Raw genomic sequence first — 71,533 nt, 5'->3', positions numbered from 1 at the left:
CACCTACAGTGTACAGCACTTCGCAGCGTTTGAAAGGAAAAAGCACCTCTAAGACATAAAAAGCACCACAGTACAAGTCAAAATGTGGTGTTATAAAAAAAAAAAAATTGCTCAGGGATAAAAAGGGACCTAGGTATTACTTGCAGTTGTGGAGGTAAAACGTGGGGCCCGGAACAGGAGGACGACAGACTGTCAAGCTGGGGGAAGACAAGGGCAGGGGCCCAAAGGCAGGAAGGTAGTAGTGAGGGTTCCCAGTTCCAGCAAGGGGAGGTGCGCTGTGTGCGTGGGTGCAGTGCAGAGGGAGATAACGCCGGAGGGTAAGCTGGTGTCTCCTCCACGAAGAGACTCTGGAAAAAACACTCATTTGGGAAACCTTAAATAAAAAGGAAGTTACTCTTAAGACCAGTTGTCTGGGATCGGAAACCAGAAATGGAAAGTCACCAGGACCGCAAGGGCCTCCTTTCCCCTTTCTCTTCCAAGGTACACCTGCTTCCCCGCTGTCCATCTGCTTACTTCTCCTTTCACTTTTAACCCTACTCTTGCTTTCTTCGCATCCCACAGCACCTCTTGAGTACAGGTGCGTCTTAAGTGCCCACGACAGGTAATCTAGGGATCTGCTGGATACCTTGCCCCTCCACCTCACAGCAAGCGTCAGCCACAGAGCGTGTAAGCAAGGGCAGGGGTGCGATATTTGGAGAGGAACCCAGAATGCTTTCTTGGAAGGGGTGTTTTCAGTTGCAATTTCCATCCTGTACATTTAGGAAGGAGTGGGTAAGGTCTGGACGTCTCCTTAACACATACAAAGCTTGTACTGAATGCTAAGAAGTTGGACTTTCTAACCAGACGTCGAGAAGCCACGGGAGGCTTCCGAGCAAGGTACCGATGACAGCAAGCTGTGATTATCAAAGAGATTCTGGTGGCGGTGGGTATTGGCATACAGATGGGAAAAACTTCGGTTCAAACAAGAAGATGGGGACCTGAATGTATCCAGGAACTGCGATCAGGTGAGGATTTCTTTTCTTTTTTCCCTTTCCAAGAGATTTAAAAAATAAGACTTGGTAGTAGCTAGCAATTGGTGGCAGAGTCGCCGAGGATTCGGCCAGGCGCTGTGCTTGGCACCTAGTGGGTGGCGGCGCCCACAGCCGAGGCTTCAGGGACGCGGCGGGGATGGGTCTGGAATGCGGCCGAGGAGCGCCGGGTCGGACGGCAAGTGGACACAGCAGGCGCTGTCGGGAAGAAAGACGTTCCCGGAGAAAGGACTGGTCAGCGGCGACGACAAACAAGGCGAGGCGCCAAAGCGCACCGGGCGCGGCCGGAGGAACCATCCGGTGTCCGCCCGCCGCGCGGGGCGTTGGGAGCTGTAGTCCTGCCGTCTCCTCCTGGACCCGGCCGGACTCGGACAGCGCCCATTCCTCCACTTAAGAATCGCGCACTGACCCGTCCGGGTGCGGGGTCCTTCAAGACCATGAGGCGCCTGGAATGACGTCATTCTCAGGTCACCTCCCCCTCGTTGAAGGTTTTAGGTGTCTATGTGAAGTGTGCCACACAGCAAGCCGGCAATGAAAGAGTAAACGCTACACTGTGGAAGAAGCGCCCCTCCGATGTCTCTTCTCTCCTCGACGTTTCCTTCGCACCCGTCTTCTCTGCCGCATCGGCGAGGCTCCTCTCCCTATTTTGCTCAGGCAGCGCTTCAGGCAGCCCCGCGCCGCGGCGAGGGGCGGAGCGAGCCAGGGCGGGGCGGGGTCCTGGCCGGACTGCGTCGCGCTCGGGGGCCGCGCCGGGTATCGTTTCTTTCTAGTGCCCGAGGCAGCTCTGGCTCGGAGAGTGGTTTGTCAGCTCCACGGGGACCTCTGTGCACGGATGGACCCGCCCGGACCCGGCGGGAAGCGGCCTGGCAGGCGGCGGCCCCGGCGGCGTCAGCAGAGGAAGGACAGGGCCGAGGTCGCGGGTCCCTGAGGCGCGCGGGCTCACCGGGCCCGGCGGCGGCACCATGATGCCGGGCGAGACCCACTCGGCGGCGACCGGGACGGCGGCGGACCTCTCACGCTGTCAGGGCTGCGCTTCCCTGCAGCAGGTACGGCGTCTTCCCCGGGCCGAGGGTGCGGAGGGGCTGGGCCGGCCGTTCAGGGCTCCGGCTGGGTTCGGGCCGTGCGCGTTAAGCTTCCGCGGGCTGCTCCCACTGCCGGGCGGAAGCCCCCCTCCCCCCTGCCGCCCTTTCCTTTAGTTGCTTTGGAAACGGCTTCCTTTGCGTTATTTAGGTTTAGGATCCAGGATTCATTTACTGGGATGCAGTGGTTGGGGAGCGAGTTCTGGAGGGCCCCCTGCTGCCTTTATGCAGTCTCAAGGCTCCCCAGGGCTGACTTGTAGGTAGATGAGGGATGGTCAAAATGACAAGCGAAGCCACCTTTCTCAGGATAAGTTTTTTTTATTGTGCTGGTCCGTCCTTAAAATATTTCTTGCCTGGGGTCAGGTTCTTATGCGGCCTGGGGATTGGCCGAGAGGTCGTTCATCGATTAAAGGCATGACGATACTGGAGGTTCCTAACTGTAGCGTGGTCTGTGCGCTACCGTGACAGAAGAGCTGTTAGTGTATGGCCCCAGGTCTCACGGAGTCGTGGAAATAGTCCCAAGTAGTCGTTTCCAGTAGCCTCTCCCAGCTATCTGATATCAGGAGTCTCTCTTCTGGCTATCAGTGTCTTTAATGGTAAAGCGGAACTGTCCACCACGGTATTGACATGTAACTAAATTATCACCTATTTTACTTAGTATTTTAGGCACCACGGACATAGTGGTGAACAAAGTAGGTAAGATCTGCTGTCATAAATAAGATACATGTGTGCAAATAGGCCTTTAGAAGGTTTTAAGTGTTAGGAAAATGAAGGAGGAGTTGGAGTGGTGCTTTTGTCTCTTGGCTGGGGTGGCAGCAGGCAGGGTGATTTTGAAGTGGTGGCATTCGGACACCTGAATGATGAGAAGAAGCAGACTGGCAGAGGTGTGAGAGGAGTTTTCTAGGTAGAGGGCTTAACGGGCGAGCGATTATTGACGTGAAAAGGAGCAAGGTGTCTTTGAGGAGCAGAACGAAGTCTGGTTGGTGTGAGTGTAGCGCAGAGGGGAGAGCACTGATGAAACCAGAAAGGAATGTAGGCTAGATAAGCTTAGGGTTTTGTTTTGTTTTGTTTTTATTTTAAACTGCATCATCTGTGAACTGATCCCAAACATTTAAGGGCTGAGAGCAGGGGAGGGAGAAAAGGAAGTCATGTGCTGGCACTCTGAAACAGAGGGGCAGCTACTAGTAAAATAATTGTCTGAGCTGAGCTGCCACACGTAGGCATTTAGAACGTGCTTTTGTTTTTTCCCCCAAAACCCAGGAACGTGAGTGAAGTTCTCTTGACTCTTTCACGAGTTATATTTATTCTTTGGGCAGGTTTATTTACTCAACAAATATTTATTGATCACCTGTTGTGTTTTAGGCAGTGCAGTTACACAGTGGGGGGAAAAGCGAATATTCTCCGTCTCTTGGAGCTTCCATTCTAGGAGGTGGGGGGAGGAGACAGATTAAACAAGTTATGTGAGAAGGTAATAAATGTGCTGGAGATAAAGTGAGCAGAGAAGGGGGGAGAACAAAAGGGTGAGGAAGGGGCCAGGGGCTAGTGGAATTTAAATAGGGCGTCCACACAGAGGTTGTATTTGAGCAGAGGTGGTGAGAATAAGTTCTGTTGATGTCTTTGAAGAAAAGCATCCCAGACAATAGAAACGTCAGGTGTGGTGGCCTGACGCAGGAGCTTGACTGGTGTGCCCGGGGAGAGCAGGGAGGCGCTGTGGGCAGGGTGGAGTGCATGTTGGTGTCTTGTCTGCTTGGGGCTGCTCTAATGAAGTCCCATAACGTGCGTGGCTTGTCAGCGACAGGAATTTATTTCTTACAGTTATGGTGGCTGGGAAATCCAAGATCAAGGTATCAAGATACCTTGGTACCTTGGTATCAAGATACCAAGCTTTGGTATCTGGTGAGAGCAAGATGCCTGGTTCATGCCTTCTTGCTGTGTCCTCACATGGCAGAAGCGGGGAGAGAGCTCAGAGCTCTCTGGGGTCTCATTTATAAGTACACTAATTCCATCCATGGAGGCCCCGCCCTTACGACCTGTTCACCTAGCAAAGGACCGATCTCCAAATGGCTAGCATATTGGGGATTGTGTTTTAGCATATGAATTTTGTGGGGGACACAAACGACCTGTAGCAATCAGGGAGTTTAATGAAGTCAGAGAGAAGAGAGCTTGACTGTGGGAACCCTTAGAGACCATTTTAAGGATTTGGGCTCTTACTCTGAAAGGATAGTGAGTCCTGAGAGACTTTTGTGCAGCAGAACGACTGTTGTAAATTATCTTGTCCAGTTGTGGATCTCATTTTCCTTCAAAAATCTGGTCTACCCGTAGTAGTCCCCATCTTGGTTCAAAGTAGCAACTGTATCCTTCTGGTAGCTTAGGCGAGAAACTAGATGTCATCCTTGGTTCCTCACTTTTCTCTAATAACCTGCATCCAGTCCATCAACTGATTCTGTTGGCTTCTTTGTTAGCCACCCATTTCTCAGCATCCCCACTGTTTCCACCCTTGTGTGAACTGCTGTAATCTCTGGCCCCGGGGGTTTTTGCAGTAGCCTCCTGTCGCCGCCTTCCTTCCTCCCATGCCACATTCCTGCTACTGGTTCTCAAAACAGCAGTATGAGTTGTCCTGTGAAGTCCCTAAGTCCCGGGGTCTGCAGGCCTTTCTGTAAGGGGCAGCATCATAAATATTTAGGTGTTGTGGTCTCGTTCACAGATACTCAGCTCTGCCTGCATAGTGTAAAGATGACCACAGATAACACTGAAGGAATGGGTGTGATCATGTTCCATGGAACCCTGATTTGCAAAAACAGGCCAAGGACCTTAGTTTGCAGACCTCTCTCCTAGATTGCAGTACTCCATTGCATTTGGGTTTTCCGTTGCCTGGAATGCATTTTTAGGGGAAGAGAATGGTTAGTTGTGAGTGGAGTCCATGGAACAAGTCTTTAGTATTGCAAAGTAAGGCTGGAAAGGTAGGTTCCTGGCAGATTATGGAGGACCTTGAATGGTAACCACCTTAAAGTTTTGTGCTTAATTCCGTTTGCACCATGATGAGTGAAGGGTTTTGTATGGTTACTACACAAGAGCAGTGTTTGTAGTAAAAATAACCGGTGGCGGTGTGCATGCTGGATTGAGGAGGTAAATGATTTCACTAATGCATGCTAGTGGTAATAAGAGGGTGGCTTAACTGAAGGGTCTTGGGATTGGGAATAGAGAAGAAGAAGGTTCTGAGTGTGAGAAACTGCAAAGAGTGGACAGATCTCGAGTCAGGAAAACAGAAGGTCCAGAGATTTAAATCCTGAGTGACTCTGAGAACTGTGGTAGAGGTAGGAAAAAGCAGACACCAAGATGGGAGAGACGTTGGAAATGTAGGAGCGAAGCTTTGGAATGACATCAGCATAGTGGATTTTCAGCTGTTTTCACATTTGTTTGTAGTGCGAGGTGCTTCCAAGGTACTGTGATATACTTCCAGGGAAATAGTGAAGCAGCCAGGTCAAATGGGCACTGAGTTCATTGTAAGAATTTTATTTGGAGAGGGAGAGAGAATGGAGAAGTGTGTTCTGTCTCTTAAAAGAAAACCAGCGGGCTCATGACTAAGGTGAGCATGGAACGGTGAAGCAAGGAGAAACAGAGTTAAACAGGAAGCAAACGGAAATCAGGATGAGAAAGATGGAGGGCTGAGAACAGGCGATGGCATTTGCCAGGTAGAAGGTCCATGATCGGTCACCGGTAGAAAAAAAGTTTCTGCAGGGTTACATAGTGTCACAGCAAGTTCTGTATTTCAACTAAAATTGTGCCAGGGAGAAACAGAAGAGGTTCTGTACATAGAGGAGGCATCCTGCTGTATAGCTCTAACACGCTGAGACTTGTGGATCTTGCAGAACATAGATGAGCACATTACAAGCATCTTGCCTGCAGGAGCCCTGGCATCAGTGCTGTGGCTTCATTCTGAACCTCCGTGGGAGGCTGGCTGTCTCTGTCCCCAGTGGAACAGTGCTGGGGTGCACTGCAAGTCTTCCTTCCTGTCTCACTCCTCCCTGCCCTCTTTCTCTTTTTTTTTTGGCTGTGCCCACAGCTTGCGGGATCTTAATTCCCTGACCAGGGATTGAACCCGAGCCCTCAGCAGTGACAGTGCAGAGTCTTAACCACCGGACTGCCAGGGAGTTCCTTGCCCTTTTTTTTAGTGGGTGCGGAGATACCCACTAGTTTCTCTTTTTCTAGTCTCTCACATCACCGTATCTGTTTGCTCATTCTTATTGGTTATAATGGTTTATCACTGATCTGTAGCCCAGTGTGCATATGGGTTGCCGAGCTTTGGGAATCCTAAACCAAGGTAGATCCTTACTCTGGTGATATTATGTGCAATTAAACAAGTCTTGAGTGGTTTTACGTCAAGCTGGCATAAGTCCCTTTAATTCTGGTGAAGGAGAGGCCCTTTTATTTTACTAGTTTCAGTCATTGCAGAGTGAAACAGTTTAACTCTCTTGGGAATCCAGGTGGGATTTTGAAGCACATAGTTATACTGTTTAGCTCATGTAACTAGAATACAGTCAGAACAAATGGTGTTTGGTTGTCCTTGGAGCAGGTTTGAGCGAATTATTTATATAAACTTTTGTTGAACTCCTATTTGATAATCACCAGTGGTTTGAACTTCATCATTTGGAACTTGAAACATACTTGTCCCTAGACATAATGATTTGTAAGTGGTTATAAAGAATGCTTACAAAATTGTAATTCATTCATTTAGTGAACATTTTTTGAGCGTCAGTGTGTCTGTGATGCCGTGGCATGTGTTGGAATACAACCATGAACAGAAGAGGCATGGAGCTTGTGTTGTGGCTGAAGTTATGGATGAGTGAAAAAGCAACCACCATATAACTGTAGTGTAATAAGTACGCATAGTTATTGAAAAAAATTTGAGGAAAAGTAGACCTGCACAGGTCAGATACATGTTGGTCAGGGGTCAACTGTACTATTTTAGGGGATGTTCAGGGTAGGTACCCTGGGAGCATCAAGGACGGATGGGTGAAGGCTTTGCAGCAGAAGGGAGTCTAGGCCTGAAGGTGGTTCCTGACTAAATAAGAGGCAAGAGATGGAGGGAGAGTATGGACAGAGGGCGCATCATGTCAAAGACTAGGAGGGGAGAATGGAGTCTGTGATAGAGTAAGCGCAAAGCAAAAGGCGAGGAGAGGAAAACGAGGCCAGCGAGGCTGGAGCCTGCCTTCCCGGGCGCCAGAGCCTCTCAGCTCGTCCTGGTGGGTGCGCGCAGGTGAAAAGGGGTGGGCTGTTACCACTGTGCCAGAGGGCATCACCCGGGGTCCTGTCTAACCGTTCAGAGACACACTCAGCTCTGACGGAGCTCGACCTAGACTCTCAGTTTTAAGTAAGAGCAGTTAATAAGAAGTTAGCAAACAGGAGGAGGAAGTGAGGCTTACCAGAGAGGATTCAAGCTGACCATTTAGCAGATCGCCCACAGCAGAGCAATCAAGGAGATTAGTGTGGTTTTAAAAAAGAATTTATTTTGAAATAATTGAGAACTCATAGGAAAGTTGCCAGAATAGTGCGAAGAACTCTGGTATTCTCTTCACCCCACTCACGGGTTGTCAAGATGGTTGCATTCACTCCATCATGGTGTGCACACACGCACACTTTCCCTCCCCTGCGCACTCCACGGAGTGTTTCCTCGAGACCTGAGCACTTGTCAGCAGAATGAGCCACAGCTCTCCAGTCAGGATGTAAGCCTCGGTGCAGCACTTCCCTGCAGCCCATAGACCCATCCGATTGTGCTTATGGTTAGGCCCAGGTGTAGCTTTTCCCTTTCTGGTTCAAGGTCCTATAAGGAAGATGTGTTGTATGTCATTGTCACGTCTCTTCAGCCTTTTTCCTTTAGTCTTTCTCTGTCTTTCACGTTCAGGGAAGTTTGAGTACAGCCTTGTATCCTCTGCGGAACATTTGGCCAGGTCTGGAGACATTTTTGGTGGTTACACTGTATTAGCGGTCCCAAGACCACACCAGATTCAGCGATTCCCTAGGGGGACTGCTCCAGGGTGTGGTATATTGTAGTGAAAGGATACAAAGGGCAGGCGAGTGGGGTGACGTGCAGAGGAAACCAGGTGAGTGACTTGACTCATGAATTCCTCTAGCAGTGTGTTGTGACACGTGTGACGTATCGTCTACCAGGGACTCTCATTAGAGACTCAGAGCCCAAAGACTGCTAGGGGCTGGTCACGTGGGCACCCCCTGTCTAGCATGTACCAAAACTCCAGACTCCCAGAAGGAAAGCAGGTTTCAGCATCGGCCACATTGCACAGTTGAGGTACAGGGGGCCACTCCTGTCAGTTTGGGGAATGGTGGGAACCCTCCAGAAATCCAAGTTCCCAGACGCCAGCGAAGGGCCCACGTCTCGAGCAGGCCTTTCTAAGGACAGCAGTCTCAGGCCACCCTGTGAACTCTTGTCTGCACCACCCCTTGGGGATGAGGCAGTGCTCTGGACACATCGTGAGTAGAAGCTAGGGAAGCTGGCAGGCCTGTCTGTGCAAAGGGCAGCCCCACAGCTAAGAATCTCCCATCTCCAAATGTTAGTATAATTTGAGGTCGACTCAGGCAATTTAGTTATTCCATTATCATCTGTGTATTTCCTTGTTCGCTCTGTGTCTATGTATTGTACTTAGTGGTTTAGTAAAACCGCTTTCCTAACTATACTGCCGTCTCCTCTGTCCACTTCTCAGCCCCCAGGCCCACTGCGTGCTCCGTGCCAAGGCCCCCTCTCCTCACCCTGTGCGCTTAGCCACCATGTTGATCCCGCTTCCCCGAGAAGGGGAGGGGAGACGGGAAGCACAGAGTGCACTGCCTCTCTTTTCCTCAGTGCTCCGTGCTCACGGTGACGTTCAGGAGGCTGTTGTATGGCTGAAATGCACAGTGTGCTACGGCGGGGGGCGGGGGGCGGGGGTATGGGGAGCGCGTCTGAGTGGCATGGGGGGCGGGGCGAGGGCTGCTCTGGGGGCTGTGTTAGGGAACACGTGAGCGGGTGAGCGTGATAGAGCTTGAGGAGCTTGGCCCGAAGGCAGAGAAAAACAGAAGGTGGGAGTTAGGACAGCAGAAAAGATAAATAAAGCTTTCCAGTAGATGTTATAATAGAAGTTCCAGGAGGAGAGGACAAGACTGCAGGGAGAGAAGCTGTAATCAAAGACGCCAGGCCACCTTCCCCTTGCCTGGAGAGGAAGAACAACACCCTGGACCCTGCGTCCTTCCCTAGAGGCTGGACAGCAGTAGGGAGGGCACACGGTGTGTGTACTCGTAAGTGACCGTGAGTCAGAAGGGCCCTACTGCCTTCCACCTAGACACAGCCCACTCAGCATTCACAGTTCTGAGATCCATTAGAGACCTTGATTGCAATCAGCCTGAGTGACCTTTGAATCAGATTGGAGAAAAACCAAAGAATGTTTTATTAGGACACTGCAGTAACAGACCAGATTCAAGCTGCCACTCAGCCAGGCCATAGGAAAACAGTTAGGGACTGGAGTGCTGTAGGAAACTAAGACGTTGTCCTCACTCAGTTTGTGTTTTATTTTCCTGTGTAATGCTATGTTTTTTAAGTCTTTAAAATGAGAATTATACATGAGCATAGTTTAGAGAGACAGCTAGATGTACAGAATTTGTTAGCCCCCAGCCAGCCTGTCCCCGTTCCCTAGAGATACCACTTTTGTTTGCACTCTGTGTGTTTCATCTGGTTAAATAATAGATGTATATTGCTGCTGCTTGTTTTTCAGTTTTAGGCATATTGTTTGATTTCTGACTTCCGAAGGTGAGGATTGAGCTGTCTTTCTGCCCTGTACCCCAGCACCCCTGAGCATTCCCTCCTGCCCCCCGCCCCCCCCCCAAAAAAAGTCCTCTCAGTGTAGCTGTGAATTTCCCTTAGGTCACTATTCAGAGTTGACATCATTATGATCATTTGTTTTTCAGAGCCAAACTATGGAGTAACTTAGGATGATTTTTCCTTACCTGTGTGTTTTCTTGTTTCCCCGATTAATGACTATTTCCTTAATTCAGTGTTTTCATCTTGAAAATGCTAATGAGTGTTCACTATGCGTCAGAGACTGTTAAACACTTTATATGGCTCGTTCTGTTTAACCCTGATAGCAAGCCAGTTAGGTAACCCCCTACCCCTGAAACACACACCCAAACCAGTTTCAGTCTCCTTATCTATAACATTGGAAATAGTACTGAGGCAGGGGTAAGTTAAGTCAGTTTGCCCAAGGCACCCTTCCAGGAAGTGGTGGAACAGGAATTTGAATCCAGCTGTGTCTTACCTCTAGAGCCTGAGGTTTCTGGAACGTCTCTGGCACAGTTCTTGACATTACAGAATGGCATCTGGAAGCAAGCCTGGGAAGATGAGATTGACTAGCAGAGAACTCGAAAGAGAATGGGAAAAGAAGGAGGTTATTTAAAAAAGAATCCATTTAGGGCTTCCCTGGTGGCGCAGTGGTTGAGAGTCCGCCTGCACGGACCGGGTTCGTGCCCCGGTCCGGGAAGATCCCACAGGCCGTGGAGCGGCTGGGCCCGTGAGACGTGGCCTCTGAGCCTGCGCGTCTGGAGCCTGTGCTCCGCAACGGGAGAGGCCACAACAGTGAGAGGCCCGCGTACCGCAAAAAATCTGTCGTTTTGTTCTTAAGGGAAAAAAATCCCCTTCTGGGCCTTTAGAGCTGCTCCAGTCTGGTGTGCAGCTGCCTTTCTGGATTCTCTTTACCTCTGTTCTGCGCCCACCTCGTCCTTTCTCAGTTTACTCCAGGATTTGGGTGGAGTGTGTCCACATCCTTTGGCACCTCCCTGAGCAAGGGTGTCTGGGAAGTGAGTTTGTGGAGACTCCAGGTTTGAGAATGTCTGTTTTGCCATCATGACTGGCTGATAGCTTGTGCAGAATTTTACCTTGGAATTCATTTTCCCTCAAAATTTTGAAGGCTTGCTTTCTAGGTCTCTAGATGATAGTTGAAGTCTAAAGCCATTCTGATTCCAGGTTCTTTGTACATGACTTGTTTCATTTTGATTTTTTTCTGTCATTCTCATAGGATCTTTGTTTTGTCTCTGATGCTCTGAAATTTTGTGCTTATGTTTCATGGTTTGTATCCAGTTTGTATCGATGTGCTGGGCCCTTTCAATTTAGAAACTTCTGGCTTCAGTTCTTGGTTTTTTTCTTCTTGAATATCAGTATTTCTTCAATGATCTCTCCATTTTTCCATTCTTCTCTTACTGGAACTCTTGTTGGGCATGTGAGACTTCTTGCACTGACAGTCTGATTTTTATTTTTTTTTCATTCTTTCCTACATCTGTGTTTTGTTTGTTTGTGTTTAAATTTTGGAGGACATTTTTTCAGCTTTATCATCAAATCTTCTGAGTCTTTTATTTTGCTTCCCTGTTTTTAATTTAGTTATAACAGTTTTATTGAAGTGTAATTCACATACCATAAAGTTCATCCTTTTAATATGTACAGTTAGGTGGTTTTTAGCATATTCACAGTTACACAACCTGGTCGCCACTTGTGAAACATGTTTACCCTGCCCCGTGCCCCTGCCAAGAAACCTCTTAAGCATCAGCAGACATCCCCCTTCCCCAGCCTGCAAGTCCCTGGCTATCACTAGGCTACTTTCTGTCTCTCTGGATTTGCTTATTATGGACAATTCATATGAATGGAATCATACGGCGTATAGCCTTTTGTGACTGGCTTCTTTCACTGAGCAGGTTTTCAAGGTTCATCCACATTGTAGCATGTGCCATTCATTCCAGTTCATTGTCAGATATATTCACATTGCATGGTTGTACCACATTTTATTTATTCATTCATCAGGTGATGGTTCATCCATTTATCAGTTGCATTTCCACTTTTTGGCTAGTGTGAATAAATGCTCCTTTAAATAAGAGTGTACAAATGTGGCATGGGCATGTTTTCAGTTCTCCTGGGCATATACCTAGGGATGGAATTGCTAAATCATCTAATTAACTGTTTAGCATTTTGAGGAGTGTCAAATTATTTCCACAGCAGCTGCACATTTCCTGTTCCACCAGCAATGCTATGAGGGCTCCAGTTGCTCTGAATCCTCACCAGCACTTGTTATTGTCTGTCATTTTGATTTCAGCCATCCTAGTGGGTGTTTGTTTTTAATTTTTAAAAACTTTTTGAAAAACTTCTAAGAACTCTGAGTATTCCTTTTAAAAATAGCTGCTTGTTCTTGTTTTATGAAAATAGCATCATTTATCTCAGGTCATGTTAATTAGTACCTTTAAAGGTTTCTCAGTTTTTGTCTACTGCAAGTTGCTTTGGTTCATTTTGTTTTGGTCTCTCTTTCATATTACAGGTTCCTGTCTGATGTTTGGAAATCTTTGATTGATTGTTCATATTAAGAGCGGTAGCTAATAGAGCGGTGGCTGGCAATGCTGAGTGTTGTGGGTTTTTGGACCCTGAGCTTCATTGCAGTAGGTCTGGGTGGGCCACTTCTTGACTGAAGAATATCTCATGTTGCTACTTTAGATCTTGTCTCCAGGCTGGTTAGATTTCCTCAGAGAAACGGCTCCTAGTCTCCTGCCTGGAGGGCAAAAGGATTGGCTGCCACTGTCTGGGAGCTTAATGGGGAGAAGCAGGCGGTCAGTATCAGCGCAGTGTGCTTAGATGTACCTGGTCCCTCTGTTTTTGGTGCATTCCACCTGCCCCAAGTGTTCACAGTGTTCTAGGCAGAGACTTCTTCAAAAAGCAGACCTCCTCCTGCTGGCTGGGGGTGGGGCAGTTTCCTGGTAGCAGAGCAGAGTGGGGATTTGAGGGTTCATGCTTACCAGGAAGCTTGCAACTAGTTATCTTCTTAGTGACCCCCGTCCAACCTTCCTGAGGACCCTAGCCCCTCCGTGCTTGTTGAAGTTTTGTAGTGTAAACTGAGAATTGAGTGGTTTGCCCCCCACCCGCGCCCTGCCCGCCTCTCCTGGGTCTGCTAAATCTGTATTCTCAAGTCAGCTTTCCTGTGTTCCTTTGTCTTTTATCCGCTTCTCATCCTTGTGGGTTTGGCCTTTTGGGAAAAGAAACCCCTTGACTTCAGTTTTAGCTGGTTTTAGGGAGGGAGTAAAAGCAGATGCATTATTTACCCCCTCTGCCTAGAAATCTGCCATGTAGAATTTATTTTTTACATAATGAAAGATTTTTTTTAAATGTGGAAAGCCAAATACACTAAAGTTATTGAATAGTCCATTCATTGCCCTTTGATTTATAATGTTCAGAGTCTCTACTGTACCCAAGAATCAATTCTAGAATAAAGATAGAAATAGGAAGAAAGGGCATAAAAGTACTAGAAAAACATGTGGAAGACTCCTTATGATTTAGCATCTTAGGTGGGGTAGAGCCTTCTAAATATATTAGGAAACCAAAATTTAAGAAAAATGACAAATTCAACTAAGTGAATATTTGAAACTACTGTATTCATATATAGTTGTATTTTAATGATCAATTGAGAAACATACACATGTATATATTTGTAACTTTTGGACCAGATGTTACTGTTCCTCATATATTGCAGCTCATAAGAAAAGTGCAACCACACCAATGAGCAAATGATATAAGGGGCCGTTTTTCTTACTAAAAGAAAAATGATGAGGAGATAAGGAAGATTTCTCAGTATCACGCATAAAGAAATATAAATGAAAAATATGTCTCTGAGATTATCAAAGCTCCCAGCTATCACTAATGCAGGGAACCTATTTGGACTTTATCCTAGGGGAAACTAGAAGTGTCTCCCAGAGAACTGGGCAAGGAAATACATTGCCTGTTGTTAGTAAAGACTGAAAAGGACCTAACTGGCTTTCAGTGGAGAATTGGTGGATTGAGTACATCCAGACGTATTTTAAATATATAGTGATAGTTCTGAAAGAATATATACAAAAAGTAACAGTGATTTTTGACAGGTGTTGTGATTATGAGATAACATATACTTTTTACTTTATATATTTTAATGTGTAGATTTTTTTATTTTAGAAAATATGTTACATGTATGACGGCAAAGAAAATGCATATATTAGCATGAAGGAAAATAGTTCTGTAATTCTGAAAATTAGATTACCTAGATAGAAAAAGATGTTTTGGAGATAATTAATGAAAAATAAGTTCTTATTTCTGAAGTTTATCAGTGAAAAAAGGAGACATTAAAGGAAAAAGTCACTTAAAGAAAAGAAAATCTGTTCAGTTTTAAATTTTAGGAACATTTTGAACAGTGTAACTAATGTTTTTTTTCTGTCAAGTTGATAGCAGTAATTTAGAGCCACATTTGCAGTTTGTCCCTAAAGTGTAACATAGATCCTTATAAAAAGAAGTTTCACTTAATCTTGACCCCATTTTAATATTCCTATTTGCTTTTCCCATGTTATTTTTATGCTGTTTTTAATAATTTACGTGTATTTTTGGATTAAGTCCTTTCGGAAATAATGTGAAGTGTAGACTGATGGTCAGTAGTAATCAGTGAACTAAAGTAATGAATATTTATTGAGTTCTCGCAGTGAAAAAGCACACATAGAGCATCAGAACAACTGCCTTGCTGTTAGAGTGACGTCATTCAGGTAAAGAAAGAGATTCAGAGAAATGCAGCATGGGCTCAAGAATCTCTGTGGGTTTATACTCAACATAAATAATAGATTTACATGTTTCCATGTTTATATAATATAGTGAACAGTATGTTTATATTTTATAATGTTACAGAAAAAATAATAAAGTAGTTTATATTATAAAAGCAAATAGCTAACTGTAGCTTTTTTTTCTTTCAGAATTTAAATGAATATGTTGAAGCATTAATTACCCTGAAGCAAAAAATTATTAATACAGAGTGAGTATGTTTTCCTCTGTTTGGCTGAACTTCGTGAACCTGACATACAAGCTGGAGCAGATGGTGGTGGTGTTAGACCCCCTCGGGCTGCGAGTGGAACTGGGGTTGCTCACCTGGTGCCTGTGTGGTGTGGGTTATAATGGAACTCCTCAGGGCCTGCCCCAGGCCCTCGGCAGCCAGAGCGCAGAGTCCTAACCACTGGACCGCTGGGGAGTTACCAGTGCTCAGACCTTTACAGCAAGGCTCAGCGGTTACAACATGATTTTTGCTAAACTGGAAATTTTTTTTAAAGCTGTTTTCTGTCTTTAAAGCCTTCTTAGCTTTAGGACTGGACATCAGATTTCTTTGTAGTAAATTTCCTGGTGTGATTGTTTTTTTAATCCTGTGAAAGTTACAAGAATTTGTAGGCAAAGATATTATTTAGATCATAGGAATTTTAACTTAAAAACTCATGTATCATTGCAGTGCTTTTAAGGAATTTAAGGTGATATGTATATGTGTGTGCATATGTTTAATTAATTAAACATAAATTTGTTGCAGGAAACCTAGGAAGAAAGGTGCCTTGTACATTTGGAAACGTGATTTTAACATAGTGTGTTTTCTAGATTGAAAAAGTAACATAACTCTTTTCTTTGTTACAGTAATTTGTTGACAGAATATCAGAAGAAATGTGATGATATCCTTTTACTGGCTTTTTCGTTGTAAAGGAATGTGAGAAATTTCATAGTTACTCTTTGGAAAGCGGTGCTTACAGGCTCCAAGTAGGAAGTGCCCCTGACAAGCGCAGTTGAGCAGCTGTCTTCTACTCATAACACACATTTAATGGTCAAGGCTGCTGGCCTCCTTGTTATAGAATGTGTTTTGTTTTTGTCATTGGTTTTGATTTTCTTAAGGTTTCGTAAGCTTTTTAAAGAGTAGGTCTTTTTCATTTATACTGAGGACATGACCTGTGCTCTTTAGGTTTAGGAATAATGTGAAGCTGAATATGATGCTATGAGAATATTTTGGGATTTCTATAAGGAGTGCACTGTAGGAATATTCAGAATGTAGGAAAATTAACTTTTGTTAATTAGTTTTGTGACTTGTAGAGAATTAATGAATATATCCCAAATCATAGTGTGAGTTTGTATCCCCAGGACAGCCCTTGGTCTCTGTGTCACCGTTTTGTCCAGTAGCCGTTTAGAGCACCTGCAGGCCTCTGTATTTTCTTGGCAGGGCGGAAGTAGTGTGCACAATCATTCCTCCCACATCTTTTGGTGATACTTACCTGAATTAAGTGTCTCCTGTGACAGTAAACACACATACGTGTGACCCGCAGCCTTAACTTCAGTATTGGAGCAAATAACTGCTATTCAACTCTGGCAGTAACCTGAGGCCTGTTTCAATATTATTTCTGGCATTCCTAAACTTATATGTAATCACCAGTTATTTGTTTGTGTTGGTACCATTGTATCTAATTTGTGTGATTAGAGTAATAAAATCAAGGCACAGCATTTTGATTTATTTTTAGTATCTCAAGTTTTACATTCAAAAAAATAGGTCTTTGAAAATCTCCTCTTGTGCTTTATTGAAATTATCAGTCTGTTTAACTATAAATGTATGTTATTGCAAGAGTAATATCTTTGATTTTGAAAGCTGTACAGAAACAGTTATTATAAACACTTATAATTAGCTAACTAGGGAAATAGGCAGTTAATTCCAGTATTAGGAAAGTATGTGTTCATTGTATCCTTTTTGGAGAAAATGGTATGAACTTTTTGAGGTAATTACAAATGTAAGCTAGCAGGGAAATTATTGATTTACTTTTCTAAAATTTATAAAATGAAAATTGTTAGAGTAATTTATTAAAAATTGATAAAACTTTTTGATTATTCTTGAATTTCCCTTCTGCAGTGTGCTAATCTGCTTCAGCCTCAACTATAGGTAAATATAGATTTTTTTTTTTAAACACATCTGACTTTTGCTCACAATATGTATTCATTGTACCTCAAGTATGCAGTTGTTTGCTCTACAACCTGAGGTGCCAATGTTGTAGGTTTAATATGGCTTCTTGTGTGACTCGATTCTTTACTCTTTTGTGTAATTCTGACTGTTTTGTTGTTTATTAGTTCCTCTTTGTACAGGGCAGAGAGTATATTTTATTTCGTCAGATATTTTTTGAATTTTTCTTTCTTGCAAAGATGTAGTAATTTAGGGTGAAACTCCTTAATCTTCAGAAGTTTACATTCTAATAGAGGAGGGTACAGATGTGTTGTGACCAACAGACATTTCTATATTGTGATATGAGAGTAGGATTTGACAGGTGGTGAAACTTAAAGGAATGACTTTTTGCTGTCTTAGAACATTTTACTGGCAGCATGATGGGAAATGGAGTTACCAAATTGCGCAGACTGAAAAAGTGAAAGGTTTTCCAGATTTTATGTTCTCCCTGTATTTCTTTTCTCATTGCTCGTTAAATACATATATATATATATATTCATTCAATATTTATATTCATTAAATATATATATACACACATATATACGTGGTTTTAGTAAGTACGTAACTCTTATTTGCTGGAGTTGAGCTCTGGACTCTGAGAAAAGAAGGACAGGATGTTTGGGTATTCTGATACATACAGGATTCAAGGTAGTTTTCGTTAATTGCTTATTGCATTGTCTTTATTCTTGGAATTTAATATTAATTGTATAGTTAATCAAGAATCTTTTTTAATTTATAGAAGTACATATTTTGACTTATGGCACATGTTATGATTAATAGGAGTAACTCAGTAAAAAGCTTTATCATATGTTGTAGATGGAACTTTGTTGTTTTTTAAGAATTATGATTTTGCCTGTATGTATACTGAACACAGATTATTGGAGTTTTAAGGTGAGTTTTATCTTCAGACAAGATGAAATTGTTTTGTCGTCAGTAGATAAAATTGTCACAGTTTTCTTTAACAAGTTTTACAGCTGCAGTTTGCAAGAAGGTAAGCTAGCTACCTGTTTTCCTAGTCTATTTGGGGTAGACACTTATCGGACTAGATTTTTACACAGATTCAACAAAGTGCCACATAGAATTGACCCATTATGTAGACTGTTTCTTTGATGCTTATAATAAAAGAAGATTCACATTTTCCTTACTATTAAATTGTCCAATTGAATTTCTTACCGAGGTCTTAAATTACAGCCCAGTGTTTGATTTTTCAGTAAATTTTACTGATCTTGTGGCCACTGAGATGAAGTTTATTGCTATCAGTTATTATTGTCTCTGTGAATTGGATAATTTAAAGTGGTTGTTTATCCTGTATATTTTGATCAATTTAAAGTAGTCTTACTTAGAATTTAGTAATGTTTTATACTCTGATTACATTTGTCAATTAGAAGAAGGCAAAATATGGTTATAAAATGACCACACAGTTGCCTATCATTGAATTGAAATCAGTGGTGATGAACTCAGGATTGAAGAGCCAGATCACCTGGCAGATCATCCAAGTGTTCTTGTATTCTCCAGCAGATTGAGAGCCTATTGCGCTTGCTTCTCATATGGTTTTGGATGTACTTTTATTAGAAATAGACTCATGTCAGAAATAAAAAGTGATACATAATCATTTTGGTACAAATAGAATGCATTTAAAAAGAGAGATTCTTTGTTTTTAGGTAGAAATAAAATTGAAACCAGTAGATACATTTAATAATTCACTGTAGATACTTTTGCATAATAACGTTAATGCATTGTCCATTTTTAGAGAGAATATTACTCTGCATCACCAAGTGGAACAGATGCTTCAAAAAATTTCTCCTCTGCAGAAGTGTCAGGAAGAACTGGGATCTTTAAAAGCAGAGTTAGAAGAGAAAAAGGTACCTAAAGTAATTTTCCTACAGAAGGTTGTCGTCAGTAAATTAAGATCTACTTATTTACTATAATTGGGATAAGGGGACATTTTATGCCTTAACAAAGGACATAAATGATAGTCAAGACTCTAAGTGTATTGCTATACTTAGAGAACATTGAATTAGTAGATTGACGGCTTGGTCCTTACAGTAATTATTAGTAATTAATGTAATGCTGTATTAGTTGCTTATGCTTTTTGAGAGGTTCAGTAGAGGAACCTTTTTAGCTATGAATTTTTATGACTTTATGTGCCCTGCATTGCTTGCCTTTTGCATTTTTCTTGCTGTAAGTGTAAAGTAACCTGCAAAAGTTCAAACTTAAATTACAGAAATTATGTTTTCCATTTCAAAACCCAGTTGCACTAAGTAAAACTATTTTAGATGCTATAAACTTATTTTTAATATAAATTTTGTTTTATTGGAGCCTTAGAAGAGAATTCATGGCTTTTACAAATTAAAATAAACTCTGAAGCCAGTGAAATTAGGTGGTTAGCATTAGGCAAGTCGTAGCCAAGCCAGAATGATTGCTGGCTCCTCGGTCTGATAGTATTTGTGCCTCCCAGTCTTCAGATTGTTTCATTTTAGGATGCCATGCACCTCTCTGAGGTTTACATACTCAAACAGTGGTCGATTTTCCTATTTCTATAGAAATTATTATATATTTAACTATGCGGTGAAAATTAAACAGAAACAATCAAGATGTTGAATTTTGTCTACCTCTGACTACAAAGTAATGTCATCAGCCATACCTGAGAGGAAACATGAACACTGGAATCACAGCTGAATAATAAACCTAAATAGTCACTCTTTCACTGTGACGTTCAAAGAATTACTCAGTGTCTGGATCCTCAGACCCCTCATCTGTAAAAAGGGGTCATAAAGCCCGTCTCTCAGAGCTTTGGCGGCCGAAGAGCTATACACATTATATTGTACTGTGTTATCAGGCTCAGTATGTTTCTTTCCCATTCCATAGTGTCCATAGGGTATACATATTGATTGGTGTTAACATATTTTCCCCAATTATCATTAAGTATAATGTTTTATTTTATATTTTTGCATAGTAGTAATAATAGCTTATATTTATTACCTCTAAAATTTCTTTAGGTTTTGTTGAATTTTAATTGGCTGCAACAAAAATATTAGCTATTCGATATTATGAAGATTTGGGGTTATTTTAAAATTAGTATATTTTAAGTTTTATAGCTCTGTTTGATTAGACTGTTTTATCATATTACCTCTGTTTAGGATCTGGTTATATCTGTTAAAATGTTCAATGAATTGTACTTTGGTTTCCTGCCTAATCATATGTATTCATTTGGTTAATTTCATACTATTAAGTGATGATAATTTAGCTTATCAGGGTCAAAATCCTTGTCACTGGTGGTCAGTGACTTTCAAATTGTTGAGATATGCATATATGTGTGTATATATATACACACACACATATATATATACACACACACACACACATTTATTTCCTTTTTAGAGTTCTCTGAAGTTGTATCAGGATACTCATCAGGAATATGCTCGTGTGAAAGAAGAATGCTTGAAAACTGATGCTCAGTAAGTATTTCTGAAATTAACTGTGGAAATAGTGTTTTCAACTTTGAAAATGTTTAATGCTTAAATCAGTAGTGGTTCTCTTTTCTCTGTCTTTGGGTATGTTGACCATAATTAACTGGGTGATCTTGAACTAGTCTCACAACCTTGGTTTCCATATCTGTAAAATGGAAATTATACCTATGTTGAAGGATTAATAGGAGTAAATAAGCCATCTTATGTTAAAGGCCTGCACAAAGAACTCCATAAAAGTTTTTATGTCTATATGCATACATGCTTTTATGTCTGTATTTTGTTTTCATAGAGAAAACATGATTATCGTCTCACTTCTTTGTACCATTCCTTTAATAGATATCATCTGGAATGGGTGTCTGTGTTCCATTAATGAAAGGGGCTCTTCCAGAGAAGTCAGTTGATTGTTTTGAAGTTTAATACTATATTCACATTGTTTACAAAACTCGTGAGCTACACATACAGTAGTTTAATGTAGATGCGATGTCACAGTAATTCAGAGACTTTCTCAGAAGGTTTCCTACCTTCTCTGCCTCAGAAGTCTATCCTAAAACAAGTGCAGTTTTCTGGCCACTGCCTCCTGTAAGATGGTGGTACGGCCCTTGCCTGCCTGTGCTCCTGAAAGCAACTGCACCTAGTCAGGTGCTGGACTGAGGCCAGGATGCCACCTGGACGCGTCAGCTTGGCTCAGAGATGAGCCACACAGGCACGATATGCCGCAAAAATGCAGAGTTTTAAAAATCCATCTTACATATATTACACACTAAATAGCATACTGTTCTTTCTGAAGTTTACCTTCAAAACAGTTGCTGGTATTTTTAATGATTGATGTGTTATATTTGTTGTGACTAACATTTTCTTTATTATGTAAATCTCAATAATTAAAAAATCATGTATATCACAAATTGTGAAGTTACTTTTTTTTAACCATTTTAATTTATACAATTATCAGGAAGAAGAAACTAGAAGCCAAGGTGAAGAAGCTGGAAGGTAATTAGCACTCTTGTCGTACAGCTAATGGAAGTCATTGTCTTCGTGTGAATGATTGGTAACTGTACAAGGCTGTAGTACTTGGTCAAGTAGTTGAGTCCTGTTTTTGATGGTGCATCCCTGGATGAGTGTATTAAGGGTACCGTTAGGAAGAAGGTTGAATACTGTACTTCTCTCAGTTACTGGATAGACATGGAAATGGAATGTGGCATATCCTTGAAGTGTTCACTCAAAATAATAACAGCCCATACTTTTACTGTAAAAAGCAGCGATCAAGAAACTGACTTAAATTTTGAAAGTTGAATCTCATGGGGCCGTCTCATTTTTTACTAACGAAATAAATGGTTAGTAGAAAAGGATACTACTTTTAGTACTGAGAAACTTGATGTATTTGGATGGTTGTGACACACTCATGATGGAGAGATTTCTGTGAGATTCCCTACACTGGGAATTTCCACTGTGTCCCTGCCCACCACCCCCCTGCCCCCGGCACCCCACGTTTGCTCAGGGCCTTCTGTCTACACTGAGCAGGCAGAGGGCCACACGAGAGTCTGCTCAGCCCTCCTGTGGCAGCTAAGAGCCCTTTTAGGAATTGAATCCGAGATTTTTTCTTCTGTTTTCTCCTCCTTATTGGGTGGTTGTGACGTGGAAATAACATCAAGTAGAGACAAGTGTGACCTGCCAGCCCATCCCTGATCCCCTCCTCCTTTCTCTCCAGTGTGGGCTGGGGCTGCCCTCGTAGCTGTGGGGCTCACGGACCTGCTCTTTGCCCTGTCATCACTCCCGTAGTCCTCTGCTTCAGAGAATGGGTTTTTTTTTTTTTAATTGAAGTATAGTTGATTTACAATGTTGAGTTAATTTCTGCTGTACAGAGTGATTCAGTTATACATATATAAACATTCTTGTTTTAATATTCTTTTCCATTATGGTTTACTACAGGATATTGAATAGAGTTTCCCTGTGCTAGACAGTAGCACTTTGTTGGTATCCAGTCTGTATATGATAGTTTGCATCTGTTAACCCCAAACTCCCACTCCATCCCTCCCCCAGCCCCCATTGGCAACTGCAAGTCTGTCGAAGAACAGTTTATTTTCATTTCGAGTGTGAAGTGAGAATTTGAATAGAAGTTGCTGAATATATTTCCAGTCATTAACTTGCCTTAATTGAGCCCAATTTTTCAGACTTAGGTTCTAAATGTTTTGCTAACAAGTTTTCCTCTGATTTGGTTGTTGCACAAACATTGAGTGTGGCAGTAAGTACAACATCACTGTGTTCTTTCTCAGTATTACCTTCTGTTGCTACTGTGTGGAGATAATGTCTATTTAAGGAAAAATTTTAAAGGGATCTAAAATGCCTGTGAGACTATATGAAGCTTTTACAGCAAACTTCCTTTGAAGCGAAAGTGTATTTCCCATGTGACAAAAATATTTTTCTAGTAAGTGACAGGGCTAATAATCAGGTAAAGAAATACTCAAGTTTGTTAGAGGAATCAGGAGAGGATTGTTACTGTGGTGTTTATAGGATTTTACTTTTCATAGCAATTGTATATGAACATATTCAGATAAAGTCAATACTGCTCAGGTTCTTAATAGTATATTTGAACCATTCAGAACCAAAAACTCGAGTTAAGAATTTGCTCTCGATCCACAGGAGAGCTATAAAAATACCTTAAAAGTAGATCTATGTAAAGATATAGGGACTTAGGATGAGTTGGCTTGATGCAAGGGAACCCCAGGCAGGAAGGAGTAAAAATAGAGTAAACATTGAGAAGACTGCCCCCCAATGAAGAAAATGGTCTTAACTGTTGCTTGATAAAATCACAGTTCTAAATCTCTAAAACTTGAATGTTCCTGATTGTTGAAGAACAAGGGGACCACAGCCTCTCCCTCTAAAGATCTTGTACGTTGGCTTGTTGCCTGACTAAAGGGTCGGGGTTGGCTTGTTTCAGGGTTGGAAGGGAGTCTTAGGGCCTATATGCCAATTCTTCAGTTTTGTAGATAATAGTTTAAACAAAAGTGTTCCTGCATTTATCCCTGATTCTGATAGAATACTGAAAGAACAGTAACTTTTTACAGAATTTGTTTCAAATTTTAAGAAATGAGGAAAGCTCTCAGTAGTTTATTTTGAGAACTTCATTAATGGTAATTATAAATGTGGTAAATTACTTTTCTCTCTTCACTGCACTCTTTAAATAAAGAGGCTGCTGTCAAGCAAACTCAGGACTTCAAGCAACTAAGGAATGAAAAGAAAATACTTGAAAAGGAATTTAGGAAGACACAGGTAATAGATAACAGCAGTGCCCACACATGTTCAGATCTTCCCTCCGGGACTCCTTGGGTCCTCTGTAAGCCCCGTGGGTCCTCGTCATGAGGAGTCACACGTGAGGCCCCCAGCTGAGGGCAGTCAGCAGTGCCCCTGGGTCGCCCCCTCTTACATCCCGTCTAGAACTAGCACTCCTTTATCCACTGCAAACACTGCTCGTGTTTTGTTTTCACAGGAAAAGCTTGATGAATTTTCTAAACAGAAAAATGAAAAGGGTGAGTATTCAGTTAATGCTTACTTAAGAATTCTATTTTGACACACAGTATTCTTTTCTAACTGTTTTTTCCCCACATTTTAGAGTTGAGACATATTGGAACACAAATTTCAAGTGATTCTTATGGAAGCATCGATAAAAGTAAGTATACTGCAAATTTAGTTTCAATCTCTTTGCATTTCTTTTAGTGGTTTGGGAGGTTGCTTGTTACTCTTACCTATAATTGTGGGAATTCCTGGGCTTGTACATGTTTTTTGTTAGAAGAAGCCATCTCCTATTTCCTGTCTTCATTAGATCTGTGTATGTTACCACCTTGCTGTCTGATAAAATAATATAGTGAATGAAAGAGTCGAAAAGCAGTATTCCTTGGGAAAGAAAACTGGGAGAGCTATACTTTCCACACTTTTCAATAAATGAGTATGTTTTCCTCATTAGATTATAATTTATCAAGTTAATGTATTAGATTTCATAGGTGCCAAATATATAAAAATGGTTAAAGTCAGGCAGGGAAACTGTGGAGTCAAAGCCCTGCAGTGTATTGTTGGAAGACAGAAGGGTTTATGGAAGGCCGGAAGTTACACAGAGGAGTGCAGTGGTGCTCACAGGACAGGGACGTCGCCAGCGTCCCCGGCACGTTGCAGCACTGAGCCTGCTACCTCATGGATGAGGAGGTGTAACATGAGAAGTGGGGATGCTGGAGTTTCATGTCAGTTTTTCTACTTACTGTTTGACCCTTGACCATTGACTTCCCTTCTTTGTGTTTTCATTCCTAGTTGTAAAAAAGAGATTATGAATTTCTTCTCTGCCTATCTTCTACTGTTTTGGTAGAGATACATTTAAAAAGGCAAATAAGTAAATAATGGTATTTTCATGTCACTCATGTTTTCTCCAAATGGAAATTATTAAAACCACTTACACTGTTTTGTGCAAGTATGTAGTGTCTCTTCAGAAGTCTCCTTTACCTTTTTTTCCTTCCTTTAATTTTTTTTTTTTAAATCCATAGATCAAGGCTTAAGACTAACAGTTGATACTTTGCAGTTGCCCGGGCCCTGAGTCTGTTTATCACTATCACTGATGCATAATTCCATGTGCTTTTGACCTTTCTTCCTACTCTTCTGAGGTGTGGAAAGTGGGACTTTGAGTAATAGGTGCTGCTGAGAGAAGCCGGACTCGGCAGCACTGGCCTTTCCCAGCTAACAGTCAGCTGTGGACTTTAACCTTCTTTCTTTTAGGATTCTGCTGTTCTCAGGCCTCACTATTTAAAACACATCCCTCACCCCCTTCCATAGTTGCTCTCTAGCCATACATTCTCTAACTTCAAAGAACTAGTTACTTTCTCAAATAATTTTTTTTTAATCTATCCTCACTGTAAGGGAAGGGATACTGTTTATTTTTTCCAAACAAGTAAATAAATGAAGTCTTTAGGAATCTGCTGATTATTTAGCTGTGGACCTTAATGGGTTTAATACCTAATTCTTAAGTAAATCTTTAACACTTTTCTTTGTTCATACCTGACTTCTGAAAAACCTTACAAATTAGGCAGAAAGAGCACTGGGTCGGCTTCACTTTTGAGAAGACTGCCTGGGGGTTTTGTTGGTCTGCCTTCCTTTCAAATTCCAATGAAAATGGCAGAAGATTAAGAAAAAAAGAAAAGGATAGTTAAAACGTGCTAGAAATTAATGAGGAAGGTGTAAAGCAGATGGTGTCAGTTGGTGATGAAAAGCAGAGAAAAGCAGCAGCCCTCAAAAAGCAGGTTTTCACCACAGAAGTGTGTGCTTCCCTACATCAGAGGAGCGGGCACGGGAGAAGGGGCCGTGCATTGGCAGTCGCCAGGTGGCCAGCGAAGGGGCGAGAAGCCTGTGGCCTTCTGGCTTCGAGACTGTTCCTGGCAATGGTCCACAGGCTGTGGCCCAAAGTTCAGTTCTCTGAAGTGTTTGTTAGGACATGGGAAGACCCAGAGTGGGTGTGGATGTCAGAAAATTGGGTTACTTATGGCTGCTTTGAAGGACAGCCCCTCCTGTTCCCAGAAAATGAGATATTTGTATATATGCCATGTAAGTCCTCACAACCGTATTCACTCTGCTTCCTCCTTCTGAAGACAGGGTCCTGTGGGTTCATGAGATGAGGACCTGCATTGATTGCCAGAGGAATGGGACTAAAAATGGAGGCCGTAGAAATGTACTCTGGCTGTGAGAGACGTCACTGAGAAAAAGCAGTGACAGGGAAGAAAGGCACCGAGCTCAAGAGAAACTAGTCCCTGAGGAAACGGTGTTAAATCATGAACAAGAAGAAAATGATAACAATTGAAATAGAGTCCTTAGAGAACATCTAAGAACCTGTCCATAGGCTGCTGATGTGAAATCTGAGTTGGGGTTCTCAAATATTAAAAATACGTTGTAGAAATAAACCCACTCGAAAGACTGGATTGTTGAGTGGACAAATAGAAGATTGCTATAATGAACCAAGAGATTTAATTGTGGACATCTGTGAGAATGTGGTGTAAAAAGATAAGGAAATAAAAGGTATTAGGGAAAACCTAAGACTCTGGAGCATAGAGCCAGGTGTTGTAGTAGTCATCTCGGACTTCTCAGAGGGGAGAACAGAGCTGTAAGTAGAGAATGTGATCAAGAAAGTCTATAGAAAGAAACTTCCCAGAGCAGGACACTGATACAATATTTATATTAGAAAAGCCTCCCAGCTGTAGAGCATGATTTTTATGTATGATCTCCATCTCTGATTTGTTCAAGGGAAATAAATACATTTAAAATCAAATGAAGCAGAAAGATTGAATATAGGAGGATGGATAAAGAAATGCTAAGCAAATGCTAACTTGAAAGCAGTAATACAAGACAAAGAAATAATTCACACCTAGAAATGAATTTACATGGATTAAAAGGAAATATTTAGATTGATTAAAGGTACAATTCATCAAGAAGATACTGCTCTTATGACCTTCGAGCATAAAACTATGTCAAGTAAAATGCCTGGATATTCTAGGGGGAATAACCAAATCTGTTTTCATGGGAGGCTTCAGTGTGTTTCTCAGACATACAGAGTAAAAGCAAGAATTTAAATAGGACATAAATTGGAATCATAATTGCAGGATGGATGATTTACATATAACTCTTAAACCACAAACGTTGAATTCTTTAAAACACTTTTTCAAACATATATAAAAGCTGACTATTTACTAGACAACGAAAAGCTACGCTCTAATAGGAGATATGAAGATACTGATATTTCATAGGATATTAATAAAAATCTCTCCTACCTCCGCCCTGAAAAACTGATAACTGAACACACATAATAAATACAAACCCCTCTTGGATAACAGAAAAAATAAAAACTGAAATACTAATCTGTTTTGGAAATAAGCAAAAGCAGGGCAGTATTTATTAAAATCTTTGAGATATAGTCAATATAGCATTCAGTGAGTGGTTTGTGGTCTTAAGCGATTGTTAGAAAGCAAGAATTACAGAAAATGAAGCAAGGATTACAGAAAATGAATGACTAAGAAGGTAGGAAAATACAGCAGAAGCCTAAGGAAAATAGAAGGAAGGAATTGATGAAGAGGGAAACATAAATTAATGAAATAGGAAACAAGGCATTTGATTTGGGACCATTAAAACTAATAACTGGATCTTTGCAATGCTCATGAAAGTGACAGCTCTTTGGCATATCTGATCAAGAAAGGAAGAAGCAAAACCCGACTCGCACCAGGACTGAGAAAGCTTTAAAAATACATTTGGAGAATTATTTTTAAGTTACAAATTTATATTCAGATTTTATCATGTTCATAAAATGGACCATTTTGTAGGAAAACATACTCAAATTGACATGGACTAGTTGTTGCAATCCTGAACAGAAAAATAACCCAGAAGAAAATTTTAAAAATAGTTAAATATCCAACACCATGGAAGATCTAGGTGGCTTGCAGGTGAGCAAGCCTGAAGTGAAAAACTGATGTCTTTATTATTGTTTGGTTTTAGAACTTAAAAAATGTAGAATGCTTCCCGTTTCATTCTCTTAGACTAGCATAACCCTGTACCAAGATCAATTAAGAATAACATACATATCTTCAAGACTCAGAAATCTGTTACTTAGGAATAAAGCTACAAAAGTACTAAATAAAATCTTAAGAACTCAAATCTATTAGTAATTTAGAATATGGACAAGTTATGACTTAAGGATTTATCTCAGGAATACCACAACAACTGGTTAAGAGGAAAATGATAGGATCATCTCAATTCAGTACCCATTCCTCATTTAAAAAAGAAAATTGGTGAGGTAATAATAGAAAAAAACATTTTGAACTTGAGAAAGGTGAAACCCTAAGAGCATAATCATTACTGTCAGAAACAAGGCAAGCCTGCTTTTCGTTCCATCCCTTCTGTGTGTGCTGGAGACCCTAAGCCGTGCAGCCAGGCAGACACAGAGAGTAGGAGCTGTGAGTGCTAATAAGGAAGAGTCAGATTGTCCGCATTTTAAATGATGTGACTATCTATGTGGAAAAAGGAAAACGTAAGTGTAGGAGCTGGGGAAGGTGCAGGTATATACAGTGGACACGCACAATGGGCCATCATTAGCCTATCAAAACGGGTGGAATAAGAACGACCAGATCTCAGGTGGCAGCCGACCTGAGATGTCCAGGGAAAGACCTGAAAGCAGCATGCCTGCCTCGGTGAAGGAAAACTAAACCATCTGAACACATGTGTAAATGCTATGTTCCTGGATTGAAAGACTTAAGGCATAAAGATGTGCATTTTCCCCATGTGTATTTATAAATATACACTCTAAAACCAGATGGTGAAGGCTTATCGGAAAGAATAGCTGTTGGGAATAATAATTTAATTTTTGAAAAGGAAAATTCTGAGCCACATTCATGCCTGTACAGATATTAAAACATACTTATAAAACTGTCGTGTTTAAAGAAGCGTGCTATTCACGTGGAAACTGACAAATCAGTGGAGTAGGAAAGTCCAGAAATACTGTACTCAGCGTTGCCTGGATTTTGATAAAGGAGGCATTTTAAAGGATAAGGGGAAGGTGTGCAGTTCAGCTGAAAGAGGTTTTCACAACTAATGATGCCACAATGAAAATTATTTTCTGCTTTGCTGAGAATGGATAGCTCTTTTATGTCAGACTGGAAGTAATGAATGAGTGCTCAGTTGAAATAGGCCTAACTCTGGTTAATAGCCTCCATAAGCATAGAAAAGTAACTGTTTTTCTTTTTTTTAAGGTTCCTTGTTTGCTGCTTTGGGTATACGTAATAAGCAGGGATCCTGGTCAGGTCATTTAAGCAAAGGGGATTACAGTATTTGGAAGCAGGCTTTTGGGTAGGTTAAATCATAATGTAGATAAACTACTTGATCATAGAATTTTGAAACTCAAAAATGGATGTACCTCACACAGTGACAGTGGCTGATTTGTCTCAGGAGAGGTTGGAAATGTCCAACTTTTCAGACTTCTCTGTTGTTGTGCCCCATTTGTCCTGGTCCTCTTACTATGGACTTCATTTTTTAGAGCGATGTAGTTTGCCAACTTAAATAGGGCTGACCTCTTCCAAAATTTGTGACTCCTTGTAGAAGTTTTGGTTTAAAAGGTTGGTCTTTTTAGCCTCTCTAGAACTGGATTAGAGATTTCAGTGTTTTCAATAAATGATTCAGTTTAAGAACTTCCAATGAACTATAACAGAACTTAGGGGTGGACTGAAATTACCTAATACTTAATGCTATTTTCAGTTAAATTTTAACTAGTGTGGGTTGTCTTTTTATGCATATTTGACACGGACTGTTCATGTTTATATTTTTATGAATATGTTTTGCTTTGGAACATTTTTGGGAATTTGTGTTCTTAACGTTAAGTTGACTTTAAAACCATAGTATAATATTCTTAATGTTCTATGACTTTCATTAGGCCTGTCTTTGTTGTAGTTGCCCTTTGCCTTTCAACTTGGACCAGTGATTCTTAACCATTTTAGGAAATCAAACCCGTTTGAAAAATATTTATGAAAATTCCAAAGTTTTCACTTTCCTTATAGAAGCATATGCTTCTTTCTGTGTGTCTGCTCATGTGTGATTCTCTCTCCCTATTCATGTTTATACACACCCATTTTTGTCTCCTCCCATTTCCCCTTAAGGCCATTAAAATTTTTTCCAAGATCCATGAAGCCCCTAAGTTAATGACAGCATGGTCAACTCGGATGGCTTTTCTGATAGCCTCATGGAACTGAGGGGATACTGTCCTTTGTTCTTTGTAGACTACCTGGAGCCCTAATCTCTTCCATCCGTCATTGTATCTATGCTTCCCCCCCCCCGACCCCAGTCTCTTATCACTCTCTGTAGAAAATACATAGACCAAAGATTTATTTATACTGTGCATTCATAACGGTGATAGAGGCCTTTAACGAGTAGATTTGGTTTTTTGAGTCCTACCCCTGTTTGCACCCCACCTTCCAAAAAAAACCTGAGTTTGTATTCAGCCCATCAGTAGACCTTTTTATCAGTAGCTAACTGAATTGTGTGCAATGATTGAATTTGGGGAAGATGTTTTAAGTTGCCTGGTTTTCTAATTCCCTAGTAAATCCCGGTTTTACAGGACTGTGTTTTGGCCTCGTGTAGAATGAGCCAAATGACATGACTTTAATACTTTACTCTCTTTCACAGGAAAAGTAAAACTACTTCTGAAGGAACTCTGGCTCTGTATAAACACAACACACAGACTACCTGGTGAAGGCAGCAGATGTGTCCCAGGTGAGAGAGAAGCTTCCAGAAGTACATTTCATACATGCAGTAGAAATGCTTACTTTGGGCATTATATGCCTTCACTTTTTAATATCTCCTGAATCTCACATTGAAAGAGTGAAATAAAGTAGGATGGGTACTTGAATTCATACAGAACTCCATTCCCTCCAGGGTGACTCCTAGTCTCAGTGAATACATCTGGCTTTTTATTTTGTAATAGCACCTTTCGTCAGGGAGTATTCATGGAAACTGGAAGACACATGGTGGGAGGTGTATATGGCAGGTGTACGCAGCAGACCGAGTTTCCCACTTTTGTCGCCTCCCATCCCAGGACCCCATGTTGCGTTTAGCAGTCATTCTTCCTTTAATTGCCCCCAGTCTGACAGTTACTGCTCGCTCTTTGTCTCACATCTCTGACCCTTTTGGAGAATACGAATCTTTTGGTTTGTGGGATGTTTTCTTGTATGAGAGCGAGGCTGTGTATTTTTGGCAAGAGTTCCCCAGTAGTGTGCCAGGGGAGAGTGTGTGTGGGTCTGCGTTGTCACTGGGGATGTTAACCTTGATTGCTTGTTTAAGGTGGTGTCGGCCAGGTTCCTGCATGTAAAGTTTCTGTTGCTTCCTTATTCATTGATTATCTTGAGGGAGATGCTTTGACACTGCAAATATTCTGTTTCTCTCCAACTGCAGCCCACTGATTTTAGCATCTATTGATGGATCTTGTCTGCTACGATTACCACTCTAATAGTGTTTTTTGTATTTCCCTCATTCCTCCTACGTGTATTAATTGGAATTCTTCAGTAAGGAAGAGCTGTCGCTTTTCACCACTTACTTGTTTATTCACTATTTCTGTCAGTGTAGTCTCACAGATATTTTTTTTTTATTCTGTATGTTATAATACAGTACTTTCATTATCTTATTCAAATTGCTCCAGATTTGGTTATTGGGACCATCTTCAGTTTGGCTCCTGGGTCTTTTAGGCATGTCCCGTCCTGTTTTGAGTACTTCTTTACTTCTGGTACTGCAAGCTGTTTAAGGCTCCGCTTGTATTTTCCCCTCCCCAGCCCTGTTATCAAACACTGCTCCAAGGAGCCCTGAGGCCTTCTGCAAAATATATTTTTACAGCTTTCAAATATGACAAATGGTTATTTCTAGTTATTTCCTAGGACACAATGTTTTTACTAACAATTACCATTACTGCAGTATACCAAAATCCAAATCCAAAGAGAACTAACGTTTTATAGTAGTTTTCTTGTTGCGTTATAATGCAAAGTATTTATGTGACCTAGTCAGGTTCCTTAGTTAGAGAATTGTACAAATATGGTCATGGAGTAGTCTAATATAGATTGATTTTAGACAGGGAAAATAGTGTTTCCTATCACCTTGTATGCAGAAGCTGTTTCTCCCCAGTCCTGCTGATTTCCCAAGAGAATGAGGGCATCGTCAAGCCCCGTTACCATGGCGGTGGATGGGCGCCTGGGCACGGACACCCTGCTGCTAATGGGACACGGGCATCTCACCATCCACCTGCCTGTCTTCTCGTTCGCTTGTTGTGAGGGAAGCATACTTCTGTGGAATATGTTCAAGTCTTATAAGTTATTCTTTAGGAAGGGATTGGTTGCCTTTTAAAAATGTTTCTACTTGGATTTAATGCAAGCATTTTGAACTGTTAAAATAAGGATTTTCATTTTAAGTTTTCTTTATATATATTTTTTCCCCACAGAAAAACCTGCCAAAGAAAACCCCAGATACTTAGAGTCCAGGGAGGATGGTGTGCCCCCTCCAGCAGGGGGTAGCCCTCTCAGGACCTCAGCTGTGCAGACGTGCCTGGCAGAGCTGTCCATGGAGATAGAGGGCGACTTCTCTGCGTGTGAAGACGCGGGGAGAGAGAGGCCGGGTGGAGCAGCTTGCCGTGACAATGGTGTCTTTAAAGAGGACCGGAATCCTGAGGCTGTAACACAGAGGAATGAGGATGACCGTGCTGACTTTTCTGATCATGATCATTCTTTTGATGAAGATCTTCAGGCTGCCGTCGACTTCTTCAAGCTGCCCCCTCCTCTTCTGTCCCCGGTGCCCTCACCCCCTCTGCTGTCGTCCCCACACCTGGGTGCATTTCCGTCCTCACTCTCACCTGTAAGTTGACACTTTGTATTTGCATTACTTGGTGGCCATGTTGTCCATCCTGCTACGGGATCTCAGACCAGCTGTCAGGGAGGAAAGTGAGGATTTAACAAGGCGGGCCAGTGCCCTCGGGTCCACGTGCACATACGGCTTTTTTCATTTTGTACTAGGGGTGCATTTTTATTGTTTTAATCTACAGTGTACTGTAAGTCTCCTGTGTCTTAATTGCTTACTCTTATCTTTAGTGCCTGACACATAACAGATATGGAATGAGTGAATTAAACAAGTGTTTATAGACATGGAGTCTTTCAGAGATGGGAAGTCCATGTATAGAACATGCAGGTCAATTAGGTTGCTGAATTCCCCACCTTCATGCAATGAATTCATCATCTTTTTGTGTGTTTGCAGAATGGCTTATTGTAATTTTTTAGGAAGTTAGTCTTGACAAAGCAGATTTGTATGCTTTTTGGCTTAAGGAACAGATAAATGACTCCTTGAGTCACATCCTTCATTCGAGAAACCATAGTGCATGTCTGTTACGTTCTGGACCTGGTGCTAGACACTGGAAAGCTGAGGTGACATGGGCTGTGGTCACCCCTGGTGGGGTCTTGTGTGGCAGTTGCCCCCATAACGGCCGTGGTGGAGTCTGCGCTGCTGGGAAGCATGCTGCTGGAGGGAGCTGGACACGGAGCTCATGCTGGAAGGAGGCCGGGCGGAGGCCGGGCGGGAGCGTCTCCAGCGAGCAGGTGTCCCGGCCGAGCGCGTGGAGGGGTGCGTTGTGTCAGCTGGAGGAACTGTTTACACAGAGGTGTTGGACTCAGGGCGAACCTGACGCTGGGGGCATTCACCCAGACCGGGTCTCCAGGTCCATGTGTGTCCTAAGGACTTTCCATTGTATCCTGAAGGCAAAGGGAAATCCTTAATGGATCCAAAGAAGTGGAGCTAATGGTTGAGTTCCACTTGAAGGTTTTTGTTTAGTCACAGTATGAATGGGGAGGGAGAGGGGAGAGTCGGGAAGGAGGCAGGACTGTAGTCGGGAAGTCATTTAATCAGCAGTTTCCTCAGTTCTTGACACCTGAACAGTAGTAGCATTTGAGTCAACTGGTTTGGAAAAGGTCTCGAGGTTGAGCGAGCAGCACGTCTCGTGAGATCTGCGGTATGGTTGTTAGGCGAGTGGGGGGTTGAGGATGTTGGAAACAACAGAGAAGAAGAACCTCTTTGGGCGGGGAGGTAACGTAGGAATGTTAGGTGCTAGATGTGCGCGGGATTTCCAGGTGCGGCGTGTGCGAGTTGTACCCCCTTCCATGGGCTTGGTGCTCAGAGCCAGGCTGGGTGGACGCAGGTGCCGGGGTGCCTCAGCCTGGGGGCCAGCAGAGGCCCGGGGCTGCGTGCTGTCATCCAGCCGGAATGCACGTGTAGGAGAGGGTCGGGTCCCGACAGTCCTGGAGAGCTGTCAGTGCCGACACGGCCAAACAGAAGAGGAGAAGAGGTCAGGACAGCAGAGGAAGACCAGGGGGTGATGGTGCCCTAGCATCCATCCAAGGGAGGAAAGGGTTTCTCCAGTGGGAGCAAGTTCATGTCAGCGGTGGTGACTCTTTGTCAGTCCCTGGGCCTCGCAGACCAGGGGGCACGGGTGGCTGAACCGGCTCTCCTGGGGGCCGTGTGGTCTCTACCACTCAAGACGGGGAGGGAGGCTTCCAGAGCAGACCTGGAGTCAGGGGCTGTGGAGGAGGCAGAGGTGTCGGGGTGCAGCACAGGCATGAGGTGTGGCAAGAGGGGTCTGCAGGGTGACACCCAGAGCGATGGCCGGGCTGGCGCTGGGGCGAGCTGCCCTGGGCCAGAGCCTGCGGCTCGCCAGGGAAGGCAGGCGGGGCTGGGCAGCTAGAGGCGGAAGCCTTTTGGGCCAGAAAATGGGGACGTCAGAGTTGAGAGGAGGCCTGCTTCGAAGTTAGGAGAACAGACCTAACCCTAGGCTGCATGTGGAGTAGAACTGGGAAGCTTCTCCGTTTGGGGAGAAGCAGTGTGAGTGCAGGAAACGCTGGGGAGAGGCGGCTTCTTTAAGGAAAGAAGAAGCAGTGCTGTGCTCATTGAGACCTACCCATCCGTTGATACAGTCCAGAGAGTGGACTACCCTTTCCTCAGATTCTTCAGGAAGCACACACTTTTTTTTAATGCATTTAGTTGGTAGTTGCGTTTAGTTGACTGAAGTAGTGTTTTACTAACTAATTAATGTAATTCATTTATATTTAAGGAAATCTACTTTGGAGAGTATACAGATTCCAGTGATCATGATTCAGCCCAACATAGGAATTCTGAGCCTGTTTCAGAAGATGATACACCAGAATTGCTGGATTGTTTTAGCTCATCTGGAAAAAGTAAAGGAACTGGAACATGGGAGGAAAAGCTCCAACCACACGAAGCCACCCAAGCTCTAAACACATTGGAAGTCAGTGAGGTGACAGCGGTTGGGTTTGGGACATTTACAGCAAACCTGAGAGAACCTGCAGCCACGTTCCCCTACGCTCATGAGAAACACTGGACGGTGTCATCTGAGTTCGTGAGCAAGGGAGAAAGAGGCATTTTGGATGAGGCAGGAAGACAGAGAGAGGCTTGGGAGATGGATGGGTCAGTGCAGACGGAGAAGACACGTCCTGAACCCACGGGCAGCGGGCGTGTTGAGCAGCTGTCGAGCGGCCTGGCTGTAGAGGAAGGCACGGCTCTTGGGACGTCAGACTCGTGTCATCCTCCCCTGGGCCCGTGGCCATCGAATGAGCCCAGCGCACCTGAAGGAAAAACCCTAGTGTCCAGAGTGATAGGATCACCTAAATTAGAGGTGACCAAGTGGACACTGACTGATGGAGTCAGTTCAGCATCAGGTCGTCTGTCCACTTCTGGTCATTTTCAGGGACTGTCTGGAGAATTGGAGAAGGAAAGAGAAGCAATGCGAGGGTTCATTTCGGGAGACCCTTCTGCCCCAGGAGCAGCAGGGGCCGCGCTGGTTGCCGCGGTGCTCGGTCTGGGAGAGGAGTTGTCTTCCCCCGTGGCCTCATCTCTCTGCGGTCACCCCCGGACTCCCTCTGGGTTGGAGGATGACGCTGAAACATCTGTTCCTACTGAAGTAGGCCCTCCCGAACTGCATCGTTTGGAGCAGAAATCACAAGCTGCCATGTTCACCATGCTAGATGTACATTCTGAGCCCCCGGAGTGTCCCATAGGAGAAGGCCATCTGGAGAACAGCTTACATGCTCTGAGCCCAGTGTCGGGGGCATCTGATTCTAATGGTCAGAGGGGCAGCGAGGTGGGGTGTACGACCCTTGTGAAGGGCATGAACGATATCTGCTCACTCCTGCAGTCAGGATTCTCGGGAGCCGCCAGAGGCGGGCCAGGTGAAAGGCAAGGTCCGAGGGTCGAGCTCACGCCGAGTCGGTCAGGTTTCACATCGTCGGCAGGGCCTCAGTCTGGCTTGATCAGGAGTGGCTTTGGCTTTGGTGAAAGCACTTTGTGGCACCACAGTGATCTGTTACAGCGAAGTGGTGAAGAAAGGCTGGGACCTCAACCTGAACGTGAACAAGAGGCGGCGGCGTCCTCAGAAAGCAGAGGATCAGCACCCAAGCCTGAACGTGCTGGAGAGGATAACAGTCCTGCAGGATTCAGGGCGCCTGCATCCTTGTTGCCTAACCAGGTGTCAGTTATCACCAAGCAGGCACGGCCTGAAACCGTGCAGGGCGCACGATGGGAACCCTCGAGACTGTCTAGGAGGGAGCCCCCCTTAGTGACAGACGTTGATAATGGGGCTGGTCGGACACCATCTGGAGCAAGATGTGGGGAGAGAGCGCCCACAGCACCGAGAAGCAGGGAGGCAGCTGCTATAGAGAACGCTACCCTGGGAGTTTCCTCCTTCTGGAGAAAATCAGACTTTGATTCTCCAGGGGGTTCTTTACCAGTAGAAAGTTCCCATTATCCCACAGATAGTACATTATCTTTCTCTTCTGACAACATCCTGGTCCCAAACCAAGATGTTGTGACGGAAGCCACAGTGCAGGAAGAGGTGCAGAAGCAGAGCCCGTGTCTTCCTGCCACAAATGTGGACACGTCCAGGCTGGATGTGGATAAACTTCCAGCCACGGAGGTGACGCTGTCAAGAGGTTTTCCTGTTGGAGACACAGTCAGAGCCTCTGGGGAGGCTCTGGCCGTTAAAATGGACCCGTCTGTTGTACAGCACGGCCCAAAGGAGCATCCGCAGCTGCCGTCTCACACTCCCGGAGGTGCTTTTCCTGAAGCTCTAGACACCACAGAGACTGCTTTTTCACCAGCGTTTGGCAGCAAAGATGAGGAGAAACGTGTTGTCCCGCAGAGCAGCCTCACTGGTGCCCTGTACTGTTACACGGGCATCCGCGAGGCAGGCGGAGGTGACACTGAGGTAGAAGAGGGTGACGCGCCAAGCTGCAGTGAGGGAGAGAACGATCCCGAAGCCGGGCTGGAGGGCGGCCAGCAGAGTGCTGGTGGGGCCTCCGGACGAGGCGTGGGGGCTGCCAGCGCCGGTGCGGCTGAGACCAGACCTTCCGTCGAGGTGGGGTGCCTGACCTCGGCTCTGCGGGACTGTAGCCTCAGTGCGCTCTCCGAGACAGACGGACTTTCCACATCTGAGGTCGTGATGTTTCTTGAAAGTTGTCAGTTAAGAGATTATAGTTCAGGGGACTCTGTTTCAGAATGTTCTAACAAAGGAACCCTAAATAAAGGGATGAACAAGGAATTAAAGCAAAATGAACCATCAGGAGAAAAGTACAGCAAGCAACTGTGTGAAGAGGAAACACTAGAAACCTCTGAGGAGTGCGTCGGCTCCTCGGAGGAAGACGACTGTCCTTTAAGGGACATGAGGCGGCGGCTTGCTCAGCACTCCCTGGAGACGCTGCCTGAGGTGCTCACCAGGATCCACCAGGAGCTGCAGCCCGACCGGGAGGACACTGGTGGGAAGGATGCTGGTGAGTTACAGCTCTTAAATGCACCTGACAGCGTCACAGCGGAGCATGAGAAAGAGCAAGTTCTGCCCCTGGAAACAGCCGGCTCCTCTTCACCCCTGCCGACGGCCGGCTTGGACACTCAGGGCAGTTCTCCCACTAGTGGTGGACCTGGCCATGAAAACACGCAGAGCAGATCTGCGGGTAACTTGGATGCGATCAGGCCAGTGGATGGTAAGGAAGAGGCCTCGTCAGAACCCCCGGAGCCCTTGCCCCTGTGCACTGCCCCGGGAGTGGGGCCGGGGGAAGTGGCGTTTCAGTGTCAGATCTCTACAGTGACTTCCGAGGTTATAAACGTGCTGATAAATAAGGATCAGAATCTAGTCATTGAGAAAGGGGACAACTGGACCATCATCAATGGGGTAGCTCTCATGCCGGAAGTGGACCAGGTTATCCTGTGTGACGCCCCTGAAGATGCCCCTGTTTCCCCGGATCCAGAAGGGCTGGCAGCTGGTTTCATTCCACTTCCTTCCGTGGAGAAGTCCCCAGAGACCGGTCGCCCCGGCCCTCCTTCTCAGGAGCCCCAGTGTGGCAGTAGTGTGGCCGGAACCCAGGGCGATATTTCAAGCAGCGGTCAGAGTACTAACTTTGATAAAAGTCGTTTGCGGAATAGACCCGTTAAGCCCAGCGTGAGGATTAGCTCTGAGATTTATGATCAGAACTTTGAGACTCAGACGGTTCCTTCTGATCACACGTACTATAATTCGAAACTAGAGCCGCTGAGCAAAAATAAGAATCGATCAAAGATTTCAAACAGAGATCAAACAAACAAACCAGTGAAGATGTCAGCGTCGAGCAGAATGGAGACTACTCAGAATGAAGTTTCTCCGTCATTTTCTGGAGAAAGAGGGAACGGAAAAACTCAGAGAAGTCAGACGCAGACCATCCTAGCCAGCGCCGACACGTCCACTCCTGCGGACTGCTGTGCGGACACGCTAAGTAAGATCCGGCAGGAGGTGGGCCCCCCCCTGCCCCCGTTGCTGGCTCCTCTGATAGCCACGCCTCCGAGGACTTCACAGCCAGCCTCTCCACTGACGTCAAGTTCCAGCCCCTGCTCACCCGTCTCTCCCCACGGCCCGATCTCTCCGCCGTGTGAGATCCCGGTGTCTCCTATGGTGTCCCCCTTGCTGGAGGAGCCGGGGCACTCCTCTCCTCCACATGCATCCCCGTCCACCGCCCCGGCCAATGACAGGGTCTTGTCATCTCCTTTGCAGTTTTGTGCTGCGACCCCAAAGCACGCCGTCCCCGTGCCCGGCCGCCTGCCCCCGTTCGCCTCTGCCCATCCGGCAGTGGCAGCGCCCCAGGAGAATTCCGTGAAGATCCTGGACACCATGTACCCAGAGCTGTCCGCCAGGGCCCGCACCCTCAGCATCCTCAAAGGGAACATTCAGCTTACGCGAGGCCCGCCGGCCGACTCCAAGAACCTACCGGGGCCCGCCAGCGCCATCAGGGGCTTCAAAGCCATCACTTCAAGCTCAACCGCCTTTGTGAAAGCAGGGGGCAGCTCTGGTGGTGACTGTACGCAGGATAAGTCGAGAGATCCGGAGCCTCCGCAGTGTTCAGGTGGGAAAAGGGCACTGTCAGCGGGCACACCGAGGAGTGCTAAGAGGTTGCGCCTGGACAGCGGGTCCCCGGAGCCAGAGCCCCCCTCAGAGGGTGTCAGCAGGAGCCCCCAAAGGAACCCCTCCCAGGCTGCAGCTGTGAGGACAGAGGAGGAGGGGCGTCGTCTTGTGGCCGTCAGTACAGTCTCACAGTCACCCCTGAGCCCCAAGGAAGCCGTGGAGTCCTATGACAGAGCTGTAGCGGAGGCTCTGAAGAAGATCGCAGAGTCGTCCTTTGACCTGTTACCTGTCATTCGCAGTCATGTGTATGTGGGAAACATCTCCAAAAAGCCTGTGATGAGAGATCAAGAGAAAGAAGTTGTTTATGAATTTAGCACAACAAAAAAGGTATGTGGCTCCTTTGCTCTGGGAGCGTTAGGAATCGCATGTCCTCAGACAGAGGCCGTCTCCTGTCAGCGAAAGGGGAGGTGGCCCTGAACAGAAGTTTATTCTCAGAGGTGGGCAGTCACCTGTGTAAACTTTAGGACCTGTACTTTATTTCTAGCCAGCATTTTATACATTTGAGAAGTGATGTTGGAGATTTGATAATTTGTATTCACCAAATACTTTAAAATTTTAAAGGGAAAAAAAAAAAGCCTGTCAGGACTTAAATTGCATATTTCCTATTGATTCTGGCATGCTTAAAAGCTCAGAATGATTTGCTTCAAAGCATCAAATTGCTATGTAATAGAGACTTTCTTTTCTGTGAATGATATTATATACACACTTGAGAATTTTGAGAGTCAGAAAGGTAGTGTGTGGGTTCCTCCTACTTCGCTTGGTGTAGGTCAGAAATCAAACAGGAACAGATGCTTAATTTCAGGAAGGGGGCTGGGGGAGGATTATGCAGATTTACCTACATGGTTTATTAGGACTTTCCTTGGTTTTTGTTTTCTACATATTTATGTTGATACTGGGTGGATGATTTCCAGTGTCCCACGGATTATGCTTTATCGGTTATCTGTACATCCTTGGAATCACAATGGTATAAACATTTATTTTTCTTAGGTTGCATTTCAGAAAGCACAAAGAGCAGTACAGGTAACTTTGGAAAGATGTTTATTTTCAAATGACTGAATGTATCAAATTATTTAATGCTCCTTTTCCTGGGTGAGGAAAACATTACCCAGTATTTTAAGATCTAAACAGGATAAATATGTAGAGTACATTGGAGTTCAGAAAACAAGAATGGGAGTAGAATATGAGTGGATTTAATACATACACACAGATTATTTCAGTAAAAAACAAAAAGTGGTCATTTGTAGGAGTGGTGGTAGTGACAGTAGGCATCCAGGTGTCCTGGGACTCGCCCCGTGGCCCCTGCAGCCCCGCTGACCCCCGGACACCGACAGGCATGGGCGCTCTCCTCCCCGAGCCTCACGGCTTTCCCTGCTAAAGCAAGTTACCACGGTGGGTGTTGTCCTCTACTTTCTGAGACAGGGCATGTTATATCTTTCCAACTTTCCAAAAGGTACTTAATTTTGTAACTTTTAGCTGGTCTTTAGTAGGCTGAAGATAAGTATCCGTGTACATTGCCTTTTCTTTTTTTTTTTTCCCAATTCAGCCTTTAGCAGAGTGCTTGCTTCACTCTATTCTCTCAGAACTGAAAATTCAGAAGATGTCTGTGGAGCACAATTACATCCACGCCCTCTGCAGAGTGTATGTGGGTATTTGTCGGCAACTGGGAGACTTGGAGAGAGCTCGCTTGTTTTGCTACAGTCTACTTAAGGAAGGTATGTTTAGATGGCAACATTCTTGTATTGAAAACGGGTTGTTGCTTTTTTATCTGCTTATATATGCATCTGTATTTTCAGCTAAGGTATTGCTGTGTATCTTTTAAAATCATGTTATCTTGTGCAGTTACCAGAAGGCATGAAGAGCCTTAGCTATAGACCCAGCCATACCTGGTTTTCAGTGGGAGAATTTGTGTGACTTAAGCTTCCTTAAGTCAGCATATACATTTCCACTTGTGTAGAAAAGTGTATCTCTCATTAGTGCGTGTCGGTTTTATTCCTTGTGCATCTACTTTAGAGTCCGATATAGTTGACACAAGATAATGGAATCATTTTAGAGTGACAAACCGCTCTGCTCTGTTACTAGCTGGAAAGGGCAGAAACGCTAAGATGGATTCATAAGCTCATGGAAAGAAGAGTTTCAGGGAGAAATGGAAAGGAGGGCTGTCCTTTGATTCTCTTTTCCTTTTACTACTATTTCTTAAGTCTATTAATGGAGCAAATAGGACTCCTTCATATCAGATCATCAGTGGAAACATTTTAATATAGCAAAGTGACACACAAATGGAATTTAATGCTACATCAGAGAGTCTTATCTAGATTGCAAAGATTGATAATCTTTTATTACCATAATGTTTATGGGGCTTATAAATCAGGATAATTGAATCTGTCACTTGTAGAGTTGTGAGTGAGGCTGCTGTGTTTGTTGCCCACTTCATTTATTTTTTCAGTCACTGACTTATTTAACAAATAGTTACGGGGTGCACATAAGTGTTAAGGCTTTGACGGTGACCAAACCCGGGTATAGATGCAGCCTTCCAGTGGGGCGCACACATCAGGTTTTGTCAGTGAAGGGCAGCAGGAAGCAGGGCAACAGGGACTCTGCAGAGCCCACGTGGGATTTCTGGTTCTTCCTCAAACACACCCAGCCCGCTCTCACCTCTGGGTCTTTGTAACAGGTTCTCTGCGGGGAAGCTTTTCCCTCTGTTTTGCTATGGTTACACTGTTACCTTTTTGTTTGCTGTCTCTTTCCTCTGCTAGGTCGTGTACTCTAAGGACAGGGATTTTGTTTGTCTTGTTCCTACTACATCCTCACCCCAGGAGAATGTCTTGTATGCTCTCGTTAAGTATCTGTTGAATGAATGACTTGTGCTGTGGAAGGTGGGTTTGAGAGAGTCTCAGGGGTCGAGGAAGCTTTCCTCATCGGAGTGCCTTTTGAACTTAGATGTGAAGATAAAAGTGAGGGAGAGAATTCCAGGCAGAGGGAACAGCATGTGGAGTCCTGGGACGGGAGGAAGTATAATCAGATAAGCACAAGGTTTCCAAAGTAACATTAAAATAGCGCAGTGAGTTTATGCTTTGAGTTACCCTCTCTCTATACACCCTGCAGTGTTAGATAAAATAGAACAGAGAAAATGAAAAAGATGTGGCGTCATGCCAAACAAGATCTGAATCTTCGTGTTGACTGATAAAACCAGTTGCGGAACACTTCGACAGTTTCTTATAAAATTAAACAGTTTGTCATATGACACAGATATGTCACTCTCGGGTACTTACTCAACAGAAATAGAGACATATCCACATATCCATATACACTTCACAGGTATTCAGAGCATCTTAATTCATAATAGCCCATGGTTGGAAACAGAGGTCCATCAGGAGTTGAATGAAAAACCAGTGTGGTGTATCAAGCAATTGGAATACTACTCAGACAAACGAGGAAAGGGCTAGTGATGTGTGCAGCAACATGGATTTTGCTGAGAGGGGGATGCCAGACAGGAAAGGGTGCATGCTTTACAAATCTCTTCATAAATATTTGAGAAAAGGCACATGTGCAAAGTGACAGTAAGCAGATCACGCTTGTCTGTATTTGGGACAAAGTGATTCACTGAAAGCGTCAGACCATGGGAATTTGGGATGATGGAAATGTTCTATCTGTGGGTTGTAGTGGGGGTTACATGGGTGTGTTCATTTGTCAAAATCCTTCAAACTGTCTGCTTACAGAGTGTATTTTATTGTATGTAAGCTGTGCCTCGATTAACTTGATTAGACAACAGAAAAGACAAGCCATGGCGTTGGAGAAGGTATTCATAAGAAAAGGATTATCAGTCCTAATTTATAAAAAAAATCCCTTCATATCAAAAGCCTTAGGTGTTCTTCAAGTGAATTCTGTCTTGTAAATGCATAAAACATGGCCTGAAAGGACACGCACCAAATGGGAGGGTTCTGGGCGCAGGGTCTGGAACCTGCGAGAGGAGGTTTGCCTTCTCTTCTTGCTTTGAAGTTTATTGCTCTTTTCTATAGTGGTGTATACTCATGCACTGTGTTTCAAATTCGATTAAAGAAAGTTTGCCAAAGAGAAAGAAAGGTTGGCTGGGGGCGGGTCGGGGGACGGGGAGGGATGGGCGGGAGAGATGGAGAAGCAGAGTTGAAATAACTGAGGCTGGGGCCTCGTCAGGCTTCCTCCCTTTAGCTTTAGGTGGCCCTGCTGTGCACAAGGGGAAATTATTCAAATATCTTCTTAGTTTGTCATTTATTCACTTAATCAGACGTAAAGGTTTATTATCTTGTTTCCTTTCTCATAGATTTTCCAGAGTCTGAAAAATTGACTTTGTTCATTGCAAACATGTGGCATGATATATTTATCTCTCAATCGGTGATTAATAAGGCAATGCAGTTGGTAGCCAGGCAACGCGCTAAAGGAGAAGTTTTGAACTGTTTGCGAGCTTTCCTCAATTGGGAGAAGGTGAGGTTTCTTTTTATGTAATACTGTACTTGTAGGTCTTATATAAATGTTATTATTTGGTTTTGTATTAGTTCGCGAGCATTTCAGAGATATTATTCTTCATCTTAGATCCTTTAAAATATCATTTTAGTCTAAGCTTATGCATTTTGTTCATTAAGTATGCATGAGACACTTTGGGAGAAGTTGTAGACCTGTGTGCTGTGTTGATTGAACAAAGTTTCTTTTGTGTACTAATTTATGGCGATGAAATCTGTACATGCACATATATATGTGAGGGCTCAGAAGAGTTGCACATCATTTGCTTCTACAGTAGGTACTTAAGTGAAAAAATTGGTATCTCAGTTCCTTCCTGTTACGATTTTTTCTGAATCTAATATTCTGTTTTTCTTTCCAGTTGATGGAATTTGTGTTTGTTCTAAGTACTGTGTTCCATGTTTTCTTTCATTATCTTATTTTCCTTCGTGACTGATATGTTAATATAGTATCTAGATTGGTGTTCTTTTCTTCATAGATTTTCTCTAATGAGAATCGCTGGATGCTGAATTGATAGTGGTAATCTTTAAGAAGAGGTATTGAAGTCAGTGAGGGGTTAACTTTCACTTTGTTCTGCCCTTTTTAATGACTGTATTACTGTCCTCTTTTAAAAAAATTCTGGCTTATGCATGTAGTCGACTTTTATATGTCATTTTGCTTTCCTTTTTAGTACTTTTTGATGTGACTCTTCATTAGACTTTTATTTTCTTATAAAAAGAAAAGGAAAGGGCTATTGGTAGATAAAAAGTTAGGGAATTTAAAAAATCAAGTCTGTAATCATCTCTTCATCAATCCACCTAGACAAACCAGAGTGTATTGGTGTGAGGTACCATCAGATTCCAGTCCCTTAGCAGTGAGAAGAGCATCCATACACACATTTCCACCCTCCACGGTTACCTGCAGGTCCACTTCTGTCCCTGCTTGGTCCTCCTGCTTGTGCACTGGAGCCTTCTCCTTTGGCCTGTTCAGGATGAAGCCAGATATGTTTGGATGATAAAACATGATTAATGAAGAAGGTAGAATTTTAATAAGTGTGTTTAGCCTGTATCATATCAAATAAAAATATAAAGTCAAAGCTATTAAAAAAAAAAAAAAGAGGAATACTTGTGAGGGGGATACCATTATAGTCCAAGACTTCCAAATTCTGTCCTACAGAATTCAATAGATGTGAAGCACAAAAATAAGTAAAGAGTTAGTAGAATTCAACAATGTAAAAAGTAAACTTGAATGAAGACTAGTTTTTCATATGTCTGTGATTTGCAAAAAACAGTCATGCATTTGACCTTCATTTTTAAAAAGTAAAGAGTCTACACTCAATTCTCTGGCAATGACTCAGTAAAATCAGACAAAGAATTAAAAGATTCTATAAAAGTTCCCTGGAGATCGAGATACACAGTCCTGGACAATCTGTGAACAAATAGAAACTCAGAAGTAAAATCAAAGTATTTGGTGTGAAAGGAAAACCCTTCATACCGAAGACCTCTCGTTTTTGGAAAACTTACACTCATTGAAATAGTTTAAATGTCTTCATTATTAAACAAGTGATAAGTAAAGTTCCCTGATAATCATCTTAAAAATTAAAAATTTGAGAAGGAATCCAGAAGAAAAATATAGTTTAAGAGGTGTAATAGTAATGAAGTAGAGAACAAAAAAAAAAAATTGCCTTTAAAAAATACTAATAAAACAGGTAACTCAGTTCAGATTAATGTAAAAAGAGAAAAGCAAAAATGTTCAAGATTTCAGAATGAGAGAGGCAGTGTGAGTGGAGATGGAGGATGAAGAATGAGAAGACTGCCGCCTACAGCTTCATAACAGGTTCAGAAACCGAGAATGGTTCCTTAGCAACATAAAAATGGTCAGAATTGGCTGTAGGGGTAAAACACTGGAATACACCAGTTGTTTTCCATTTTAAAAGGTTGAAAAGGTGATTAAAAATTTAGTATACAGGAAGCGTGGATAGATTTCATCTGAATTTTATCTAACCTTTAAAGAACCAACTAATTCCAGTCTTTTTCAGGTGTAGGCGAAGATTGAAAGCCCCTTGTTCATTTTTAATAACAAAACCCAATAAAAAAAGAAAAAAATTATAAATCCACTGCTGGGTATGTACCCAAGGAAAGTCAAATTTATGTCCACAAAAAGGCTTGTACATGAATGTCCAAAGCAGCATTATTAATTACAGCCTAAAGCTGGAAGTAACCCAAAATTCTGTCAATAGGTGAATGGACAAACTGTGGTATATCCATACAATGGATTCCTACTCGGCAGTAAAAAGGGGTGTTCAAGCTACCTATACGTGCAAGAACGTGGAAAAAAATATCAAAAAAAGCATGCATAGGTGTAAAAGAAGCCAGACAGAAGAGTCTAGTACAATCTGATTCAATTTTATGAATTTCTGGAAAAAGCAGACTGATATCTAGGGTCAGAAAGATGACAGAATGAAGTTACTGAAGAATTTTTTAAAGATTAAAAATTGTTTTTTAATAAAATTTTAATTATCTGATTTCAGTTAATGAAAATTTGCATTCCTATCTGGATTGCAGTGTCTTTCCTACCTGACTGGATTCTGCATTCTGCCTGGAGCTTTTTTATCTGGCCTGTTGACCACCATTGTATAATCATTTTAGGACAGTTGTTATGACAAGATAAACATAGTTCTTTATTCAAAATAACTTTCAAAAGGTGTCCTTTAAAATTAAATGATTATTCAACTGATGCTTATTAGTACTCTTTGAGATCACCCACATGAGATATGTTATATTTGAAACTCTGAATTTTCTTTTTTTTACCTTGTTTGCTAGAATGCTCCTGCAGATGTTGGCTTCATGGTTTCTAAGCTGCTTTTGACCATACAGTTATGTCCAAAAACAGAATTTCAGTCCAGTGAAAGATTTGGCGAAGACCTAAGTGATAACACCTGGGAGTACATATGTGCCATTGATCTGCTCTGCTGCCATCAGAAGTGGGTTTGGACACATGACAACATTATAAGGTACAGGGCTATTCTGCTAACTTAAGTTGGGTTATTTGAATTGTCAGGTAGTCTGTTCAATGATTGCTGAATTGTGGTTTGAATCATTTTTGCTGTTTAAGGAAGCTGAAACATTTACAAAGCACATTTTGATTTGGGTAAGAGTTAATAAAACTACTCTTAAATGTCAGTGTCACTGCCACATCCCCTCGCTTTATTTTTTTATGGTACCTTTCACTACTTTTCACTGTATCCTCTTATTACTAACGGAAAATGAATCTCATGCAGGGGGGACTTTGGTTTCCCTGGCCTCCCCCGGTATGTATGTAGAGAGAGCCGTGCCCACACAAGAGAGTTACTCAGCGAATATGTGTAGATTGAAATGTAATGGTCATTATCTTAATGTACAGATACTATGGAAAAACCCACAGGAACAGAAATATTCAAAATTCTGGGTCAGCAGCTCTTCTCACTGGGATTTCAGGAGAGAACTGAGCCTGTTAACGCTCATGCGTCCATTTTATGTAATGAATTAACTTTTCTCTGTTCATCTATCTATGCAGCATGTTTGGAGAATGGAGAAAGTAGTCAAATAACCGCTCTGCAGTTAATTACAACCCTTAATTTTCTTACAACCCTGACTGAGAAAGGCTGGTTTAAAGGGGTTTATCACATTGAAAAGGATTCACCAAAGGATTAATAGTCTGGATCTTTGAGACATTTGAGGAATATATTCTGTGGAAATCTGTTCTCTTGTTTTCCCTTCTTAACACTCGGGAAAGATTATACATCTGAATGTCAAATAATAGGTAATAGAATTATGGAATGTCTATATAATGAGATACAGCCATGTTAGAATCAATAGCTATACATGGATTTTTATATACTGACACGAAAGTGTTTTTCAGTCTGTTACTAAGAAAGTGCCAGGACAGTCTGTTCAGTGCTGTCTGGGTAATGATGTGTGAGTGGCTACCCTGGGCCTCATCTTCCTGGAAGCCCAGGGGGCAGGGGCCCTTCTATCCCTAGTGACAGATGAAACAACCAGGGATGGTGCCAGTCACAGGTGCTTTGTCCACGGTCCCCCGCTGGCGGTATGGACAGTGTTGGATATCAGGATCTCTGCCTGGCCGATTCCAGACCCTGATTCCTAAGCACTACAGTCACTTTGTGTTTTTCACATACATGCAAGCATAGAAGTCTGTGGGAGGAAAAGCCCCAAATTAAAAGAGTGATAGTTATCTGAGAATGTGTTTTTTAATGTACATTTTCCTTTCATTTGTCTGTATTTAACTTTGCTGATATTATAAATACTATGTAAGACGTTAATACATTTTTGAAAAGAGAGAGCAAAGAGGAATTGCCACTGTTTTCAGCCAGTAGATCTAGTTTCTTTATTCCATGTAAAGTGTGGTTCATTTCCTCTGGTTTAGTTCTTTTTACAAAATATAGGCTGTTTGTCCTTGCTCCACCCCGGGAAACTAGGCTTCTAGAACGCAGGTGCCACCTTCCATCTGGATTGTCCACGTGAGAATCCAGACTCTGCTGCTTCCAGTTCTGTGACTTGGGGACATTGTTCAGCGTCTCTACACTAAAGCCTTGTGAAAAGGGTTAAATAGAATAAAGATGCAAGCATGGGTGTTTGCAGCCTTTTTAAAGCCACTGTAAGCACAGAGATCCTGAATAGTTGGAAAGTATGTGAGCTTTCAGTGTCTGTTCTCATGTTAGCCAAAAATGCTACATCTTTACAAGTTCCTCCTCTTCACTAACTGTCTCCTATGGACCATTTTTAAGATAATTTCTTCTTAATATTTGAACAATGGTGGGTGAGCATACTTTCATATGCATACATACATGTATATATTTGTTGTTGTTATTTTGTAGTAAGGAGCTGTGGCCTGTAATGGATAAGTGGATAAAATACAGAAAAGGACATGCAAACATTGCATACACTCCTGATATTATCATAGCATCAATACTGAGGCTCATTGGTGAGTTGTCTGTTGTATTAAATTTGTTCTTGTTATTGATGATATCTTGGTGAGAGAATAAGTGTGTAATAATATATTTTGACTGAAACTTCACTATAATAACTGACTTTACGGCCACGAGAGTAGGTACTTTTGCACTAAATTAATTTTCATTACTCATACTCTTCCTTTGTAAATTAACATTTTATTCACCTTTTTCAGATTTAAGATTTTTCATGTTAGTACATTTTATTTATAATTGAACTCTTGATTCTCAGATATTAATTTTAATATACACACATGCACACACTTGCATATACACACTCCAGGATACATTGCTGGATACATTGCTATAAATTACAGTTAATTTGATTTATAAAATAAGTAGATACCTAATCTCTGCTTGCACCCCAGTTTTTTTTTTTTTTTCATACTCACTCAATAAGGATAACTATGTACTTCTATAATTGGAAACTAGTTTTATTTTGTTTCTGTAAATTGTAAGCTGAATAAACAGAAATTAAAATCATTGTTTAAAAATCTTTTAAGTGAAATATAGATTCTTTTTAATCTCACATCTAAAGACGACCTCAGTGGCCATTTAGTTGTGTCCCTCCCTCCCTTTCACCCATAAATCTTTATTTTTTATTTTTACTTATTTTTTCTTCTTTTGCCCCATCTCTGACAAACTGCTCTCTAGTCCAGGCATCATTATCAGTGATGAGGTCTGTTCATTATTAGAAGGCTCTCTTTACTTTGAAGTGACTCCTCTATCTGCCATGTATTGATTGCTTGGGGGCTGACAAAACAAGGTTCAGCCTATTTCTGTGTCAGGGCCCTTTAGATCCTTGGAGATAGTTATCATGACTTTTAAGTATCTTTGGTGTTTAATTAATTAAAACTCCAAGATAAAACCATTTGAAATAGGTTTGAGAATTTTTAAATCACGTAAGTCAGTCTTATAAATAGACCACAGTAAGAAATATAATATCCCTGACTAATTTTGTTAGCTGTATCTGCATTCCTGCACTGTGCACATTTTACATGCAAACATAGGAACATTGTAGTAAATAAATATATAAACTGGGTCTTGACAAAAACCTGGTTTCAAGGTGGACATCTAACAGTTTTCACTGGAAATAACCTAAGATACAGATACATGAAAGCATGAAAATGTGGAAGTGGAGATGACTAAACTGCTCAGTGGGGGACTTCCATGAATGCCTCAGGTCCAGTGCTCTGAGGACCATTGTCTGTCCCAAGTGGGAGCAGCAAGGACACAGAAGGGCCAGTGACCTCATTTTCAGCCGTCAGCTGGTGGCATGTGTGTGTCTGGAAATTCTGGTTTGGGTAGCAGCTTCTCTTATGGATTCAAGAAAGAATGTGTTCATACTTTGAACTAATTCATTCCAAATTGAGAATGCTTTTTGAGAATTTAAGAAATTAGGAAAGGTGTTAGGTTTGTAAATGCTTACATGTTGACCTAGATGAAGAATCTGTGAAATTTGCTGAAGAATATACTTTTGAAGTCACACTTACAAAATATGGTGTGATTTTTGCTGTTATCATTGCAGTGGTTGTTTCTTTGTGTATTTATGGATTGTAACAGGATGGAAAGTGAGAGTGGGAGGATGTGTTTCTGGTGGTTGACCCCATCCTGCTCTGAGAAGCATCTGTGATGGAGGGTCGGCCTCACATGTCATTCTCCTCCTCAGTTAGCTCTTATCAGCTTTGGTTGATTGTCCAGACTGCCTGAAAAGCTTTTTTAAAATTACAGATTCTCAGGCTCCAGACAAACCCGCACAAGTTTATAGAAATACTTTTGAATATGTACCTTAAAAAGTAACTCATTTGTGAATTAAGAAGAATATGGTCATAGTCTATCTAAAAACAAGGATGTATAATTGTAGGGAGAAAACCTGACTGGTAGTTTTAGTCAAGCTCAGACTAATTTATTCTTTAAGTCTTTAAAATATAGCTTTTGAGAAAATAATTTATAACATTTGATAATATGTATTATTTCGAGTAATATATGTATATTTACATAATTAGGAGTGGTATAATACAATGATGCGTGTCATAGGAATAATGTATAATTAATATATAGTTAACAATACTGCATAATAAAATTATAATGTATAAGTAAATAAATTTAGTTGAGAGGATGGCTAATTAGAAAGGAAGTGCAATGTCAAAAATGAGAGCAGACTCAGGACTGGCAAACCCTGCTGAGGTCCGCGGGTGGACCAGGGCAGGACGAGCTCGTGTGAGCGAGTGAAAAGCCTGGTGTGGGGAGGGCGAGAGGGGCCACTGGGCTGTTCCCGGAGAACCGGGGCTGAGCTTTGCTGGGAGTCTGTTGGTGCTGAAGGCTCCCCCCGCCACCACCACCCCCCCCCGAGCAAAGCAGGGGCTGGGGTCCCTGCGAGCAGGGGTGGGCCGAGGGGGAGGGTGGAAGCAGGGCGGAATCCTGAGAGGCAGCTTTAGGGGTGGGTGTGTGCTTTCCTTCCCGCACACCCATCTGAGTTGGAGTTTGAACCGTTTCTAAGAAGAAACTCTGCTGGAGAAGCTTCTTGCAGTTTCTGAAGCTGACATTTACTGAAGAATTTAGCAAATAATTAACTTGGTTGACTGTGATTTCTTAATAATAAATAAAGTCACACAGTAGGCATTCATAAAATAAAGGAATTGTCTGTATTCTTAACTCCAGATTTGTAAATCCTAATTGGATTTTTACCCCATGGGGTAAAAATGGCTCAGTGTTATCTAATGTTGGATTGGGGTATGAACACCGCCGTTAGCAAATGAAATGGATACATGTGATTATTAAATGGGGTTTCTCTAACCTACCTTAACAATAATGGATTAAAGAGCGTTTTGTGGAACATTTGGATCGCTCTGGACCCCTGGGGACGTGGAGGACGGGGAGAGCCTACTCCAGGCGGCTCGTGTCCTGGCGGGGTCGGGACCTCTTCGGGGGGGCAGGAGGTAGGGGGGTGGTGAGCCCCTGTCTGAGGTCCCTGGGTGGGAAGGGAGCAGAGTGGGGACGGAAGTCTGCATGCCACTAGACGCAGCGGAGTATAAAGGTATAGAATACCCCATTTTGCCCCCCAAAGAGCTTTAAATTCTGAAGTGGCCCATCTGGTGTTAGGAGAGCCTAGAAGCTAGGATAACACTGTTTCTCATGTCAGGTTTTTGCACGTCAGGCTGCGATAGCCAGTACTTGGTTGATTTCTGTCCAGTGTCTCACCTTGTCTTTCAGGTTTTCTTTGCAATTGTCTTAACTCATCCTTTCCTTAACATACCTGCATCTGAAATCTTGACTGAAAACCCTGGGTAACTATCCTTCTCTGATCCCTGCCCTGTAGACTGGGTCTCACCTACCCTAAGGCCGGCAAGCTCTCCTCTTCAGGCTTCCGTGAGTGGGGAGTGTGTTGTCTTTGACACTGAGATTGACTCCACATTTCTTACTTGAATTTTAATATGTTGGCTGAACAGCCCTGGACTCACTCACCTTCCTTCTGTAGAGGGACTTTTCTTCCCATCTATTTAGCAAATTTGTCCATCATCTTTGTCAAGTCATCATATATGTAAACCTTTTTCCCCAAACCATATACCTCAGACTCATGATTTCCTCTTATTTTATCTCTGATTTGCTCCATTAACTTAAATAAAGCTTTATAAAACACACTTCATTAAGCATTTTTAATTAAAAGAAAGGGAGCCATTATAATGCAGTCGTGTATTATCTGGAAACACATGCATATCCCATGGCCAAATGATCCATAGCTGTGCTAGGCACGCACACTGTCCCTTTCTCTGCTAATAGTCATGCATTGAATGCTCCCGATAGATTGTCTCAGAGGACAGGTCTGGTGACGTGCAGTTATTAGAACTTTGATCTAATTGCAAGGAGATATCTAAGAGTGCTCAGTACCGTGAAATTTCTGATCTCTGAAGTACATTACTTTTCAACCTGTGAAAGACTTCCTAAGGGATTATCCATATGTTTACAGTTTCCTCCTGGATTAGGAATTAACCGGGGAGTCATTGATCAGTAGGAATTTACTGAATGTCTGCTGTCTATCACAGCATTTAGGGTGCGTGTAACTAGCGCTAAACTAGTTCCTATAGGGGATACAAAGTAATAAAGTCCCTTTAGTGTCCCGTGCCTCAGTTTCTCCATATTCAACACAGAGATGAGGCTGATGGACTGGGTCACATCTAAGCCTGTGGGCTGTTTGTACTATTGAGAGAACATGGACACAGAACAGTGAGCATGCAGGATAATGTTGTCATAAGAGCACAGGAAGAGGACTTGGGTAAGACGGCATCCAAGGTATGTCTCAGAATCCTCCTCCTCTGTAACAGTCGGGGCAAAAGGACATGAGGCCTGGCCGTGAGGGAGGTGCAGAGGCTTCCGCTTTGAAGCAAGCTGGTTTCCACAGGACCATTGGAATAAAGGAGGGTCCAGATGGGTGGGGACTAGGCGAGGAGTGTTGTCCTGTTTAGTCCCCTAGTGAGACCCCCAAAGAGGTTTTGTCACTCCAGGTTTTATGTGTCAATTATTGTACTATTATTGTACTACTAATTTCTATTGTACTAGAAATTAAAACTAGGAGTTTAAAAAAATGTTACTATTCACTTAAGATTAATAGTAATAAACTAATGTTAATATAAGTGATATTTTTAATGAAAAATAACTATTTCCAAAACAAACAAAAATAAGAGTGAGCAGAATGGAACATTATCTTACTGCAAACCTCTTCACTGTCTAGATTCATAGAAGGGCTGGTTTCCCATAGCTGCTCTGCATTCAGTCTGGCTGTTTGTTGTTTTGGTTGAAGTATTTGGAGAAAGTCCAGTCTCATACAGATGTGCAGTTGATTAAAGGAGTGTTTTAATAGCCCGTTCAAGTAATTGTGGATATTCTTCTTTGACACTGCAGTGCAACTCAACAAGTGATGATTTCTTAAAGGTTAGTTGCAGTGTGAAATCTGAAACCTCATCAGTGAACTTCGCTTCTCTGTTGCACCAGAGTCCCTTGGTCCACCTGACTTGTTGAAGGGATCTTTTGCCCATTCATGATTTTGTAACATGTACTGCTCACTTGGAAAATACTGATCTGTACAGATCTTCCAAATGTCAACAATATCAAGAAAACAGACATTAATATCATCATTGATCTCATCAGAGAAATCTGAAGTATTTGAAGCTGTCAAGCTTCGGGTAGGTGATGGAAGTTTTTCCAAAATTCTAATTTTGCTTAAGAGCTCAAATTTTATCATTGACAACAATGATTTCCTTGCAGTGACAGGTTCACTTTTCTCATTTTTGAGAAAATGTCTGTCTCGGTCTAAATAGCCATAGTTTGTCAGCGGTTCTTTGAGTGAAAAGTGGGTGGAGAAAGCACCCAGTTCCCCTCCCAGCTGAAGCAGCTGCACAGGTGCTTTTCCTGGAGAGAGCCGGGCTGCCGAGGTGCCAGGGGTGTGCTTCACGTGCCCTTCCTGTCCCATCCGTGGAAGATCGCAGAGCCGTGTGCTTAGGGGTCTGGATTTCATAAGAATCATTGTTACCGTTTCATGAAGGACATTCTGAATGAGTTAGCTTTTCCGACTGTGAGCTCCTGGCCATGGAGAGTGACCCCCATGTCACTGCCCTGACTGGTGCTGAGGGTCCACTAGTTTGATCGCCACTGCCTTTGCACTGTCAGGCCACATCTCAGCACTGGAAGGAAAGCGCATCACTTCTTAGTGTCGTTGGGAAAGCAAAGTTTTGACCTTGAGGACCCCGGGGGTTTAGTAGAGCACACTTGGGAGCGGCTGCTCTACGTGAGGACGGAGGTTGTGTTAGCCAACTACGTTGTAACAGCAAACTGTGTCTTATATTTAGTCCGTTAACCCACAGAAGTTAGTCATTTCACACTGAGCCTGCTAAAACCATTCATTCTGCTAAATTCCATTTATTATATGATAACTGGGAAAGCAACACATCGTGTATCTGTGTATCATCTGTATGTGTGAGTAACAGAAGAGATGACGAATCATTCAGTCAAAACAGCCCCCCACCCCGGGACGGATGGTGCTGTATTGAGTCCTGATGCTTTACTGTTTAATTTGTTTTCATTTAAGAATAGGTACCCATCTAACTTCAGTTCAGGATCCTGAAGCTTAATGTACATGTTAAACGAAAGAAAACGTAAGTTTTAAATTCTTATGAAAAGCTAACATTTAACCACAGATTGTTTACATTTTGTTTTGTTTTTTTCTTTCCCCCCTAGGTCGTTTAGGCCAGTTGGGTTTGAAGGAAGGGTTTCCATCAGCTGTGAAAAACATTAGTGCAGTTATTGGTATGTTTATACAGCATGCCCAGGATGAAGGTAAAACTTTTGTCTATTATAATTATTTTTAAATCATTTGCATTCCTCTTATTAAATCTGTTTTGAGTTCTTACTACGTGCCATGCTCTGTGCATCTCTCAGTGCTTGGGGGTGAGGAGTTTGATCACGAAGCCACACTCTGCCTGCGTTCTCAGCACTGGCATTTGAATGTGTGTGGGTTTCCTGTTGTTTCAGTGGTAGCGGCTCGCCCTGTTGGGCAGCGCATCCCTAAGGAAGAGGAAACTCTCTTATTGTCCTGGTGCTGACGTTCTGTCTCAGAAACTGTCGGTACTATCTTCATGCTGTCCTGTGACCTCCGACCAGTGACTCAGCCTCAGCTGCCTGCAGAGGCCTGGCTGAAGTTGTGTCGTGATGACCAAGTGCGGTCACACGTGTGAAGCAGCGACCCCAGTGTGGCCTGGGTATCACTGAGTACTTAGCATCCCCAGAGAACTTGGAAACTGGAGGCTTTCTGTGAGCCAGTCTTCATAGCAGTGGTTTCCTTTTCATTTGTATACCTCAGAGCATGTAATTTTATATTCTTATTCCTTTGTGGGAAGAGATTAAAACTCAAAAGTAACCCTTTGAAGTGATGAGTCTCATTTTTATTTGAATGTTATGCAATCAAGGAGTAATGCATCCTTTTTCAGAAATTAGGTGACCATATGTGTGTGGATTTATCTCTGGGCTTTCTGTCCTGTTCCATTGATCTATATTTCTGTTTTTGTGCCAGTACCATATTGTCTTGATTACTGTAGCTTTGGTTGCAGGGTCTGAAGTCGGGGAGCCTGATTCCTCCAGCTCCATTTTTTTCTCAAGATTGCTTTAGCTTTCACGGTCTTTTGTGTTCCCATACAAATTGTAAATTTTTTTGTTCTAAATGTAAGACCAGACACTATAAAACTGTTAGAGGAAAATATAGGAAAAACACTCTTTGACATAAACATAAACCACAGCAAGATCTTTTTTGACCCACCTCCTGGAGTAATGAAAATAAAAACAAAACCAAATAAATGGGACCTAATGAAACTTAAAAACTTTTTCACAGCAAAGGAAACCATAAGCAAGACAAAAAGACAGCCCTCAGAATGGGAGAAAATATTTGCAAATGAAGCAACAGACAAAAGATTAATCTCCAAAATATACAAACAGCTCATGCAGCTCAATATCAAAAACACAAACAACCCAATCAAAAAATGGGCAGAAGACCTAAATAGACATCTCTCCAAGGAGAACATACAGATGACCAAGGGGCACATGAAAGGATGCTCAACATCACTAATTATTTGAGAAATGCAAATCAAAACTACAATGAGGTATCACCTCACACTGATCAGAGTGGCCATCATCAAAAAATCTACAAACAGTAAATGCTGGAGAGGGTGTGGAGAAAAGGGAGCCCTTTTGCACTCTTTGGTGGGAATGTAAATTGATACAGCCACTATGGAGAACAGTATGGAGGTTCCTTAAAAAACTAAAAATAGAACTACCATACAACCCAGCAATCCCACTATTGGGCATATACCCAGAGAAAACCATAATTCAAAAAGACACATGCACCCCAGTGTTCACTGCAGCACTATTTACAATAGCCAGGACATGGAACATCGTAAATGTCCAACGACAGACGAATGGATAAAGAAGATGTGGTACATGTATATGTATACAATGGAATATTAGCCATAAAAACGAATGAAAATGGGTCGTTTGTAGAGATGTAGATGGACCTAGAGTCTGTCATACAGAGTGAAGTAAGTCAGAAGGAGAAAAACAAATGTCATATATTAATGCATATATGCGGACTCCAGAAGAATGGTACAGATGAACCTATTTGCAGGGCAGGAATAGAGACGCAGACGTAGAGAACAGACGTGGACATGGGGGGAAGGAGAGGGTGGGACAAATTGGGAGATTAGGAAAGACATATATACACTACCATGTATAAAATAGCTAGTGGGAACATGCTGTAAAGCACAGGAAGCTCGTGCTCTGTGATGACCTAGATGGGTGTAATGAGGGGGTGGGAGGGAGGTCCAGGAGGGAGGGGATACATGTATACATATAGCTGACTCACTTCATTGTACAGCAGAAACTAACTACATTGTAAAGCGATTTTACTCCAATTAAAAAAAAAATTAAAACAAAAAAAGGAGTAATGCAGTTATACAGTTTGCATCAGAAACACACGGTGACATCTGAAATTTACATCCGAGATGATCTTAACGTGTAGGTTGTCTTCTGCTTTCAGGGTGAGGCATGGCAGGTTGAGCTAATGAAAACTTTTGTCTTCTTTGATTTTAGAATAGCTGCTGAGGTAACGGCCCTGAAAATGTACTCTTACTGTCTAGACTGTGTGTTGTCATCAGAGAGTAGCCAGGGAGTGGCCGACGGGTTGTCTCGCCACAGATGCCGGGTGGACATTTCCTGGCAACAGTGTGGCCCTCCTGCTGGGAGGAGCGAGAGGGCCTTGCACTGGGCTTGCTCTGGGTTAGGCCCTGTCCCACAGAGCAGCACGGGGTCCCCAAGGTGACCTTCTGGGGCTGGCCCTCCAGGGCTTGAACGTTGACTTTGTTCTATGCACAGGAAGCTAACGCCCTGCAAGAAGCATACTTTGCTGGAGGCCTGGCACTGGTTAGCTCCACCAGGTCACAGCCAGGCTGCCCGAGTCCAGAGCCTACACAGTGCACATGCTCTTATAATTATTTTTAAATCCCTGTGTAAAACTCTAACTGTTTGACTTTAAGTCTTTACTATGTGCCCTTCTCTATGCTTCTCTAATTACCATGTAGATAAGGGGAACATATTTTCTAAATTTAAAATTTTTTTTTTTTTTTTTTTTTTTGGCTGCGTTGGGGCTTCATTGCTGTGCGCGGGCTTTCTCTAGTTGTGGCGAGCGGGGGCTACTCTTCCTTGTGGTGCGTGGGCTACTCTTCTTTGTGGTGCGTGGGCTTCTCATTGCGGTGGCTTCTCTTGTTGCGGCACACGGGCTCTAGGTGCGCGGGCTTCAGTAGCTGTGTCTCGGGGGCTCAGTAGTTGTGACTCGCGGGCTCTAGAGCACAGGCTCAGTAGTTGTGGCTCACGGGCTTAGTGGCTCTGCAGCATGTGGGATCTTCCCAGACCAGGGATCGAACCCGTGTCCCCTGCATCAGCAGGTGGATTGTTAACCACTGCACCACCGGGGAAGCCCAGGGAATGTAATTTCAAAGCTGCTGTAGTACTATCTACATCTACAGCATTAACATTTGAATGTGTGGGTTTTGTGATATTTATTTTAAAATAGTAGTAGTTTTCCCTATTGGGCATTGCATCACTAACAGTGTATAGTTAATAATAAGTTTTAATGAAATAACTCCTAAATATTTTAACTAAATGATTGAAGTGAATTTAACTAAAATTGAACTAAATTAAATTTGAATTAAATAACTCCTAAATAAACTTATACTGAATGAGAACTCTAATACACCATAATCTCTAACCTAGCTATAGTCTACAATTAAATGCCATGATCAATAGTCATATACTATAATCTAGTGTGTAAGAGTGTTGTATTTGCTATACTACATACTAAAAATTAGTTTTTCACTTGCTTTCATTTCATCATGTTTTTCATTTCCAAAGTCCACTTATAAACACTTCCGGGGGTATAATGGAGTCATTTATTTGACAAATGCTTTGGGATCCACATTTTACTAAAACTTAAACATGAGGCTGTGATCCTTCCAGGACCCCTTTGGAAAGCTTAGCACTGATCATGAGAGGGCAGGCGCCTCAGGTCCTGTGCCCCTACTCCGGCTCGTCCTCTGGGTACAGGCAGCGCCAGGAACCTGTAGAGAGCTGTGCAGTGTTTTGCTTTGTTTTTGTTTACCATTTGCAGAAGGGATTTAAATGAATTTTTTCATTGTGTTTTTTTTTTTTTTAATATTTACTTTTCATTGCTGGAAGAAAGTATTTGTTGAATAGTATTTTATTAGATCAACAACATTAACATTTTGCATAACAAAGATTTTCTTGTGTGATGACTGATGTGGAAATTCTTTTCAGACATACCATGGGGTATCCAGCTGGCAGCCGTGTACGCTCTGTGTGACTTGAGTCCCAGCAACCCAGCGGAGATCTCCAAGATCCTGGAAGCCTGGCGCACAGAGACCTCTCACCGCGTCCCCTCCGCAGTGCTTAGCTCCCTAGAGGAGGTCAGCGCTCTGTGTACGGAGGAGTGTGGCTGACTGCCCCGTGCTGTGCCCGGAGAAGTGCCTTCCTGTTGCTCGAGTGGAGATAGATCAGTCAGCTTCCAGGGTGCAAACCGAGGTTCCAGAGAGAGACGTCAGGGAGATACAAGTGCTGGGGGCGGAGAAGGAAGCAGTGGCTGCTTTCCCTAAACCTCACACATTTCACTTATGGCTGCTGTGATCACATGACATGGATTGTAATTTGTTGTGTCTTGGTCAAACAACAAAAACTTGAACTTAGCCCTTTTTTGCTGCAGAAAGTGTCCTTTTAGTCGCTTTTAAAAATTGAGTGGCATTTTGTAATGAATTTAATGTAAAAACATTGATTTGGTTCCTGAGCCAATTTTGGACTTTGCGCCCAAATGACTGACTAGGAAAAGATGAGGAGGCTAAAACAGTGCTCCTCGAAGACTCTTCCACTGTCTTAGCTGGAGTTGGGCTACAGAGCTCCTCTCAAGGTATAGAGTGTAGCTGACCAGAGTAAATAAACAGGGAGAGCCTTTAGAACTTCCTTTAATGCATTTCTTCAGATCTCTAAAGTTCCTTGCAAATATTTAACTATGTATCAGGAAAAGGAGAGCTGAGGATAGAGGTCACCGCGGGTGTTTGTACCTCGCTGTGTACATACAGACGCAGCCAAGTGCGGGCAGGTCTCTGCATGTGCCGTGTATATATGGACAGCCTATAATGTGTCTCACATTTGATGATATTCCACTTTCGGAATTTTAGTATTTGTACATAGAAAATGGGTTTAATAACTCACCGTGGTCCTGATTTGTCTTATATTCATCATTTCTTAAAACTCTTGTATGTGTTTTTTATAATAAAAAATAAAAGTAAGCCGTGCACACGATTGTCCTGATCAGTAAAAAGTGACACTTGGCCTTACTTCTGCTCCAACCAACGATGAACCAAATAGTCAGTGCCAACCAAAGACAGAGGAGAGCGGCCTGCCAGAGGGACCTCCCTCCTGGACGGAGGCGTGGTGGATTGCCCAGATGTAATCGGGTTTGGGTGCTCTCCCAGGTGCTCTTAGTGAGAGCAGATACCAGATAAGTGCTGGTTGGATGTCTTTGTTTAGCTACAGTTGCTACCCTTTAAAAATCACATTTGATGAGTATTTTGTTACTTCTTCCTCCTGTTTTTTAAGTAATTATAACAAACAGATTTGTAAACAACTCTGCCTTGCCCTTTGGATGCTTTTTGTTGGTGTGTTCCCTCTTTCTACCTCTGTCTCTTGGGCCTGTGCTCTGTGCCAGGGCCTTGCTGGGAGGAGCTGGTGAAGAAAGTCACGGCCAGGTTCTCAAAGGCCTGTGAACTGTTGGTAGAACCCTACACAGTCACCCCAGTAAATCAACAGTCCAAATTTGGGGTTTAAGTGCAGTGAGGGAGATGTAGCGATCTGCAGAAGAATAGCAGGGAAGACTCCTCTCTGTTAGTCAAGGAGGGTCCCTCCAAGGAAGTAACGACACGTGAGCTAGGACCCGAGAGAAGGGAGCCCACCTTGAAAGGAGGGGACCGTGGAATGCGTCCCTCCCAGACAGGTGCGCCGGCTCTGAGAGGGGAAGAGCCTGCCGTGTGTGGGCAGGAGGCCGGTATGGCCAGAACTTACTGTGTAAGTGGGCGAGCGTCCTTTGTTCAGTGACACAGGTAACTGCCAGTCACTGGAACCTGGGCAGCCCTGGGCTCGGTCACTCTCCTGGGGAGATTGGAGCAGGTGTCACGGTTCACGGTGCTGTGCTGTGACGCAGGGCTGGAGAAGGGCGGGGCGGGAAGCAGACGTGTCAGGAGGCTGGGGGTTGATGCTGGTGGCCATGCAGACCATCGGGGTGGATGGATGCCACACGGGTCATGGAGGTGGGATCAATGCTGAGTTCGTGAACTGGGGGTGATGGGGAGATAGGAATCAGGGTTCCCACGGCACCCGGGCTTGGGGACAGGAGCTCCGGGATTGGTGGTAGGAGTCACACGTCCTAGGCGTGTGTCTGGGACGTGAGACATCCAAGTGGAGGTGGCAGGGATCCTTTACAGGCGGAAGTCGAGTTTGGGCAAGGTGGGGACACAAGCTAGGAAGCTGATTGAGTTTGCAGGTTATTTAAAGCGCATGGTCACCTGGGGAGGAAGATAGCCTCCCTCACTTGGCAGGTCGGGTAATTTGAAGATGCGTGGGGGAGGGTGGAGGGAGAAACGCCAGGTAGGGCAGGAGGTGGTGGCCAAGCACCTCGGCTCGTGCTACCTTGCCCGAGTCAGGGAGGCAGGAAGGCAGGCAGCTGGCCCCTGAGCTGCTTGAGGCTGCGAGGTCGGTGAGCAAGGGGGTGGCCAGTGGTTGGATTCTGCTTCCTGTGGGTGGCGGTGAGACTGGTGAGCGTTTCCCACAAACGATGGGCTCGGGGAGGGTTGCGGAGTGAAAGGGGGTAGGGGAGAGAGAGCAGGTCTGCAGATGCAGTTTGGGGGGTATATTTGCCTAGTGAATAGATTTGTCACAGGATTCAAAACGTTTTTTAACCTCAACAGTTTGAGGTGTTCTTAATTGGTGGAGGGTAGGTGGCACCTGACATTGGCTGCCGGCTGCCGTTCCTTGCCCACGAGGATGCATGGAGCTTACATGTCAGCATCCGGTCCTGAATTTAATACACAGGCCTGAGCTTGCCTGTTGTGCTGCGTCACTCTCAGAGGGTGAAACAATTTTAAGCTGTGGTTAAATTTAGTTTTTGGTCCCCGGGCAGAACATGGTTGTAGAGTTTTATCAAAAAAAACACACACACGGGCTTCCCTGGTGGCGCAGTGGTTGAGAGTCCGCCTGCCGATGTAGGGGACACGGGTTTGTGCCCCGGTCCGGGATGATCCCACATGCCGCGGAGCGGCTGGGCCCGTGAGCCATGGCCGCTGAGCCTCCGCGTCCGGAGCCTGTGCTCTGCAACGGGAGAGGCCACAACAGTGAGAGGCCTGCGTACCACACACACAAAAATACACACACACACACAGACACACACACACACACGCACAAAGGTAGGTAAATATTTGAACCTGTAGTTGGGTGGGGCTTTAGGCTGGCGTCAGTCTGTGCACCCAAGAGGCACAGGGGTCTTGGCAACCTGGCTGGGTCCCGCACAAGGCAGGCAGCCTGGCCCGGGCCTGGCCCTCTGTTCCTGCAGCCGCTCACATGACTCGGGGGCCCGAGGAGAGGGCGGTGCGGAGGGCGTAGAGCAGCGTGGCTAGTGACCTTAACGGTCATCTTGTCCCCATGCACCTCCTAGGGCGGCCCCAGCTTTTCCTTCCGAGCACAAATCAGGCTGGAGGTGACACTTCAGGCTGTAATCCCCCACCCCACCCCCCTGAGAATACTTGGTCACATTGCTTACTTTGTTTTTATAAGAAAGGATGTGACGGCGTAACTCACAAATTTACGGTATTGATGGAGACCTGAAGGGGTTTGTGCCTGGAGTGGAGTGAGCAGCGTGGCGCCGTGAGAGGGCGCTGTGGTCCCACCGTGAGCAACAAGATCCAGGACGCAAAGGCCCTCCTGTCTGCAGTCGGCGCTCAGGAGGACAGCTCTCCATTCATGCCGTGGGCTTCGAACAGTTAGTTTTACTGCCCAGGCCCCTTATCTCCAGAAGTAAGTGGGAGAAGATGTGTGGAAAGGGTGACTTGTAAAGCTGATGGAATTCAAGAGCACAATAATACCCACCCCCCAAAATAGAAGCAAATACTTTTCCAGTTTGGTCAGATTCTTTCCTGGATATTTTCTAACGATCCTAAAACAAAATGCTTTGACCAAAAATAAATAAATGAATAAATAAGTGGCAGGCGGGTGATAGTGATAGTGGGTGAGAGGTTCTGTGACACGGGCCTGATTAAGTCACCTGCCCACCTGGAACCTGCTCAGTTCTTTACAAATAGCATTCCTAGAACCATAGTACGGAGAATCATGAATGGGAGTCTAATCAACCTGCCTGACCAGGGCCAACGATGCCACAGAGGTCTCCCTGAAGAGTGTTCTAGGAATTTAGGGGACTTTGGAAAGTAAGACAGAGCCATTAACCTAAACACTTCCCGCTCTTTTTTCCTTAATTTGCCTGACACTTTCTCAGAGAAATTCAGTGTGCTTGTTGTGATTGTGAAACAAACATGAGGTTCCTTTTCTTGCTTCTACAGAGAATTTTAAGGAAGACCTACTTTTATAGTGTGACATTTCTGTCTTCGTATGCTCGGATTATTTTTATGAATTAAAGAGCCGTCACTGTATTGCAATCAGTTTGCTCAGCACAGCTGAACAGTTCTAACGATGTAGACAAAGAATTGTGAGTGAAGAGTGGTGGTGAGAGATGGCTGATTCAGTTTTATAAAAATGGAAGCAGCTGCTTGCTTTTACGAGGGACTTTGGGCGTTTGTGAAGGGCTTTAGGATCAGGGCTTCCTGCCTCAGGGGCCTCTGCTGTCCTGCTGGGAAAGGTGATGCTGCCTTGCACCTGTTCGGGGGCTGTGCCCTGGGTGACAGGGAGAGGGGATGCCTGGCGGGCTGATCCCCAGACCAGTGGTTCTCAAAGGGCACGGCCTCACCCTGGACCCACTGGGTGCCAAACTGGGTTGTCGGGTGTGTACCAGCCTCTAGGGAGGGACGTGCTCCCTGCAGCCGGGGAGGCTGCCCTGCCCTGGGCGCCTGCCACCTCTGCTCTCCCAGCTGCACTGCCTTCAGGTCAGATGTCCGCTCTGCAGGCAGCCTCCCCCATGGTCCCCCTTCCGGTCGATTTCAGTGGAGATTTAGGAAGAAGAGAAGGTGAGCATGTTAACTTCCTTCCACCATCTGGAACTGAATCTAGTCCCCACCATTTTTTCTTTTTCATTTTTTATGTCACCTTTAAGAATATTATTTTTTCCTAACAAATAGCCATTGATTGCTGCTCTGAGATAATCTCACCCTAAGCTGTGAGTGTTCAACTGACAAAACTCAAAAGAGGAGGAGAATGGGGGCAAAAGAAGTGAACCTCAACCCCACCCCTCCCTTTGCATTCACAGAAGGCCTCCTCTTGATTGCCATGTTTTTATATGTAAATTTGTACTATTAAGTATCCACTTTAATAGCTTAAATTGTAATCCAGTATGTTTATCTTATTTAATGTTTTCATGCTAGTTTTGTATGCATGTAGTAAATTAAACATTAAAACAGTCCACACACTGGAATGTCCGTCCCCCTCTGCGCCGTCCCGCAGGCCCTGCTTCCCCAGACAGCTCTGTGACCAGGCTCTGGGCTTCCTTCCAGAGACCCCGGGCCCAGCTCTGGCTGGAGGGGCAGGAACGTCACAGGCCACACCTGCTCTGCCCCCTTTTTTTTTTTTTTAATTAATATATTTTTGACTGTGTTGGGTCTTCGTTGCTGCGTGCGGGCTTTCTCTAGTTGTGGGGAGCAGGGGCTACTCTTCGTTGTGGTGCGCGGGCTTCTCATTGCAGTGGCTTCTCGTTGCGGAGCATGGGCTCTAGGTGCGCGGGCTTCAGTAGTTGTGGCTCGCAGGCTCAGAAGCTGTGGCTCACGGGCTCTAGAGCTCAGACTCAGTAGCTGTGGCTCATGGGCTTAGTTGCTCTGTGGCATGTGGCATCTCCCCGGGCCAGGGCTCAAACTCGTGTCCCCTGCACTGGCAGGCGGATTCTCAACCACTGCGCCACCAGGGAAGCCCCTGCTCTCCTTCTTCTGATGGCCCCCGAGGTTAACAACAAACCCAGGCGCTTACCTTGTCTCCTGAGTGCATTTCCACTCGGGAAGTTGTCCCCAAGGGTGGAAGGCATGGGGAAGGGAGAGCTTTGGGGCTGCTGTCCTCTTGTCCCCCAGCGGGAGGAGAACCCCGCGTGCCCTCCGCTCGGCTCTGCTCTCCATTGCCTTTCCTGAGCCTGCAGCTCCGGGGGAAGAGTTGTCAGGCAGTGCTGTTGGGTCTCCACCCAGCTGTCACCCCAGGCAGCCTGAACACCTCAGCTCCTAACTCCGTGGGTGTTTGTTTCATGATCAAAGTCCAAGCCAGCAGCATCAGTTAGATTCTTAAAACTGTCCTTAATAAAAACGCAGCAAAACCTGAAAGGAGGTAACCATACAGATTTTTAAGTAACGGTCACATTTAAAGTTTTGTGACAGTTCTTGAAGAAAAAAACACCTTGTGATGTTTCAGGGATTGGGGTTTAGGGCAATCAGTGCGTTCATGGTAAGGTACCCTTGTGTCACCAGGGACCCTGAGATGCTGTCTGTCCTTTACTGCTCTGCTCCTGCTGTATTGAAGGCACCTTGGTCACGTGGACTCAGGAGGGCCCTGGGGGTGGGAGGCAACTGACAAGATAAGGCCCTAAACCCTAATGCCAGGTCCTCTGCCCTGCCCAGGGCACCTTGCCCAACGAGCCTCTCAGCAGCCGGGAACGTGCCCCACGTGCGCTGGGCAAAGCCCCACATAGGCTGCCCGTCAGCCACCAGCGGGTAATCAGGACTTTTTCACAGAAGACAACAGTCACATTTGCAAGTGCTTGGGCAACCCACGCGTGACTCCAGAAACATCCTTCATAGGAAGACTGGGGGTTAGTGTCGGTGTCCTTCTTCAGGAGAAAGGTCTCCTGGCCTGTATCCCTATGTTTTCCAACCATTGCTTCACCTTTGGGGAAAAAAATAAGTTCCCAGAGAAAGAGGATAGAGTTTTCACAAAGAGGCATTTAGCTTGCAGGGTTATTTTTTGCTTAAGTGGAGCCCCCTCCTAGCCCACATCCCTGCAGGCAGAGGAAAGTCAAGGGGCTCTGATCCTGAGCTGCCATCATTTTGGGACGCTCCCATCAATGATCCAAAGGCTGGCGGGACTTGTCTCAAGTTTCTGCTTTCCCATCACCCTCGGGATATTGAGGAGAACCTGCCAGTGTAGGGTGCTTGCTTCCTCCGGAGTCTTGTTAGTGCGGAAGCATCTAGAAAAGCAGACTTGGGTTCTGTTGTGGTGGCAGTCATTCTCCGGACTCATGATATCTGCTCTGAAGCCGTGTCATCGGCCGAGGAAGAGCCCAAGAAACACAACCCCTATCCCGCCTTAAAGTGCTGAAGAAGTGCTTTATGAAATGTGAGTAGCGCCTCCTGCAGGTCAGTTTATAGCTGCTCTTCCTGCCTGAGACTCGAGGAACCTGAGGTGAACTGGAGAGCCGCCTTCAGGGAAGGAGGAAAAGGGCAACTCAGGGTCTAACCTCTCGGAATGTCTGTAACTGAGGACCAGCCCTTATTTGCATATTGAAAATCTGTCTGTTAAATCAGCAGTGGAGCAGAAAATAGAATTTTAAAAGCATTCACTCTTGACCTTTCCTATTTGTATTTTTAAAGGGACTGAAATTTATCTCCTATCACCTTGGCAATCATCCGGAATAATATTTTTAATGTGTCTTTCTGTTTATAAACCTATTTGTTTAGTGATGAGGAAGTGAGTTTTCTGGATTTTGATGCAGTTTTGCAATGCATAACTTTAATTTCTAAATAGAAATACTGGCATTGGAAAAACTAAAGTAAGGTAAATACAATTTCAGAAAGTGTAAGTTCACGTTCTTTTTTTCTGGCTTTCTTTAGCTGTGCATCCCATTTTTAATGCACCTTAGAAAAAGGAAATGTTACCATGAACAATTTGTTTTAATTCACAGGTTGAGCTTTGCATTTTGTCCTTCCCTGGCATTCCTTTCCACTCAAATTCCACAATCTGACCAAGTGGAGAAAAAGGAGAGGGAGAAAGAAATCTTAAGAAAACCCTTGTGCTGGCTCCTCAAGTTGATTTTTATTTTTATTTTTTTCTCTTTAATCTCATGCAAGTGTTTTCAATGGAAAACACATTGATCTTATTGGTTCCCTTGCTCCCCTCCAAGCTGGGGACGGACAGCTGCCTGACCTTCCCGGCAGGGGGCTGTTGGTCGTGAGCACAGGACCCTCCACCCATCCCAAGGACCTCCTCCGCCCAGACACAGAAACACGGGTTTAGGAGATAAAAGAAACAGAAGGACATCAAGGTAGATTTCACAGGAACCCAAATGTGCTCCTGGTGTCTTGTTAGGAGGAAACTTCCACGGAGGCAAAGGCTGCATCCGCTGGTGGTGGCAATGCTTCTGAGGGACCTGGGAAGGGGCCTCCAGCACAGAAGTTTTGAGAAAGCAATGAGAAATTGCACCCTTCCCTTTTAACCTGACCACAGTGCAACTCACCCGGGATTACTGACGTGGATTCTCAGATGGAGGCTGAGTCTGGAATGTCTGTATTCTTTTGTGACTTCAGTTGGCTTTTGCACCCCTGGGACTTGTCTTTTGTCTCAGTGTAGCAGAAACAAGCCAGGTATACCGTAAATGATATTTTTATGAGTCACCCAAGAAATTTTGCGGGGCTCAAAACTTTTTTCTATAGAAAATACAGACAATGCCCCTAAAACTGCCCACGCAGATAATGAGAATCTGAGCTCAGGAGACATTCAGCCTTGGAGACATCTGTTTCAGTCAGTAATTCCAGTAGGATCCTGATGGTTTTTTAGTTGACGCCCTTGGAATGATATTATTTTGACAGCTTGCATTTGCCTTTATTGTTTTCTTGTTGTTGTTGTATCTGGGTGGTTTTTGGGGGGGGGTGGGGAGTGAGAATTTGCTTTAAATGTTCAAGTTCATACATGGGTATCACAATATTCTTTGTTAACTATTGAAGCAATTATGTGCCACTAATTTTATTTGATTAACTTTTTAAAAGTTTTACTTGGTAGTTTGTCAAGACAAACTATTTTTTTAAAAAAGAGGAATACTGTATCTCTGACTTCCTGGGGGCCTGCTTGAAAGTCAGGCACTGCCATCTCCATAGGCTCAGGCAGGCATGGTGACCTCAGCATCTGTGGATGTGGGCTTGCAAAGAGCACTAAGTAGAACTGTAGGAACCTGAGGCTGCTTCTAGCATCCTGGGAGGTCTCCAGTGTCCGGGGATGAAGCATGTTTCCTGCATCCCTGATCATGTGTTTCACCATGTTAGACTGAGCAGACGTGACAAAGGTGGCAGAAAGGTCAGACTCGATTTAAGGCCACTTCGTTGTCTCTTTGATCTTGGGTGGCCTCGGCCTGCAGCAGCTTGAAGCAGGATTTCAGTTCCCCAGCCAGAGATTGAAGTTAGGCCGCAGCAGTGAGAGCACTGAGTCCTAGCCACTAGGCCACTAGGGACAGTGGCCAGTGACAAGGCCCTGTCCCGTCAGCTGTGTAGAAATGAATTTCCACAAAGAGATGGAAAGTAGTGAAACAAGTGAAGTGTTTATTAGGAGGAAAAGAGTACCTGTGAATAGACTCACACGGGTGGGCTCAGAGAGTCGTGCCCTCGTGGTAGTTTGAATCACGTTTATGGGACATTTCTTCTGGGTTTACTCTGGCCAATCATCTTGCTTTGCCTGGTTCTGAGTCCGTATGTGGTTTAGCTCAGGGTCCTCCCCTGTGTGCGTGTGCTCTCTTAGCCACGATGGATTCCAGCACAGAGGCCTATGGGAAGGCTGACATCACCTACTATGGGGTGGTGCCCCTTCCCTTTTGACCTTCAAGGAGTCTTTCTGCACATGTGTGGTCGGGAAGGTCCCCTTGACTTCGAGAATGAGGAATATGTGGTCTTTATCTTTTATCTGGGCAGGGCTCAGCTCCTCCTATTATCCTCCTGCTGTTATGTTCATCTTGGAGTATCTGTCCCCAGGGGACAAACTCTAGCAGCTCAGCCTGGGGCCCATGTATCTCCGGCCTCATCTTGGCATCTCCTGGAAGAAGAAAGATGCTGGTGTGCCCTGGCCGGTAGAGCAGGACAGTTAGCTGACCGGCAGCAAGGGCACTATCAGCCTCCCCTGCTCCCCAGCCCAGGACACAGGCATCGTCCCCACAGAGGTCTCTGCAGTGACTTCCCCACAACCCATCTCACCCGATCCATGGTGCCAGGGCCCTGGCGGGACAGAGCTGACAGCAGCAGAGGTAGGATGCAAACCAGGTCTCTGGCTTTAGCCTAGAACCCACCTGGTTTTCGACATCCATGCCACTGGCTCACTGCCCCATTGTGTGTATCCACATGTGAGGTTTCTTCTCTGCAGAAAGGGAAAACAGCACATTTTAAGACTTCACAGTTACTTCTACTTTATCAGATAGATTTTACCCCAGACTATCTCACAACATTTCTGTGTAATTACAGCTTTGATTATGCACTTCCCTTCTAAATTATTAAGCTTGCACAGACTTATTCAACCTTTTACTCACAGAAGTCTGTGAGAGCAATTAACACCAGACAATGTCTAGTCATTATTTAAAAGTATATATTTCTGCTAAACAATTAACTTAAAATCAGAAATAAGTGTTAAGCACTGTTCTTTAAATCATAAGGGCTTGTATGAGATTTAAAACAGTAAAAGTAAGTTTGTAGTAACGATACATTTACTTTTCAACTTAGCAATATCTACATTCATGTCAACATTTACAGTTACCAAAATAAAGACTAATATGAGAATCACTTTCACATGATATTTTTAAAGTCAGAATGGGCCAGTGGCTTGAGGAAGGAGCAGGCTTTCCCTTTTGGAAGGTCTGCATGGTGGATATCCAGATGAGCATGTAACTACCTTATCCGATAAGGGCACATATCTCCCCACACTTATCCAAATCCTGAAGTGTGCTTTCAAAATATGGCTCCTGAGGGCCCCTGGAAACTGCAGACAGACCCATTCATTGTCAGGAGAGCAGGGCCGAAATAGCAGATAAAGAGGGAATCCTGCAGAGTTGCAGACAAATAGTACAACTAAAAATGTTGAATCAAATATTTAAAATATAATGCCCATTTGAGCCAGCAGAAAATAAGGGAATCTCCTGAAGGTCATAAAGGACAGGGAAGAAATCCATGGGGGTTGGGATCACTGGGGCACCAGCCTGGATGGCACCTGGTGGGAGGAAACCAGTCTCAGATGGTAAATGAGATTGAGGTTTATGGGCCATGAGGAAGGTCAAAGGAGACAAGGCCTGGGCCCAGAAGAATGTGGTCACATCACTAACAATCCCACCCCATAAACCCAGGAAGCTTCAGGTCAAGACAAGGAAAAATCCACAGGAGAAGGTAGGAATTGAAACCTGCCCCCACCCCCCCACCATCCTAGCTATGGGAGGAACAGGAAGAACCCTCCCCCCCCCCACACACACAATCTTGCATGAGAATTTCTATCCAAAGGCCTGTACTCATGGGAACTTGGGCAGGAATGTGGCCTCAATCCCTCCAAATTAGTTGACAGTGCTTCCAATTCAGTAGTACTAAAGCACCTGGAAAAGGCAAATGTGTATCCTTATTAGAGAAAAGTTCTTTTTAAACCCCATTTTTGAAGACTCCCCACAGATAAAGTTCCAAGGAGCATGAATTCATACTTATGCCGACAAAATTATTAAACAGATGAGAAAAAAAAAAACACTCCACAAGTGAGAATTTCCAGAAACCACAAACTCTGTTTGAAGTCAGATTTATGGAGTTTGTATATATTTTATTTATCAGGTTTAGAATACATAAAATTATTGTCTTTAATATGTTTAAAGAAATAAGAGGGCAATATAAAAGTATGGCAAAAGAAAAAGAGATTATGAAAATTTATGAGGCAGCAGATTTGATGAAGAATAAAATAGAACTTCTAAAAACAAAAAGATACAAATACGTACACACGTGCATTCCAAGTACCAAGCCAAAGGACAGGATAAAAGCAGATTAATTACAAATGATGAGATATTGGTATAAGATTGTTCTGAATAAAATTACCCAGAAAACAACTCAGAGAGATGAAATGAGAGAAAACAGAAGGTAAGAGATGTGGAAGATGTCTCTTTGGTTAGAAGGTAGAAAATAACAAGAGACTGTTGTTCTCAATAACCCAGACAAGATGTATAAGCCACAGAGTCACCGTCTTTCTAAACCAGTCAGAGAGCTGAGGAGGCAGCTACAAAAGGAGAGGAGAACTAAGATAAGTCAGCCAAAGGCATCCTGGATTTCCAGCTGCCAAGGTCTGGGCATAAGCAAGAGACCTGAGAGAATCCTCCACTCTCCAAAACACTTCAGGTTTTCCACTGAT

General features: G+C 43.7%; 1 protein-coding gene across 4 annotated transcripts; it reads left to right on the top strand.

Annotated features, from left to right (window-relative positions):
* The first annotated feature begins 15,649 nt into the window (after positions 1-15,649).
* Positions 15,650-60,214, top strand: ICE1 (interactor of little elongation complex ELL subunit 1). 4 transcript variants are annotated; one of them, XM_082836339.1, is made up of 16 exons: positions 15,650-16,866; positions 18,674-18,785; positions 20,305-20,381; positions 21,343-21,380; positions 23,578-23,660; positions 23,878-23,917; positions 24,001-24,057; positions 30,582-30,668; positions 32,380-32,789; positions 35,029-39,744; positions 40,961-41,129; positions 43,715-43,875; positions 46,710-46,900; positions 48,764-48,870; positions 55,127-55,225; positions 59,267-60,214. In XM_082836339.1, the coding sequence occupies exons 2-16, from the start codon at positions 18,708-18,710 to the stop codon at positions 59,446-59,448; spliced, it is 6,495 nt and encodes a 2,164-aa protein (XP_082692465.1). In that variant the 5' UTR covers positions 15,650-16,866; positions 18,674-18,707; the 3' UTR covers positions 59,449-60,214. The 4 variants fall into 4 exon arrangements, with proteins under 4 accessions (XP_082692465.1, XP_082692467.1, XP_082692468.1 ...); XM_082836340.1 differs by lacking the exon at positions 15,650-16,866 and adding an exon at positions 17,904-17,914; XM_082836341.1 differs by lacking the exon at positions 59,267-60,214 and adding an exon at positions 55,421-55,626 and having other exon boundaries at positions 15,650-18,785.
* Positions 60,215-71,533: the final 11,319 nt, after the last annotated feature.

The sequence above is a fragment of the Leucopleurus acutus genome, assembly GCF_964270905.1.
Source record: "Leucopleurus acutus genome assembly, chromosome: 3".
NCBI classification, from domain to species: domain Eukaryota; kingdom Metazoa; phylum Chordata; class Mammalia; order Artiodactyla; family Delphinidae; genus Leucopleurus; species Leucopleurus acutus.
The sequence above is the reverse complement of the archived record's forward strand: the minus strand, read 5'-3'. Positions and strand labels throughout refer to the sequence as shown.

Bases quoted from the DNA above. Each gene is read 5' to 3' on its own strand.
- ICE1 (XM_082836339.1), top strand. From the start codon at position 18,708: ATGCTTCAAAAAATTTCTCCTCTGCAGAAGTGTCAGGAAGAACTGGGA. The intron at 32,790-35,028 runs GTAAGTTGACAC...TTTATATTTAAG, and splicing joins TTCCGTCCTCACTCTCACCT to GAAATCTACTTTGGAGAGTA. The intron at 46,901-48,763 runs GTACAGGGCTAT...GTTATTTTGTAG, and splicing joins ACACATGACAACATTATAAG to TAAGGAGCTGTGGCCTGTAA.